The sequence below is a fragment of the Myzus persicae genome, unplaced genomic scaffold (genome assembly GCF_001856785.1).
Source record: "Myzus persicae strain clone G006 unplaced genomic scaffold, MPER_G0061.0, whole genome shotgun sequence".
Classification (NCBI taxonomy): domain Eukaryota; kingdom Metazoa; phylum Arthropoda; class Insecta; order Hemiptera; family Aphididae; genus Myzus; species Myzus persicae.
In genome coordinates, this window is record NW_019104091.1 from 508 (window position 1) to 72,596 (window position 72,089).

The window sequence follows — 72,089 nt, forward strand, 5'->3', positions numbered from 1 at the left end:
ATATAGTGTTACGATCGTTAATCCGTTTAAATAAAAATGTTTAACTTCGTGAACGTGTTTAATGTTTATACAATCAGCCAAGACGACCTAAGCTTTGGTTTAAGTAGTGTGTACAGTTGTACATATACATTATACAATACACATATATACCTACCCGATATAAATCGAGAGAAAAATGGTAAACTCTAAACATACGCCGATCCAAGTGTTAGGCGACGAGCTGTGTAAAACGTACACTTGTAAAATAGTAATTATAATAATAATAATCTATTCATACAACGATTTTGCACAAAAACAATTGTTTTTTGACAACATGTGAGAGGACGTTTCGTGGTTATATATCTTTTACGTATACTTTATAACTTTATTGCGCAGATATTTGGACGAGTCTTGATGAATGAATAACTAAGTGTAAAAATGTCGTGAAATAGGTCACTCGATATAGTTATGTATTATATCGATGTGTGTGTACTTCATTACCCATTGACACGAGCCGAGCGCGAAAAGGATGTTACAGTAGTCAAGTCACACGCTTTGCAACGTCAGAGTGCTGCGCATTTTTTCCAGCGTATACAGGGTGAAACATTGTAGGTTTTAACGTGAATCAGCGATTATCCGAGTGACTTTTAAATGGTGAGTAAAGACTGTTATAGTATATATTATGCCATATAATACATAATATTATAGGTAACCTGTGCCACACAACGCCGATCGTCTAAACGTAAAATACTGATGAACTGGGGTAAGCACCCGAAAACGTATAAATATGCACAACAGCATGATATGAAATATCGTGTGAAATATATGAGCTAAAAGCATTCAATAAAAATAACAAGGCATGTAATATTATTGTAGAATATATATGCACGATTAGATCGGTTAGATCAACTGACGAGAGTTAACTGAATTCGGAATGTCTACACGAAAATACCTTTTCGTGAATAGTAAAAAGCGTACGAGTGTCCATTATAAAAATATATTTGTTATTATGACTATATTATAGTGGCCATTGAAAACTATAATTGTACATATTATGTAAAAACTCGAATGTAAAAAAAAGTAATGTGGGATATAGTTTAAATGACCAATAATGATCTGAAAATAAAATACCACAGAGACTGCAGTACCAATCATTCTTTTAAATCTCGAGGGCCGTATACGCCTATAGTAAAATTATATAATAATAACCAAAAAAAAAATTAGGCTGTCAATAACATTAATATAAATGTATAATGTATATTATTTAGGATTATACAAAATCTGGCTTAAAATCTGATTGCGGACCTCATCAAATAAAAACAGGGTGACCATGGGGAAGACCCCTGTCATAAAGATAATACAACTAGAATAAAGTACAAACAAATCACAATAATTCAAATTCTTATTCTATTTTCTTAAATTTTATACCGAGAAATTACTTAATTTAGTTCCGTATTCGAAGGGCATTGGAATACTTTGAAAACATAAAATAATTTCATGTGCGTGCCAGAATTGTTTAATAACTATTATAACTACCGGCGTTGTGTGAATGTATATAATGTTATATACAGACGTAAATTATTTAATTAAATAGGTTAGAACGACAAACGCGGAGATTATAGAATGTATAACGAGCGCACTTACAGTGTAGAAGTATGACATTTAAATTGATTATATTAAGTACCTCACACAAAATTCGTCTTAAAAGTTGTTAACACCGTGTTGAGTGAATATTAAATAACTGTAGATTTAATAATATATATAAATGCCTAACCGTGTACTATAACAGTAATCGTATAATACTATTGTACTTTTATATTAAAATTACGTAAAGGCAATAGGCACACACGACACACGGTAAGGGCATTTTGGTGAAGGCGTCACCTTGCAAGTCAATGTCACCTGCAACATCGTATTTTGGCGTTAAATATTTCATATTTTGCATTAAAATTTAAAGTTCCAACAGTCCAACTAATATTGATTTTTTTGTATATTAAATTCAAAATGTAATCAACTATAATGTACTCGTATATTGATTGGATAATTATATTATGTTATATTTTATTATACGTATATTATGTTGAGAATCTTGTAACACAACCAATAATAAATTTAGGTGACGTATTACACCACCCTATCATGCGGTGGCAAATTAATGACAAAACGTCAACGCAATCCATTTTTTCACACAAACACTCAACAGCCGCATTTAATGCTCCATGCAACCCGGTCATAATGCATTACGAGAGAAATTTGGACACAATTTAGTGAAATTGGTAACGGCCGCGTAAGGCGTCACAGACATCAATCCATCAATTCCATTACTTGTGTAACATGTAAATCATAAAATAATTTGGTTGACGACCAATAATCATAACACTCACGAGCAGTGACCGTGCGTAACGTGTCGGTGGTGGCAACTGGCAATATAATAATAATAATAATAATAATGGCGACGATAAATAATCTTCGACAAAACCGGCAAAGTACCTACCCATCGTACCTATATTATATTTCAATAATAATAATATAATACCGCCGCGTGGCCCAAAAAAAAAAAAAAATTCGGGGAGAGGTTATAATCGGTAAATCACGAGAAAAGTCATCTGCGCACCCCCCGCAGACCGAATATTTCCGCGTATGTGTGTGTTTACTTAGGATTTCAGGCCCATTGTCAAGGCGCTACTACCGTATTACTATATACACACCTTTACGAATCGCGTGAAATGATCGGCTCGACGGGACACACCGTGCACGTCATACACGACGAATAATATAATAATATTATATACTGAATTGAGGAACAATCGATTTCCATACACACTGCACATCGTACCGTACATAATATAATATACCTACATCATTGTACTTGTTTCGAGAGACCGTTTACTAGCTGGCGCGCAAGGAGACAATATTATGCAGCAGTGCGGCGACCTCCCATTTCGAAAAAGCAAAACGTTTCCTGGAGGAGACGATAATATTATACTTGATATTGTACAACGTGTGTGTATTATTCAATATTCTTACACTGTGAATCGCGGGTTTTCAGATTTTTTGGAAATGAGTGAGTTCACAGGCTCCACAAAAAAAAAATCAAAGTTGCGTTCTACTAGTAAGCTGTATAAATGCACTTCTATTTTCAAGAAGTTCGAATTTTTAGAAAATAGCCACCTCTTCAATACGATTTAAGAAAAATAAATGTCATAGAACACTTACAATGATTTTGATTTTATTGATTATTGACATTTAGAATTACTTAACAATAATATTTTTTTTAAAAACACATATAGGTATGTAACTATTAAAAACGCGTTGATATTTTTTGTAATATTAAAACCATTTTTACAAACGATGAAAAGTCAATTTAAATTTATTATTTATTTAAATTATTAGAATAAAATTAAATTAAAAACTAAAACTCAGATACTTTTATAAAATTAAGTTGTTTAAAATTTTTAACGCCTCAATACACCTGCATTGTGCACCGAAAGTGTTTGAAAATGTTGATACGTAAACAATATATTGACAATTATTATCAGAAAAAACATCATAATATAATCAATATATTTTGTATTAGTTTTATTATCTAACCATTTTTAAATAACTTTACTCTATTTTATTGTGATTTAAATATGATGTAATAAAAATAAAAAATCATTTGATTTAGACTGCGATGTAAGTTGTTGTGTAATAATTACCTATAGTTATAGTTCGCCGTAGAAATTTTGAACAAATATAAAATCAACTAGACAGTTTGAAAGTTAGTTTGTAAATTTGCATTAACTATATATTAAAAAGTGTAAAAACCGTAAATGTGGCCAATTTACTACCTATGGGTATCTTTGAGATTATTATTATGAATTAAATCTTATTTATTCAAAATTAGACCAATTTCAAAATTTTTTTATAATATTATCGATAAATAGTTAACTCTATATAAAAAAACGTTTTTTTCAAATTTTCGAATTTTGAAAATTTGTTTTTTAAAAAATCAAAAAAGTGGTTTTTAATTATTTTTTAAAACATTTTAAAATGAAAACCTAGTGGACATATATATTATATTTTAAAAATGCTCCAAAATATTCATACTACATTTTGAATGAGAGCACTGAAATACCGGTTAATTAACACAATATGGATAGGTATGTGTGTATTATACGACATATCATTACTACGTGAACTATTTTATAGCATACTGCATTCACATTTTCCACGTCACGGTCGCCATGTTATAATTTATAATAATAATAATAATAATAATATAATATTATAAATAACGATAGTATATATAATATAATAAGACGTATAGCGGACGCGCACAAGTAAATTGCGAGGAGAGGAAAAAAGCTAGTCAAAGTTATATTATAAGACAACTGCAGGCACGCCGGAGACGACGGGGAGCGTACACGATACACTACCAGGTAACCTGCCTGATAACCAAAAGAGGAGACTAGAAGAGGAGAAAGAGACGGAAAAAGAAACAAACACGACAAGTCCGGCGTATGCAAATGATGGTTTGGTCGTCGCGTGAACACATACACGACACACATGCATGCGCGTGGAACACATATTCTCCAGAGTCTAGACATTATACATATATAATATATTTGTACAACGTACACCAATCATTCCCACGCAGTTGACCAGAGCAAAGTACCCGTATAATAATGTCATTATTACACCGGAGACGACGAGAAAATAAAAAAATTATAAATAACATTATAATATATTATATTATTATATTAAACAGAACGTGAATAACTGCGATCGATCGCGCGACGGTCCTGTTGTAAGCAGAAATCGGCCCGTTTCGCCGTTCAGGTGTCACCCGCGTTAATAGAGGCGTAATTTTCTAAATATAAAACGACGTTTAACCACACGATATATTGCTATGTATACATTGTAATTAGGTACGTCGTGAATTACGCGAGCCACAGCAGTGTATCGCATGTGTTATTATAATGCAATGCGTATTTAATCGGTCTTAAAACTAATTTTTTCCATCGATATCGTTTCAGTCGTTTCACGATAACACATAATATTTTCGTCGGTCGCAACGAGTGGGAAATGATTTTTTCATCTTCGGCTGGTCGGATAGAACTATTTATTATCTTGTCAGTTTACGTGTTTGCCACTAAACCGTTTTTTGTTATTATAATATTATATATGGTAGTGCTGTCTTTTGCTTCACTGTTATACTAACAAGATATTCCGTCTCGGTTCGCCATCGTGTACACTATTATGTTACTTGATTCTTTTGTATATAATACATGTACAGTGTACAAATATAATTATATGATTTATTGTTACTATTATTATTATTATTATTATTAAGCCTATACACGTCAATAAATTATTGTTATATTATTATGTTTTCAGAAACGAAAATACATTATCAAGTATCAACCGAACAATAGTTTTTCGCACTTTCAAGAGGTAAGAAAATATTTAAATCATCACCATATTATATTATTGGTACGATTGACATTTAAAGTTATTACATTTTAATAGTGTTTAACTTTAATAGTACAGCACATACAATTATACAATAATATTGATTCATTTATTTCAAAATAACCACTCACAGTATGATGATTTAGTAAAAACTTTATATCTGTAGAAAAACATATTATAATATTATACAATACTACAATCCATGACAATATGACGATGGATGATGTGTATAAGTAAAATATAAATTACGAAAGTGAATAATATAACAATAAAATAAACAAGAGTATTGTGGAAGAACAGATCAGTGACCCTTTTTATTTATTGTTCCTGTTTTTCATCCATTTCAATATGCTACTATACCTATATATTACCAAATCGTCATTTTTGTCGTCGTTTAGAAGAGGGTTGTTCAGGAATGTATAATAATTTTTGTATATGTATAATCCCTAGAAAGGATTAAAAAAAGCTTCAACCATTTTCTATGAACGAGTTGTAAAGAAGTCGACTTTACATTTGTGCATAATAGAAACGGATATATTATTATTATGGGCATGCATTCAATGATTTTTGCAGTAAAAATTGTGTTATTTACAATGAAAATATTATAATAAACACACATTTCGCGTAAACTGCTGTAGAAAAATACTTACGGTAAGGATATCTTTCAGGAATTGTCATTGTATATTATATTGCTGCTCCACGAGTACCAGTTTATTGATTTCGTATTTTTATGTGAACGTATACCTACATAAAAAACGACGAATCTAAAAGAAAAAAAGTTAGGTAAACATCACAACAATACCATGATGACAGTTTAACAATATAACATAATAGTGAAATATTGAAATCGTTTGTTCAACTGAAATTTAAAAAAAAAATTGTTCAATTGAAATTTTAAACGACCTGAGCTGCATTTTTTTTTATTGGTGTAATTCGTTATCGCGAGTGAAGCAAAAAGTTTAGCACGCTGTACCTGTACGGCCACTAAAGTGCGATTATTAATTAATATTACAAAAACTATGGTACAAGTGTACAACCGATTAAATAAAATCAGATGGATGCTATTTCTATGCAACCAATGTAATTCTCAAAAATGTAAACAAATCAAAACCTACCTTAAATCAGTATCACCAATTATAGAGAAAACAGTTTTTATGAGAAATTATTGTTTATTAACTGCTCGCGATTGAGCACTCGAGCTAAATTCCTAACCATTGTCATATTATTATTTTTATTTGATACAATAATTAAAGTTAAGATGTTGTACATAATCTGCGATAGTACTATACATAAGTAAGTGTAAAATATTAAAAGCATACAATTCCTGATTTAGAAACGATAAGACTGTGAACCAACAAGGCAACAAACCATCGCCAACCGTGTAATATTATTATATTATACAATCATAAAATGTGTACGTCTATCGAAGCGAAATGCGTGTAAACATTTTATTAGTTATGTATTTTTCTACTCTCCAAACAATATTTTTATTTCACAAAGCTCGTTAATAGAGTAATGAATGTGAGTAGTGAGTACTTGTTTTGAATATATTAAAATCATTATAATCCAATAAGAATGTAAAGTGAGTCGTTTACGTGGTATTTAAAATTATAATTTACGACGATAATAATGACGATATCGAATTATCTATTGCGTACAAAACGAACAACACTAGGGTTAAAACATTTAGGGAAACGATCTCATCTCACGGCAGTTCTATTTTAAGTATCCGGGGAAGAACCTGATGGTAGCAAATTCTAACATTAATATAGGTACCAAGCAAATGTTTAGCAAAATACGTTAAACGTAAACACAAAAACACTATAAAACGTATAGTTTATAGTCAATGATAGATTAAGTCGTAAATTATGGGTTATATAGTCAAACATTTTGTAAGTTATATATAATTTTCGAAGCAACGTGTCCATATTTTGTGTGCTGTGCGATATCACACTATCAACTTATTAGCAGCTAGAGTCGAGTAACTTATTATATAACTGTGGACCTATATTATGTTACACCATACATGAAGAAGTATAGACCTAAAGATCTACAGCATAGAAAAGGAACAAAAAATCAATTTTTCTCGAAACTATTTATTAATATTTTGAATCGTGCTGGGTTTGTTCTATAGGCGCTCGATTTATAATTATTATGCACTAGTCGTATGGCATGAGTGATGATCATCAATTAAATATAGCACGAACTGCAGAGACAGCATATATATATTATAGTATTTTATTATTATTGTGGTACATAGGTAGTTCGTCTGCTGCTACGGAGTGCTCGAGATTCCGGGCGTGACGAGAGGCACTTAACAAGCGTCCCGGGCCTTTATTATTTTATCACATATATAATATTATATTATATTGTTACAAACGCGTCTGGCTGAGCGCCACATATATTCGACATACGAGGTCAGGTAGGACTGTTGTAGAACAGTACTAGCCGAGCAATGGTGGTAATAACAATAATAACAACAATGAGAGTATATATATATATTATAAACCGACCATTATAATACACAGGACTATTCACCTAACATATTTTCCATTCCAATTTTTTCCTGATCGACATTCATCAAAAATCTAATTTATGAAATCTTATAGTACCTATAAGTACTTAACTACATTAAATTGCTTTTTTTTTTAAATCTTCGGAATTTTATGCGATTTAAGGAGTAATCCTATAAAATTATTTTTTTATACGGAAAGAACATCCCGTTTTTACTTAAAATACATAAGTATGAATGCATTTTTGACACGTCTAAATCAAAAGGCAAACAAATAGTTATAAATTCATAAAAAAAATATCCAAAACTGAAAATTTGAATACATTTATGATTATATTATAAAAAATTGAAAGATAAAATGAAGATGAGCACACTTTTTGAGTCACCATGCAGTGTATGTTTAAATAACGCATAATTTTTGGTAGGTACATAATAATACTAACCTGTCTATGTACTTTTTGCGTATTGTATACCTATAACGTCGTGTTATATCGTTATAATTGTGTAGGTATTAATTTAATCGTATCGAGAGAAGATTTTTATTCCTTTGAAAACCAACAATAACGCATGTCCAATTATAATATATAATATAATATATATTATTATGCTCGAAATAACAGGATTCCAATACATATTATTATTGTTATACTCTTACGCGCATATCCCTATATAATAATATATTGTAAGAGTGTCGAAAACGTCAACGATTCGCGTCGCATGCATCAGTACCTATTTTACACGACGTCTTTTATACTATAATATAATAGTAATTATTATACGTAAGTATATTTCAAAACTTTTTCTATACAATACAGAATTGTGTAATACCAACCTGGTTGTATTATTCCAAACGTCTTCGGATATTATAAAATCATACGTCTATATATATAAATAATAAAACGAATGTTTCTTTTTAATAACAATTATACAATTAGTTGATATAAGTACACACGTTTGGTTTGCGAACGCAGGTGCACACGTTACGATCCAAATCACTTCAACTACAGCTGTAGGCGTATTCTAGGCTTATGCGACAGTTTTTGAAGATTAGCAAGCGAGAAAGAATTCACATTGCACCAATTGTATTTTCAATCCCATACTAAATATGTAAATCGTATTTCACCGAAGTCCAGTTTTCGTGTTCTGTGTTGCACAACGTGTGGATCGTTATGGCATTATATCCAATACAGTGGAAAAAAACCATAGTCTAAAAATTAACAAACTCCTGCAGTAAAAATGTTTAATCTAACAAATAGTAAAACAATAAATAATATCTATAAAATATTTAAGTTTTGTTTAGCAGTTTGTGGTGGGCTGAAGTTCAACACATAAATCGGCCAACATTTTACAATCTTGCTTCTCCTATTGAGGAGGATTCGAGGTGGTTAGCCCTATTTCAAAAATTACAGATAAAAGGTACATTGTTTGGGTAGACTGTTTAAATATTTTTCTGGAAAAATGTATATCCTAACCCTATAATATTTCTCTCCACAATGTTTCTAAGTTCCTGTCAAATTTTGTCAATTTCTCAACCTCTATGCATTTATAATATATACAATATACATTATACTTAATTCCATGCTACACTTGTTAAATAAATAAAGTAGGTATAAATCTCACAAATTATAATAGACGCCCCTCTATGCTTTTTATAAAAGACGTAAACCGTCATTGGTCGAAATTATAATAAAACTATTTAGGGTAACTTTTACCACTGTACATTATAATAGAGTATACGCGTAGGTGTACAACATCCCATCCGTGGATGATAAAACGACTTTTTTCTCATCTATCCTTGTATAAAATGCTATATAATATATAAAAGTGTAAGATTTATAACAACGATTCGACTGTACATTTGTCACCCCCGCGTAACATAATATCTCGAGATTATTGAGGAGTGAGTGCAAGAAAAAAGAAGATAACTTAAGCGTATATGTAATATATAGCTTTTTCCATTATGGGAAAAATAACTAAACTTTTCTTTTTTTTTATTTTATCTCGTATGAGAGACAATTTTTTTTTTATATAGTTTTTCGATGATTTACTGCGCTCTGCCTCTTTTCTCCATTATTAGTACACTATATCAAATGTATTATTACATACCCACCGCTCGTAATACTATCAGCCCTATTTGTTGTGACATAATATAGTATAGACAATATCCATTGTTTTGAGTTTTCTATAACTGTACCCAATAATAATATAGCACCTATATAACCTTTATAATATTATATAAAATATGAAACTGACTGACAGACGTCGTATCAACTCACAACACAAATCAATACGCCTAAAAACTTGACATTTTTCACAGAGGTTTCTTATATAATATAGGATATAAAAAATTATAAACTTTTTCTAAATATAACTTAAAATTTAATATAGAAAACATTTAAAATGTGTCTAATGCACATTAATGCACATTTTGTGCAAAAAATTGCACAAATAAATAAATAAAATGGCTTTGATAGATTTTGAAAAATCAATCAATAAATAGCATAAAGAAGGAGTTAAAAATTAGTTTATTAATTACAATATATATAGGAATGCAGAGATATGAGTATATTTTTGTTATATGCATATTAAAATTACTTGACCAAACAGTTTTTTTAACGTATAGAAATTTATACAGAGTAGTTGTTAGCCATTTTAGGCATTGTCTTATACTTTATAAACCCAATTCCTACCACTGGAAAATGGAGCAATAAAATAGGAATAGGTACTCACATTCATTTCATAATTGTTTGTAGGACTATACATATTACTCACTTGGCTGCATTAGAAATCTGTATTGTTTACATATTTTTGGTTAATTTTCAAGGGTTGAGAACTTGAGGTACAATTATACTGATTTCCTCATGAAGTTGTTAGACTTGAACCAAAATACATCAAGCACTATATACGTATAGGCTACATCGGCTGTATCAAATTCATCCCATATGAATTGCCCATCTAGATTGAACTCTTGAGGTTTGCTGCCCGTTAACTGAGGTAAGCTCAAAACGAAATACACCAAACATCATATCTTACATTTTTTTCCGGGCGAAGTCGAATAATACAGTGTTTTATATTAAACACGAAGAATTAATATAGTTCAGGGATGATATGTCCACTTACCAGTAAAAGCACCGCTGTCGGTTTAAAACAATATGCTTAAAAAAACACTTTTGTTGGGGCTACTATTTTTATAAATTATAACAATACCCACGTGGTCGATCAAATGCAACAAACACGTAATATATTATATTATTTTTTTTCACAGTTTCAGTTCGATCTCACTTATTGTACACCTCATTAAAATTATAAAGTAGGTACAGCTGTACAATATTTTTAGGATATCATGTAGTTGGAGCCAGTAAAACTGCGTTGAATATCCGTCGCATCGACAGTACTGCGAGCACATTAGAAACGTCATAGTCCGCAAAATGTACGATATAATTATTGTTTATTACATTTGCACACGAAAGTGGATATTATTATAACGTTTTACGACGATTTTAGGGCGTACCTGCTACCTACTGCCCGTTGCCCCGGTGTCGTGACAACATTTAATATATTATCCTAATCGTTATTGAGATAATATTTTTTACACAATTACACAGTATAGTATACCCATACGTATTGTTTGTTTTTCTTTCAGATCCGTCACACGCTTATTAAATATAATATCCACAAAAATTACTTCATACATACCTAACAATAATATAATATTATGTATTATAATAAGGACCGCGACTGTTTACTTCCAAACAATTTCTTCGCGGTCGAGGGGAGTGACAAAAAAAAAAAATCCGCAAGATGTATATAATAAGCGTTCGTGCCGATTTGACGTTTTTCTTACCTCTAGTCAATACACAATAAAAGACCCCTGATATGTGAAAGAGCATGTGTGTTTGTGCTCGGGCACAATCGTACACCATGAACAATGCGTGGCGGTTCTTTTCTTGAAAAAAATTCTGTTTAAGTCGCGAACGGCTGGTTATTATTATTATTTGTTATTATTATTATTATTATTATTATTATCACACCAAACGTGCATATAGGTACCTACGAATAATATGATAATATAATTGATTGTTATTCATTTATTTATTTTGCTGGATGAAATTCCATCGGGGCCCCCGGTACCAATAATGCATAACAATAATAAAAGAACTGTAATAACGCGCGGGGACAGTATTATTTTTTTACAATACATTCTACTCGCCATTATTATTTATTTCATCTCACCTCCGCCGCTGCTTTAAATGTTCAAATCACAACATAATCGAATATTATTCGTACACACACATTAAACATAATATAATATTATTATACACACAAAGAAGCTAAACGGCATTTTAAATTTTTATATAGGCCAACGCAATAATAGTAGTAACAATATTGATAAATATTATATTATAATATATACCTATACCACCGACGAAGTCAAAATAAGTATTATAAGATTATTCGATGCTCGAACGCATTTTTATTCAAAAGTATAATGTAATATTTATTGGAATTCGATAAGAAATTCAAAATTAAATTTTACTTTGTTGATGATTTTATTTCTTAAGAATATTGATAAAATAAATAAAATGTCACTACTATAGTACTATACAATATATCCAAGGACGTATTTTAAATGTTGACACCATAAGTAAATCTATTATTCTGTCACTATTACCCATCCCCCCTCCCACCACCAACCACCATATAAAAATTGTACGACTATACGAATTGGTTCCCAATTGTCGAATTAGTCTACAGGTAACATACGAATTAGTTACCACAAGCTTTCGTGATAATATAACCTTGTGAGATTAATTTTTAAAATTATTACTATACATTCAACCAGCAACAATTTCCTTCCCATTTATTCTGACTTAGGACTGTTTGAAATTCAAATAAGTTCGAATAGTTCCAACACTATCTCGAATACCTAGGTATGGTTAAAAGTGGTCAAACAAATATGATGTTTTATAAATCGAAATGCTTGTCAATAAGTAATACTGTTCATGAATGGTAAAAATCTGGTAAAATAATTTTGAGCCATTTTTAAAAGTTCCATCAACAAACACTGTTTTCATTTTGCCGAGTATCCCTGAATTATGTGAACAAGTAAAAATTATCAATATTATAAGATTATCGATTGTACATATAAGTATCTTGTAACAGTGAGTTGTATGCTGATAAACTAATAAGTAATTTTATTTGGGAATCAATTCGGACAGTTGTATGCTAGAAAATATTTTTTTTTTGGAACCAAATCGTACACTTTTATTGATCCGGGAACCAATTCCACGTTTGCCTAAAAATTAATCCCCACCAAATTATTTTGAAATAAAAAGTTAGCAAGAACTTACAAACACTCAAAATTCAAATTAATTGCCTAATTGAGGAACTTTAGAAATAACCTATGCCTTTTACATTTTTTTATGATCAATTTTATAGAAACTACTTTAGGTACTTAGTTTTATTATTTTACCACTAACTGCTATTGTTTTTACTCTATTAATAAATTATCAGATTGTATCAACCAAACTCCAAATCAAGTAGTACAATAGAACACAATAATTATAGACCATAAGCCAATAACTAAACCGAGAATAAGATTTTATAACTCTAATAATATCAAAATAATTCAATCAGTAGCTGCTCAGACATTATATCTATATTTTATTTACCTACAGAAAAAATCATTGATATAATTATTACAATAACCAAAATTATATTATATTTTATAAATAAAATAATCTCGATTTTTAGATAAAATTCCGATATATGATAAAAAAATGTTCATGTTTCTTTATTAACCAATGAGGGTGGACGACGTAGTAGGTTGTAGATTGTACATACAGAATATGCTGCCACCCCTAAATCCCTAAAAAATTTGACACCCGAGACAATGGCACCCCTCACGGCCTCACCAACTATAAATACGTCTCTGAATATAACTGCATTGCTGACATTCGGCTACTGAATATTGTACCTGCGAGTGTATATACAGTATGATTCATTTGTCATGACTTGGGCAATATCGTGTTGTACATATTTTTATTTTTTAAATATGACAAACAAATACTGTTTAATCGTAGAAAAATATAAAATAATAAGTGCATGTTCTTTGACGTTATAAAAAATCAACAATTCCTTTAATATTTTCTAAGATATTGGTTAGTTGACAATAGAGGAATCGCCCTGTATGTCTAACAATATAATATTATTGTGCGAGCCTGCAAAGTGAAAAAAAAAAACGTTATATCCTCTCGGGGCTTTTCCGAATATCCCGTTTACGGCCTTTCGCGCAAAATCTCTCAAATCGCAAACATTATGATAAAAACAAAAACACCATCAGGGCGCAGAATTTATAGAAAAAACCGTCGAGTGTCGTATTCGATTTAAAATATGAAAAAATATTATTTCGACGCGCGTGAAGCGAAAAAAAAGCGAACAATATAATGTTATACGTATACATTGAAAGATCGTACAACAATAATTATTATTATTGGATCTTATACAATAATTGTGTGACGTGTTTTCCATTATAATAATATTATATGAATAGGTTCCGTGTTATATTAAACGATATTTTTCAAGTTTTCATAAGACGTCTTGCATAGTTGCATAATATCATAACATTACATATCATACGATCATTACACAGTTGTGATGACTGTAAAATAATATTTTATATATGTTCGTTCAAATGTCACGGACAAACGCCACATTAACGTTACACCTTCATAATAATATACGCGACGTACACACCACCGTCGACTATGGGAGGACACACGTCGCGCGAACCCCATGCCCGAGTGCGCGTGTGCGAAAACCCAATGAAAAGAACACTATAAATAATTTAAATACACGTCGCGAATAATTACGACGGTAAAATTATTATTTTATTGTTGCAATAATATTACTAACGACACGACACGCGCTCGCTCAGTCGCCTTGTCGGGTTTCGTAAAGATTTTTTTTTATGTATTTTATATAAATTCGGAGCTATAAATTATTCCATAATATCATACATTATTGTATACACGCATATCCGCTTGGACCACGCACAAATTTTTTTTAATTTACTAAATTTTCTGTACACTTTTAATTGCTGGGGATTACGCCATCGCGATGTTAGTATATTATTACTATATTATAATATTTAGTGCTCTGCAGCCCACATCAAAAACTGCTCTGGAGCGACAAATCTCCGATTTCGATTGCCGCGTACTTTACGAATTTCAATTCACTTATATACTAGAAAGTTACAAAGTATATAAAGCGGTAAAATGGTATGAACAATTGTCCATTCACAACAAACAAAATGCTAAAAATAAATGTAGCTGGTATTAAGGGTAGGCATAATTTCATGGAAAAATTTACAATGACCTATATAATACGTCGACTACCAATTCTACTCGATGAAAATATTTTTTTTTAATAGCAATAAAAATAAAACAGGTAATATGTCAATTGCACAACACTGGAATATGATATATTATTTTAAATGTATAAAAATGAATATTCATGCAAATGACTCAATATTCGAAAAACATGAAAATAAAATCATATTTTTTCATACCAGAAGAAAAAATACAGAATAACAAATAAATACGACTGACATTAACAAAAAAAAAATTGTTCGAACAATAATATCAAATACGTCAATGAATGTCATTAATGTATGTTGTGTAGCATGGGTTTATGTCTTTGGAGCTGACCCAGCCTTCCTCCCCTCAATAAAAACGTTGACGCTAAAAAAAAATCGTATTTATAGTTATCCTTTGTTTAGGTATACGTTGATCTCTAATATTTACATACGAGTTTTTTTTTTTGTGGTTTCGAAAAAATATAATATGGTAATGATTTCGGGTTCAGTATAGAATATCACCGGATTAGATTTACTTTTAAAATGAAACCGCATCCAATGCATCGGTGCATCTAATCTAAGCGATCTCGTATTGACGAAATATTACACGCTGTGCATCCAAACATCTATTGATTTCATTTTTTGATTCTAATTTTTCTCAAAATGTTTTTTCGAGACGTCAATGAGTATCATACGAATCATTATAATATTATTTATATGTACCTAGTGTCGTTACCGCAGTATATGTTACCCCGTTTTCATAACACTGTTATGTTACGACCTACACATTATATTATAGCACCTACGTACTACGTTCTATCCTTCCGGTGTTACTTATATATTTAAATATACTTATACTTAACCGTGCTCGAGTCACATATTACCTTGTTATATTTACTCATAGTATTTTCACTTAGAAATCCGCTCTCTGGTGGTGCTATGGTTTTTACGGCTGTATAATATCGTATGATAATGTGTGTACATTTTTGTACCAAACATTATTTACCACGTCTCATACTACGTCTCACACCACGTCTCACACCACGGCTCTACTAGTCGCAGTCGATGACTTTTAAATTTTAAATCCATCAACATTTCAATGCGTCCATTTTTATATATTATTATGTACAATATAATAATATTAACCTACATTTTACTATAGGTATTACCACACTATTCATTTTTTTTTTTCATTGGTCTAGAAATTTTAGTCATTTCTGCTTCGACTACTTAGACCATTAACATTACATTTGTATATATATTGTTTATATAAAATCAATAAAGAGGAGAACAAATTCTAAAAGTTTAAGTTCTAAATTATTCAGATATTTATCTAAATATTGCACTTGTTGGCTAATTTAAATTAATTATTTTTATTGTCTATACCTACTACTATTATGTTATAATAATATGTACGTTTCGTAAGTTCAATACCGTACAATGTTATGTACAAAACAACTCGTCATAAAAATATTTATTTAAGACTGCAATATGTTACTAATTTGTGTGTAGGGCACCAACGTAGTACCATTTTGTTATTTTGTGTACTTGTAGAAAAATATAATAATATATTGTTTCACAGCGCTTGTTTAATCGGTTGTGAAGAGAGTTTAACTTGGAATTCGGAGTATTGCTTCTCGTAAACGTCATATAATAATAATATAACGTATCGCCACATTATATCGAATAAACCCAGACGAGGAGATGCGAATAATTTATTATAATATAATATTATTATGGTTTACATTTTCCCCAGTTGGCGAGCGGCCGTGAATTTGCAATAATAATATCTTCAAACGAATATTATTTTTTCACCCGTGAAAAAAACCAATCGTACTTTTTCTCTTCTTTTCCCGACCGATTGATTGTGAAAATATGAGGAAAATATAAATTTTCAATCTTTTGCTATACAACGAAACTATATTTTTTATACATTTTAAAGTGCATTCCAAAGCGACGGCCGACATATTTTTTATAAGTTTATGAACCCGTGACCATTGGATTTTTTTACACAGAATTGTAGTATTATTATTATTTCGAATTTCGTATAGTAAAACACTGAAACGCATCGCGTAGCGCACATAGCACACACGGTAACTTATTTGCGTTTATATTAGAATGTTTTTCGTGCACGCAAAGTTTTGTAAATTTATTCATATATATATATTATATATATATCATACCGTTCAGCAATTCGTTTGTAACGCTTGAAAATTAAAACATACACACACATAAATTGCACAATATAAATTCGCCAAGGATGTAACGAATGTGGTTTTTTAAATGTTTTTAACAAAATGCCTTATTGTGTAAATTATTATCTTGAAAACAACTATATTTACAGTTCAAGTCATATTATTATATAATATTATGAGTAACCAGCGTAATATTTTGAAGTGTGCGAAGAAAAAATAAAAATAAATACTTATTCCGAAAAAAAACATCTGAAATGAAATACAAATATTATTACGCCCCCTGCGTTTTACTTTTTGTCCGTTTGACCTTCGTTAAATTTTCGTTTAACATTAAACCATGTCAAAATTCAAATGTGTACTTGTGACGACGTGTGGTAGTGACTAGAGGTAGGTACAATACATTATAGAATAAAACTAAACGTTTCAATAATATTCTCGACGTCGAGGTCTTACAACATAATAATATACACTATACAATTTATACACTGCGACTGAGGGATTATTCGTTTAAAATATATAAAATATAAAATCTTCAATTCTATACGACAATGCGACGGGTCGTGGTCGATGAAATCGAATGTCATCAGGGGAGGTCCAAAGTAGTTCAAATCGTTGTTTTCTTTTTCATATGTTATATTTCTATGTGTGCACAATAAATGTCTGGTCACTTCAGATCCACTCGAATTCGTCACTTCGTTCCGTTTCTATTGTGTTCCGGCCACGTTTTGAGCACAAAATATTATATCGTTTGCCCTTTTCAAAAACATTTTCTGCATTGTGTTCGTGACGATTTTTATATTTCACTATTTCCTATTATTCTCATTTTTCCAAATGTATATTATATAAAAGGAAATGTTCCTGACACTTTCGTGTTACATATCAATTGAGGTGTGCACACAGGTCACCACCATGCGAGTTCGCTTCAAATTATCAAATAAATGACTAAATAGTATTTGGTTGACGATGATCAATAACGTATGTAATTCGTTGTTTAATACACACTGTATAGTTACAGCCACATATATTTATTATTCACATATTATTATATACAATATTATATATTATTAAATACGTATTTCAATACCATAGAATTATATTATTATTTCACTGTAATAATAATAAATAACTATTTAATTTGCAACAGTAAAATCGTATTTGAATTATCGTGCATCATTGTCAAACACCCATATAATTTACGTACCAAATAGTTTTTGAATTAATCGAAAAGTTGAAATGTTCATAAACTAATTTCGAATGACCATAAAATAACTCTATGGGTGTATCTGTTATAATATTATCCAATTTTACAGTTTATCTGTTTAACTCTTATAATTCATTTCGAACCAAAAAATACTGTTAATTTTAGCTGACCAACAATTAGAGTTGAGGGTTGAAAATTCAAATTTAAGTAGTTAATCCAAAACGTACTAAAATTCAATTTTAAAAATTTTAATTAACTTTGAAATTAAATTAAAAATATAATCCTAGAATATTGAACACATTTGAATCGTTTAAAATATAAATAGTATTTTATTAAATAATTTAAAAAAACACATTATCTTCAAAATGAATTGTCTATTATTATAAATGTTGTTTTTTTTTTTATTGGGAATGTTGAGAAACAGAAAATTGCTTCTCATGAAAAATCAGTTATTTTGGCAATAGTACGTTTTAGATTTCCACCCATCATGTTAACTACTAACATGTTAAGTTGTGCTTTGGACTTAGCGAGAATTATAAGAGATATATAGGTACCTTAAGTTATTATTTATACCTTATAGTACAGCTATATCTAAATATAGCCCATATAATATATTAAGACATTTGAGGGCATTATACGTTGATGTAGGTACACTAGCATCAAGTGCACAGTAATGTCTCCAGTGGCCATTGAAAATTCCGATCGAAACTTCCAACAAGCTTAAAATAATTTTATTGGACGAAATAAGTTGGACCAAGTTTTCTCTTTGGTGATGTCAACCAGAAGTTACCGCCAAAGCATATAACTCGTTATATAGATTTGTACCTTTTATCCATGTAATTTCGACAGTCGTTTTGAAAATTTACTGCACTTCAAGTGGGTTTCATGTAAGAACAAACTACTTTCAAACACACAATTTTACTATTCATGTTATTTTAAGTTTTATATCAAGTCTATAAAGTATTTGGTTAAACCGAGTTCACGACAAATACGTGCCCCTTATATGAAAATTCCTCGAAGACGTATAAACTTTATCTAACAAATATTTACTAGGGTAGATTATCGGAACTATAAATTATAACTGAATTATACAGCAATAGGAAACTGTTATTGTTAAGTTTGAATAGATATAAACTTCGGGATTCTAAACTATATAACAACAACAATTTTAACTTTCAAGAGTACGATCAATTTAGGTTCCCTGATAAACTGTGTGTTTCGTTCGAATTAACCCCACTCGGCTTTCAGTGAACACGAATTAAACAACACAGTTGAAACAAACAAATCCACCTACTTGAAAAATATACGAAGATACAATATAAGTATTAATGTATCTATTCAAAGTTTAAGTTTTTTAGGTACATTAAACCCGCTCGTAATGAATAACAAATATTAAATATAATCTTAATGGCGAAGATCGTGTACTTTCAATTACAACAGTATTATTACGAAACGGCTTAAAGCTGTTAATTCAACAAGTGTGTAATTTGTGAAATTCTACTAATTCTTAAACTTCAATAAGTGATGTCGATACTTAAACAATACTTGGTCTTACTAAAAATTGATATTAGTATATATATTTGTTCAATAATATATCGAGAACCACTCACATATGTACCACTATTGCTGTGTCTTAAAATAAAACTATAGATACTATCGTATTAAAATTCAATTTCGTAGGATAAGTACAAAATCTCTAATCATTTTAAATTCAGTAAAAAATAAAGTCGATATATTATTGTATATCCCAGCTTTTGTGCTCATCCGATAATGTGAAACTTTTTAGTTCTCGAGTACTGCAGGGTCCGTCCGAAATTGGATCGAGACGTGCATCGGCGTTTGTTCTCCTCTGATATTCATACAAACAAGCTCTAAAGTAACCACTAACCAGTTATCAAAAACAATCCGTCAAGTTGCGGAGATAATTGGAATAAAACGACGTATTCCGTGGCTTACACATATATGTATAATACCTAAGTGGATATAAAATTGGTTTTTATTTCGTTTGAAAATTGGATTTCGAATATGGTCCAGAAAATATCTGAGAATATACCATATATTCATACTTCTAAAATACTGTTGCGTGATGACGATCAACGGCGTATAATATTATTGCAATTATTATTCACCTATATTATCACAATATGACGATTTCAATAAGAATAGCTGCACGCTACTCGATATTTTGCCTCTTCGAATAAAATCTATGAATCATAAATATGTTTTTGTCAATCAGATATAATCATATATGTTATGTATATGTTTAGGTATTTGTATATATTATGTATATAAGAAAACCTTACAAAACATTTTATCGTGCATCCAGACGAAATACATGCATTTTAAGTTAAAAATTAATATATTATGACATATTTTAGTCCATCCACTGGCACACTGCGTTTAATCATTTGGCCAGCATTGGTTGGGATGGCTTTACAATAAATCATACATCAATCGATCTATACGACTCGACCTAGCTGATGGTTTTCCCGCCAGTATGTCTGTTAATTATTTTAATCGACGAGGGCGGCGCATCCCCGTACAACCGCAACCGCTGTACATGTATAATATTATAAATGTACTCGGGCCAGAACGATAAGCACAAGTCCTTTCATAAGCGTGATATTATTATTGTCATTATTATTATTATTGATGTAAGCATATACTTAAACACTTTTGGTATATTATGCGGATAAGGGTGCCTTATAATGACCGAACCGGATCGCATATGTCAGCTGTACGTCTACGGCGACATAACTACCAAATACTATTATATTCGTTACATTTATAACACGAGTGTTCCTACATTATACACAAAGGATTGTATATAGATGAAACCGTTCGGTTGGACTTACACCTCAAACCCGCCAACCCCTGCCCCAACCGTTACACACCAGCACCGCGATCGTGTAGCACAACACTATTTATACATATAATAGTGCGATGAGAGTTTATGTTATGTTTGTTTTTACCTTTTTATTATTATTATCATTATTTTTTTTTATATTTTAATGGTGGCGGTATATAATATTATTATAACGACCGTTTACGCGCACACACGATCTCAAAAAAAAACCTCTTTGGATGTAAATTAAAAATGCCACCAGCAATGCACATATCTATATAACCGGGCTAAGGAGGAGAAACCTGCACCTCCGCCACGATCGCCTTCAACACTAGCGTACACGTACTCGTGTATATACATAATATTATATACATTTTATATTATATATTACATAGGTACCCGTCGAATCATTATATTTCAGTTACTTGAGTAAATAAAGCCTCGGGTACACGCCCACCCGAAGAAAAAAAACCAGAATGTACGACACACACACACACACACACACACACACACACACACACACTGCTCACGAGAGATTGCTGCCTCGAAGACTCGACGACCGTAATATTATAATATTATTATTTGGGTAGGTAGGCACCTAGATTTACGAATGCGGCGTGGGTCGCTGGTGTGCAGAGATATTTTGTTTTTACCCGAACGTAAACAAGTGGTTATCGAATATCCATCAGCACCGTATGATAAATATCACGTAAAATAGGTATCGTAAGATAAATTGACGGGCCGCTTTTAATATTTAGCCACCTACATGTACGATCTGTTGTTTTCCTCATTATTATTGCAATAATAAATTCTTCTTTTACCAAAGATATTGGAATTCTCGCACTGCGCCAACCAACAGTACAAATTGATTCCCACCCGCAAGCCCTATCACGTCATACGTAGGTCACATTACACAACATAATATACTATATTTCACACGTTAAGACCTACAATATTATTATTCTAATTATTAATATTTTACCTACAACACGTCTTGCACGCGTCGAGTCTTCGGACGTGTGGGATATTCGATTGTTTATGGTGGTGGCGACGTCGGCGAATCGTCTGTTCAACACATTAAACGGACTGCTAGACATTTTTAATAATTAAACATCGAAAAGTACCATTATATAGTATCAGTGCACTACTGCTGCAGTAATATTGTTATTGCTGTCGTCGACGGCGGTTCGTATGCGAGTCGTATGCATGTACAGCATACAATTATGTACTATATACCTGTGCAGACATACAGTTAGGCGCACGAGCTGGAAAAAAATTAAACAATACCTATTACTGTACTGAAAAACGCAGGCAGGAAAATGTTGTGATTTAAAAATTAAGAGTCGTGAACTCGGATCAGATATTGTGTAGTCGGTGATCCTAGGCGGCCCCAGACAGGTAGACAAGTAACTAAGTGAGTGTGTATAGATATAATATCGTGTACTTTATGTGTGGGTATAATATTGTAGGTACCCACGATAAACGGACCAATTATTTATGCGCGTCTTATTATTATCCCGTCGACCGGCACGCGAATATTATTATGTTATTATATTGCACCCGTACTACGTAACGGGCTTGGCCGACACCGCAAAAACGGTATAATAAAACGTTTTATCGTCGTGTATTTTAATGTATACTGTAAAAAGGGTAAAATTGTAATTCCGATAGAATTCCACCGTTACATACAATTATTATTGTTAGGGGTAGTGGTTCTTAAACCGGGGGTCTTTGGACAATTTTCAGGTGTCACAAAAAAATAAAACCACTTGACGATTGTACGCAATATTCTGTTATCACATTTTGACCTAACCTAACCAAAACGTTTTATAAAGAAGAGAAAAAAATACTATTTTTTTATACATGAAAGCAGAAAGCTCACTGTATAGAATAATATATATTACAACCTATTATATAAGTATTAATAATATATTCTAAGCATGCAAAAAGTTGAGTAGCACCGACAGTGTATATTATAATAAAATGCGATTTTGACTTACACCTATAATCTATATTATTATTATATGTCACGCGAAGGCTTAAGCGATGATTTAGACCACTAAACGATATAATTTAAAAATATGTAAACTAAAAAAAATTACCGAGACACTATCGTCTACTTTACTATATTAAAAATGTATACTACAGCGTCGTCGACTACAGTATATAATATTTACATTGTTTTGAGGTCTAGAAGAAAATTACACATAATATATGTCACGTATGTTCTATTATAATATTGTACTCGGCGGCGTGAGAATCACTGCGTGGAAAATAATTACACTATTAAATTGCAGTAGATATATTATGTAAAAATCTTTAACTAAAATAAGAAACTAAGCGCATATTAAGTTCCTTTTGAAATATTAATTTCCGTTATATACTGATACTGCAGTATTGTGGGTAGCAATATTATTTCAACATTTATTTGTTACCTATTCGTATGAAATTCAATGACCAAATATACAGTTCAAAATCTTAGCATTGAGTGCATACGAGTTGCGTCCCGTAAATTATAAAATTGAATCAATATTTCCCGTCCCATTTTTACACAGACTTAGGAATGTTCATCGCAATAATTATTGCTACTTGCTACAGGCATAGGTGAAATATATTATTTTTAGTGTCATATTATTATTAGGCATGCGTTTTGTAATTTTGTAATTGTTATGAATAAAAATAAACTATGGCATTGGTAACTATTTTATGAATTCGAATCTGTTACCTAATTTGTTTTAATTGAACTCTGTCTATCATTGCTTGTTTTAAATACTGTTATGTATTCAATTGCATGAATTGTTGTAAGATTGTTTAAACTAACGCTTCGTCGTAAACATAAGTTTGTGAAAATTGTAACCGGTGAAGGTGGTAAAGGTAAAGTAAAGTGTAAAGGTGGTCGGGGCGTGCTCAAGAAAAACCTGGGACACAATTAGTATTACACCATTTTATGCCTTTTTTATTTGGGACGCAACTAGTACGCAGTGAGTATTCTAAACTTAAGAATGCAAACTAAAATCCAAAGATAGGTACGTGATATTTATAATGAAAGTACCTACCTACTTATATAGGTCGTAAGGTAATCCACGTTTATAAATGCGAAAATATAAACACTAAATAATATGTAGGTTATTTTATTGAAAACTATAATATTTGATTTTCTGTTACTGTGTTATATAAAATTGTATCTATTGAAGATGTACCTAAAGAACAAATATTAATATGGAAAATAGAAAACATTTAAAATAATAAATAAAAAAAAACAAAATAATCCATCAACAAATAAAATATACGTTTATATTATTAAGTCTGATATTTTTCACCCGGCAATATCTATTTGGCTTTGAAATCTAGTCGCACAGAGTTGTTTCGTTTTCAAATGAAAAGTATTTGAGTGATATAGTGTATTTTGAGAGCCAGCTTAAATCCAATTTAAAAACTCAAAACGAATCTACTGGATATTATTCTAAACATAGCAGCAATTGATCTCGTATATATCAACTTCCCATGGATTTCATTATGATTTTCATAAGACGAACTTTTTTTCCGATATCAATTTAAAAAATAAATCCAATCTAACATATTACTCTTTAATATAGATATCTGGAGTCGTTATTTAAAATTTTAAACATTTGTTTCTTTTATAATTTAAGACATAATTAAAGCTTCATTGACCATATAAGGAAATAGGTATTTTCAACCCTAAAAAGAATCACTTAAAAATCATAGTTAAATTAAAATAGACATGGCATATCGTTTCTCACAGTCTTATGTTACAAAATATTTTATCCGATCACCAATATTGTTTATTCAGATAACAACACAGAAAAAAGCAATTATACGTCTATAATTCGGATCTAATTACAAAATATTATTTTTCGAGTCAACTGTATTGAAAAATGATACCGTTCCGTTAGGTGCGTATAAGTACACCAGACAAGAGCACTACAACTTGACATCGAATCGAACAAAAAGTAAATAAGAGTATAACTAAGACATTGACGTGTAATATGATCCCGGAAAGTTGTCAATGAGACACGACTTACTATACCTAATATGTTCCGAGTTTACGACCATTAAACCGCGAATATTAATATTTGTCTGTACCTATGGAATATAATATTATTATTTACATACAATGACACATAAACATGGTGTTAACCATAAAATCGTTATGCGGTTCGTTATGTAATTATTGTGTTTTACTTTTCTTCCATTACCGTGTGCATTATTTGTATATAATTATCACGACAACGACCTCGGTGCATCCTATATTCTCGTACACTGTACACTCATACTACACATAACATTTTTGTAATAACTTATACATATAAATCACTCTGCATTTATTGAGTATTTCCAATTCGGTTTTTTTTTCAATTTGCTTACGTGCGGTTCATTGTTTATCGTCGACCGTGTCCGAAAATATTAACCGGACATAAATTATTATCGCGTCGGTCGGCCGTCTCCTGCGACATCCACTCCTGTGACAATATCGATAGTGCGCACTTATCCCTTGGCTCTGCAGACCGTTCATAATTTTACGCCATATATGTACGTATATTATATTACAATTATACTTGCGATAACTCTTTCTACACACTACACAAAGGCATGCCATGCGTATATCATACAATATTTTATACATGTAGACCATAAATATGACAGCAGTGACCCGACGCATTTTATAAACGAAACGCGCGAGGAGGCGAATTCCTGCGGCAACAATCAGTCACGATTCCTTGGCTAAACATCAAACTTGTCGGGTCACATTCTGCACGATGTGTACGCGTTAGGTTATAAGGACGTGTGAATAGATGACATTTAGTGGCGTCAAAAAAATAAATAAAAAATAGCATCTAGTTAATTCCGAATAACGTTTAACGCGTTTTCAATCACACAAATACACATAACATTGTGTATAATAATTAATAAATTATAATATTGTACATACAATTATTATTATTATTATTATTATTGTCTTAAGGTGTAGATGACCCTATAGGTATTTTATACGAACGCAATTTGTGATGTATTTTATTTTATTTTTGCGTTTATACTATACTTCGAGAGATGTTCTGTCTCGATTTCATTATCATATACATATAATACATATAATGAAAATGCCCCTGTATTCCTATTTCACATGGAAAAATGTAATTTAAGATAGTGCTTTCGTCTAAGTTAATAACCAATAGCTTCTCTATACTGACATAACAACAAACATGAACGTCTTAACGCAATATTTGTCCACAATAAAAAGAAAATTGTACAGTATAGATTATAGTTATTGACTTTGAGCAGTGTAATACATTTTAAAATAATCTCTTAAGGATCAACTGCCACTGATCTGATTATTAAAAAACATTATGTTCGATTGTATTCGAATCGATAGAAGTGAAGTATTAATTTTTTCATATACTTTATAGTGAACAACATCCCTTGGCTGTTTTTATTTCACTTGTGCACAAGTCGGAGAATATTTTATTTCAAATCCATACACAGTTTATACATCTTTATATATTTATATAGTAACAATTATTAGTTTCGTAGTATCAATAGAAAAATATACCGTTCTCTCATAACAAAACAATAATATTTAAATGCACGCGTTTAATGTAGAAACATTAGAAACGCATTTGAGATCAATAGTATTAACGACTTTTGAAAACTTGTTCAACTTGTCACAAATAGTAATATATACCCACCTATAGTATAATGGCGTGTAATAGGGTAGTCTGCTGTACAAGGCGCCACGGAGTTTAATTCGAATTATTAGCTGCAGGCGATGAATTGAATAACGTGAAATCTGCGATAGGGCTGCCTACTATATATTAAACAATACGTATTGTAATAAATTGATCATATTTATACGAGTATTATAATATAAAATATATGATGATAAATGATAATAATATGATACTAGATTATAACAGCCAGTACGACCTACAGAGTGTTGGTGCTTTGAGTACAGATCGTCGGGGGCAAGTGTTTGACTTTCACGGTTTTGACGTATTTTTTAGCCGAGTTTTTATCCAAGACGCAGACATCACCACCTCCAGCTCGTTACCGTGGTTATGCATACTATATAGGCACGACTGGTAGTCTCTGGCTGTCACGGCTTTCAAACGGATACTATTTTGGGATGATTACATAGCGTATATGGTTCTATATTATAATATATTATGTTATTGTTGTATTATAATAAAAACCAATTTTCATGAAATTTAAAATCAAAATCATTCCACGTGGTATTATAGGTAGGTGCACCTAGCACAAATAATAATAATATGCGGTACTCGTACATGGTCGACGACAAAACACTGCTTGTCTCTCCCTCTATGTAGAGGTTAGGATATATATATTCGCGTACGTGCGTGCTCGTGTATCCTTTTCTCCACACACACACACACACACACATCAGTGGTTTAGCGTGCACATTTATTGATCACTTCCTCCGGCCCTTCACATCTCCCTCGGAGTCCTCTTCACTTTTCGGCCGGGTGACACAACGGAAGGGATTGATTGATGCGATGCTGCCGCGGGTACAATCCATCCATCAGTGGACAATCCCCGAAACGACAACTCTCCGACTCACATTTATGTCATTATTATTAAATATATATTAGGTACACATAAATCGATAAATTCGGGTTTATGATCGATCGGCACGGTTATCATACTCATTATTATTCACAGCCATATAATATTATTATCAATGTCAAACACGTGTATATCCTTGCGATAGTTGGTACCTATACGATTTTCGTCTCGGCAATCTTCAGTCTGGACCACCGCCATTGACGACGACGACGATTCATCATCATCATCGTCATATTATTATTATTATTATTATTATTATTATTATTATTCTACATTCGTCGTGCACTGTCTTCTACCGTTTTGTACGAACGAAATCACATGAAACGTTTTGACCTCACCGCGTCTATGGGCTACAGCCACACCGCTGGCAACTGTTGTGTCAAAAGCACTTATCAAACATCAGCTGCTGTCTGGTTGGACCGTTTGAAAATACGCTATTATGAGTTCTTTGTATACAAGCATCAGGATAAAATAGTATTAATACGTGTTTCGTGTAGACGTACTACCTATATTGCGTATTATAATATATTTCGTTCGTTTCTCGTCGCGAGATTATGCTGTCACTTTGACTATAACGATATTGGGATGGAACATTCCACAACATATTTATTTTATTGTGAACGTGTCATGTTATGTTTTTTTTTTTTTTCAAATTGATTTTTTAATTTTTATATAGATTATGTTAGCTAATAGAAGGCAGGCTAAACTGTACAGTGTACATGTATATTTATATGTTATTTAGTATGTATTATGAATCGTAGTTTTGAAAACTTAAAGACATAACTGATCTTTTAACAATAAATTATAACTCGATAAGCTTACCTATTATAATAATAAAATGATTAATATCTATAATGAATTATCAACATACCCTTGCAAAAAATGTATAGTATTCAAAAGTCTAAATATAACAGGAAATGGGCGGTCATGAGAAGGACTTATTATTTTTGATCAATACAGGTATTTACGGCGTCCGAATATTATTCGATCATTTCGCTCGAAGCAATTTCATCTCGTATTATATTATAACAATGATATCGCGTCAGGACAGAAAAAGAAGACTTTTTTCTTGTCCTTTTTGGTCGGGTTAATCCGATTTATACGAGGGACTTCAGAGACATCTCAGTCCACGAAGATTGATTAAAACACGTCAGATAATAAACCCGGTCGTACAAATACGCTTAATTCTAATCGCTGGGAAGAGATCTGAAACATTTAGAGGGACCTGAAGAGTATAAACTATATGAATAGCGTCGAAAAAAAAAATGTAATATCTCACAAGCGCGTTATCTGGAATGACGCAAAATCCCATTATCCCTTTTTAGAGGGCCTAACCCGAAAAAAGGTACGCGCTTTAGATGGAGATAAAATTCCACGCGACCACATATACGCGCATATGCAATATGCATATACATTTGTATTATATGTGCACACACTAACTAGTTCGTCCATACGTTCTTTTATCTGTTAATATGATAATCCTCAATGACAGTTCACCGATCGATCTGTTGTTCAAGGTAGGTGCATAGTATAATAATATAATATATACATACATATTCATTTTGGGCTTAAAAGCGGGATTATCACTAAATATATATGCTGTATATATTTATTCTCTTAGTGCATGAAAAACAACGTAATTTATATTCAAATCCTTTAAATTTAAATTTAACGAAGAGTTATGCGTACCTAATAAACTGCAGGCCGATTTGAATAAATTATGCGACCCGATACGATCTCATTACAATCCGTAAGTTCAGTGTTAATTTTCGTCTTAAGCAAACTAAAAGTTATCAAAATTACTTATTGTTTTATTATTACCCAGAATTTAAATTGTCTTTTTTTATATAGAACAAAAATATACATACATATTAAATAGGTGGTAAATCCGATTATTTTAAACCCGTGTTGATTCATTTTATTATTTAAACCGTTAATTAGGTACCTATATACATAGAAATCGTGTATGAGACACCCTCATGGCTTGTAATGGGTTGTCATTTATTGGAAGTTTTGTATATGGGGCCTTCAAAAACATTTAGAATAGGGAACGAAAATTTGATATGAGGGCCTGTCAGCAATTGTACTCACTACTCAGTAAAGATATTATTCATATAATATAAAAATTACAGGTTGCACATTTCGTTCAAAATATATTTTATTATATTATATTTAATATATTACCATAAACCATACAATTTCTGATGAAAATTTGTCGAAAAACCTTCATCTAAACTCATCTTTATCCATATCATAATATTATATAAATTTACATAACGAAGAATGTACTTCGACAAAAAATGTTCCATCACTTGAACCTATACACACGTACGCACTACGATGTCTCAAATCACACTAACCTACTCTCGCTCTTCTCATAACCCCAAAAAATTCAATAATTTTGAATTTCTGTGTATACTACCTATACAAAAACGTGTGAATAATATTATTTTCTAGAAAATGTAATAGAAAACGTTAAAATAACAAATGAGATTAAAATTAATTAACATTAAAAGTTTGAGATATAATTTCTCTTTTCATTAATTACTTTTTTTTTAATAATAAAAAAATACATTGATAAAAATAGATAAATAAGATAATGTCAATTTTAATGCTTTACTTCAAATTACTTTTGTATACAATGTCATGAACAAAATACAACATAATTTAACGTTATTCATAATTTTAAACAAAATATGTATGTTTTTAGTTCAGTCTTTTTTTTTATTTTGTACATGAAATTGTAATTTTATGATAGGTATCACACGATATGGTTGTAGGTACATGTTCTATACAGTAAAAATTGTTTACTGTAATTCAAAATTAGAAAAATAAAGATAGCAGAAAATATTATGTAAATTGTACTTGATGGAAAAAATATGAGTTTTTTACTGTGGAATTTTGATTGCATAAATATTTATTACTCAAATATGTGAATAATAAAATAAGTAGCTAGGTTATGCATAAGTATAGTAAAATATACATTTCTGAAATGTTTTATTTAGAAGGTACGCGTAATTCATTTTGTATTTTCACCGCATTATTATAATATTAACTTTATTCGTAGGTATCATCAAAAATGACTTATTTATAATGACAGTTTGGATTACAATACATTGTTATGTATGTTTTATATACGAAAATCCTTATATATGCACAGTGCATTACTGATTAGCTCATACATTAACCCCTATAATATTTATAAAATTACAGTGAACAAAGTAAGTTTTAGGAATTTTGCATTAAAAAAATTAACAGACAATGAAAAAGGTATAAACAGTTCTGAAGTTATTATTTCATATAGGAAAATTATGCAGATAGGAAGCTTATGAAATAAAAATGGGGTTGAATAACAATTTAAAGCTGTAATCACATGCATACCTACTTGACAAATAAAGATTTCAATACATATATAATTTTTTTTTTTATTGTATGATCACTGCTATATGGTATATTGTATATAATAAAATATTATCTTGGTTAATACTCTATAATTCAAAAACAAAGACACACTTTGATATTTCTTTATTGAACGCAAACGTTTTTTTTCTTATTATATTATGTAGTACCTATGTATAATGTATGTATGCTACATGGACTTCAAGCATGAATAATATATTATATTATGTTTTCGCCGTAAGTATACAATTGGATTTCACGTTGTATACCATTTGAAAGTCTCATTTTATTTCATACAAAATATTCTAGTTGACATCGAGTATTTTTTAAATATACATGGTAAATCTGAGCTTTCATTGAACCAAGAAATTCAGTAAATGTTTTCAACTTTGAAAATTATAAATAGAATGTCATATACATATTACATATGTATAGTATAGTATAGTATATATATATATATATATATGTATGTACACATTGTATCAGATTTTAAAAGATTTTAAAGAACATTTTTATTATTCGTTATTATTAATGTTTCAAATAATATAATTTTATTCATATACATGTTTAAATCTACCATCATAATATTATTATTGATTATAGTATTTAGTACTTCATATCCGGTTATAAAGTATAAGTATTTTTTATGAGGTATAAAATAAAATATTAGCGTGTACAATTTTACATTTGACTAATGCTCCACCACAGACATATTACTTACAAATTACAACGTTTAGATCAATGTAACTATTATCATGTATAAAAAAATACAAATAAAATATATTATAGACCTAAACAATAATCATAATAGTATAATACAGTGGTTAGAAAGAATGGGTGAAAAAAACGATTGTGTAGAAAATGAATCGTACAAAAATAATATACTATTGTATAAGTAATGCATTATGACTTACGCCATTCAATCAAGACTCGAGAGAGACCTAACCTATATGCCATATGGCTATAAAATGTATATTGTATTAATATTTAATATACGCGTTCAGCATTATCAACAAAAGACAACATTAATAATACTTTTCAATGTTTTAAAAAGGTGATTTCAAACAAAAAAATCGTGTCTTTAGAAATATCCGCGTAAAAATATAATTGAGATTAAAACAAAAAAAATGTAATACACTAGGTATATTATTGTCATAAAATACACTTTCTGTAAATTTTATTTTATTTTTCAGGTTTACTTTACGAACAAATTTCACAACATCTAGATTACGACCGACCTGTGAGTATACCCGTGTAAAAGTTATTATTTTAAACTTTGATTAATTTGACTTTGCTCTATGATCAAGATTATATTTAACAATAGTAACTATAATAAGGCAAATAAACAGTCAAAAGAGCTCAATGACTTAATGATGAAATATGAATATATATATTTGCATCATATAATATCTCCTATGTATATAATATGTGTAATAGCGGCGTAGGGCTATGATAAATATATAAGTACACCATTACGTTGAGTTAAGCGGACACTCCTCCGGACTGTCAAAGGCTGGTTAATTAAAATTCTCAAACCGGATTGCCTGTTAAGAAAGATCTCGTCGTATTTGCTGTAGATTCTCTATAATAATATATTGCATTTTCACAGCAAACTGATTATATTAATTACGAATACGATTTATAGTTTATACATTAGTGCATAACTATATAACTATAGATATTGTAACAGTATATTGCACGAAATAAATTAAAAATTAAAATATAAGATGCGATTTTTTATGCATAAAATCGTATTTTATGGAATTCAAGAGAATCCGGTACGTTTGTTTAAGATCCCGAATTGAGTTTCAGGTGCGGCAGCAAAAATTTTTTACGAGGAAGAAACCTCATTTTCATGTTCATAATATATTTTAAAATCGCGAAGTGAAAATAAAACCTCAACCGGATGCCGCCTTGACTATAACTGACTCCCGCATACAAAATAATAAGTGTGTGCATATAATATTATTAAAATTAACCTCAAAACTTGATGTAGTCTATATAATAATACACTAATAAGTAGTAACCAAATAGCCAATGGCAGTCACATTAATAGTTGTTTATATTTTACATACTCCGTCTATTGTGTTATTTGTTTTCTCTCGGCGAACCGTTTTTGATGTTGACCAGGGCCGCCATCGAACGAAACTCGTGTACAGTAATATGACGATATAATAAATGTAATATACTAATATAATACCTATAAAATATATTGTATTATATAATACGCACTGCCTTCTGTGCCCCAATAAAGCCATAATTTCGCATTGGTTTTGAGATACGCAAGAATATGGTAAAAACAAAAACATATGTTTGTTTCGAAACAAAAAATTGCCGTCAGTCGAATTCACAATACGTTTCATTTGTATTTCGCCATTGTATTACAATATTATTATAATAATCAATTTCAAAATAACCTGTCCTCTTTGTATTATAAGCGCGTCGTGTTATCGCGTCCAAGCTATTATAATATTATTGTATCGTGTCATATAATATAATATGTATAAGGTTCACCTAATTGGATTATTATAAAATTATATCTAAATCATATGTCACAATTGTAATTCACTGCGACGCTCTGCAAGTCCAGCGGGGGAGGTTCGAGGCCTATATATAGGTGGTGCGCAGAGTGTACCAGTACGATTTTACTGGCTGGAGAGGGTAGGGGTGCAGCAGGGTCACCGGAATAGCAATAACGATAGTAATATATAAATGACAAAAAGCGCGTGTTCTTATATAATTATATTGTAATATCGGCGGCGGCTGGATTCGTGGCAAACAGCACTGTTGCAGGACGAGGATCGCGAGCGTGAAATATTGTGGTTGGCAAGAATACGAGCGTGCATAAACAGCATTTGAATATGATATTTCGGCGTCACGAGTCACGATACTATGCCTGCGATAGTATTATATGAGAACGACATGAGGGAGCTCACAGCGTCGAGGGTCGGAAAACCCGGGCAGGGGGTGTAGTTGGATATTATACATTATACGATATGCCTTCTGGGTGCAGTTCATAATAATCGCTGTCAAAACGGAGGAGCCACTTGGCGGCGGGATATGAGGGATGGAATCGCTGTGATATAGTTTGTGTGTGTGTGTGTGTGTGTGTGTGTGTGTGTGTGTGTGTGTGTGTGGAGGGGGTTAGCTGGCGAGGACTCGGCAAATTTGGTATGCGCTGCGGCGTTAGAATCAATTAGCTCGCGGTATGTATTTTATAATATATATATGCCTAAATATACTTAAATATATACCCAAGAAGGTGGTGGTATTAAAATATAATATACTGCAGGCGAGTATAAATAATATATACGGGAATGACTATACCAGTTACGACAGTGCGGGTTCACGTCTAGGCCGGATTTCATCCAGGGAAAATCTTAAGGTCTTGTTGACATCGTCGTCCGCTTATATGGGTAGGTACGCACTCGTTCTTTTTCATACCCATACAATATTATATACATATAATGGGTGAAACTCGGTTATACACCAGACTCGATGATTTGTAATAGTTAATAATTGTTTTAAATTTTTAAATGATTTGTTATCACACCTATATATACCTTCATTGATAGTAGGTAGATACCGGCTTTTGAACTTAAAATTGTTGTGATCCGATTTAAGTTTTTAGCTCTTTTTTCAATGTTATAAATGATGAATATATTTTATATACTTATGTATAAGTATTATTTATTTAAATGCATTGACTGATTAAACTTAAAACTATAGCTCAATTTATGCATTTACCTAGTAATTGCTTGATGTGCACTAAGACCCTTTAACACAAGTCAAGAAATACAGAAAATGTAGCCTACTTTGCTTTTAAATTTCAACACCGTGAATATAAATATTTAACAATTTCACGGTGAAGTACTCCAAAGTCATTTTTGCATTTTAATCTCCAAATATGCTAAGAGTGTACATTCAATAACGTTATAGACGTATGAAATATATATTTCTTTGAAATATTATATTATATATATATTATATACCTATGTGTTTTTATATAAAATAAATTAAAACGCTTGTTGGGCAAAATAGAGAAATCAAAACCGTATACATATTATACTTTACTTTTAAAATTATGCATAATAGGTATAGTTTATAAAGTTAGATTAAGTGAACACACACACTTCGACACGCCTATATTGTACTTATTTCTGTACAAGTACCATAAATTAATTATACACAATTTAACTTTTCATGTTTTCATTATAATTACTATAATATATTTTTTTTTAACAGTCCAACAGTCCAGTGTACCTTTATACGATATACCTATATCCAACTTTAGGATAAGAAAAATAATATAAATATTTAATGAATTTTTCAAAATCAGTAAGAAAACAAAAACAATAATAATAATTATGCAACAAAAAGCTATTACAACTAATTTCATTATTTAAATTATAATTAAATTGTATTGGAACCATAACGACCTTTACTTCAATATTAAAATGCATATTATATATCCATTATGAATTATACATTTATACGGCCCTTATAATTAATAAATAATTGTATTACTGAATAACATTGTCTAGAACAATAATAACCATCAGTTTTTAGTGCACAAAAGGGAGCTATAATTTAATTATTAATAGCTATAATAATATATGAGTCTATGATCTGTGTCAAACTCCAAAACATTACCACCAGTCACGTGGTGCATAAAGAAAACGATAATGTCTATTTGAAACTTATAAACTTGACTACAAAATTACAAAATATATTATTACTTATTATTAATTGTTAGGAATAGATAAAATAAAAATTGATATTTGTAATTATGTCGTTTATATTTATTCAATGCCCGTTCATGTATAAATATATAAATTATGTAGGTATAATGTAAGTTCATACTCAATGAAGATTGTGTGTAGTTAGCTTTTCTCAAATTTAAAACATTAATAATTACATTTGAAATCAATAACAATTGTTGTTTTGGGTATTGCTGAGAATAATGGTAACTGGCAACACTCTAAGGTAAAAAATTGTACCTACTTAGTTTGTGTAATTGTTTGAACAAAAATTAGATTAGCCATTAGTATGTCATTGATCACCATCGTTTTTACAGTTTTAGTATATGAGTAATGTAAATAATTAATTTAGAAAAATTTCAAGGGGAATAGGGGGGTTTAAGCACCCAAAGCCTCCCCAGCTATGCTACTGAATACCTATATTATTGAAAGTACGTAACTACATCGCATCAACACAAAAAACTACATAGCCTGAAAAAAAAAAATTTTTTTGTCAAATATAATATTCATTACCTATAACCTATCGAATTATTTGTCGAATAACTAAAACACACAATATTTATATTATTTTGGATAAATTTTCGTCTCACTCACACTCATCCTCCCATGGATCGTGTCCGTGCGCGTGTATAATTATGTTAATAGAATAAATTACATTACTGCAGGATACCGATTACCGACATACCATGGTGTATTTATCAAACTTAATTAGCCGTTTTTAACCACGCTAGTCTCGAGATACGATAGTTATCGAGTTCAATTAGTTGAGTTTTTCGTAAGGCTGGTCCAACCGGCCACCGGCTATATATTTTACATAATTATTATTTGTTTTTTCGTTTCATCGTATGTTTATATTTTATACATTATAATATCTTACTGATTTATTAGTGTGTAGACTGCATATACAATATACATACCTGGTGTGTATACAGTATAAAACGAGTATAATAATAATAATAATAATAATAATAATATACTCGTTTAATTGTTGTGTATATGGTAATACACGTGAGAATAAGTCATCGTTTTAAATTGTTATTTAACATTCATACAACGAAAAATGAAATTTCATTGTTGAATGGTCTTGTTACTAGTTGAAAAGTGTATAGATGCATAATAATTGCCGTAGTACAAACATTGGATAAAATGGTTCCCAAATATATACTAATATTTAAACTAGCACATATAATATTGATTTAACTGTAAGATTTTTCGTTGTATACTTATATGACAATTTCGAAATAATGATTTATCGGCATGTATATCATATCCAATAGACGCGTGTAGTTTGCATTGTGATTTAAGTGTAATGTGGTTAAAAAATATGTTTAACAATAATATATATTGTTTGTATATATATATGGAGACGGAGTAAGAGAGGGAGAGATAAGGTTTGCATGTTAAATTTTTAGACAGACTGAAAAAATAACTTTAAAACCGAAACTCCGGACAATGCTCGACCTAAATATTCATTTATATACAGGGTGATTCACCCAGTCTGCTCACTCTCATTTTTCTTTCTCTAATAAGGCATTTATTCAAATTCTGATTTTTAGAATTTTTAAATACACTTATAGATTGTTATTTTAAATTCTCGAACGTTTTTGTACTACCGAAGGAATGTCCTGCTCTTTTTTTACTGTAATTCTGAGTTATTAAAATGTTTGTATTAAGGATTATAGTCCTCAAAAATTGGTTTCACAAAAATTTTAATTAGATGTAATATTTGATCTAGCATTTAATATACTTCCTTCATTTTTACAAATTTTCAATGTTGGTAGATTGATAAACTTCTAACATTTTCTAATCACCATTGGAATCTTATAAGCCAATATTATGGAACTAATTACCCTCAGCTTACAAAGTTAAATAACTCAAAAACAACGAGTTCGAATTTTGTTCCCTAATACCTATGCGTAAGCATTTCCAGAAAAATGATCCCCTAAATAATTAACGGTAGAAAAGATAGGAGGGCTCTCTTTTAAAAACATAATTTTGTATTTCCACAGGAACACTCTTTCAGTAGTACAAATAATATCCAGAATTTGAAAATATGGTCTTAAAGTATTTTTAAAAATTCAAAAAATCAGATTTTGAATTATTGCATTATTGAAAAAAAAAAGTAGAGTCACTCTGTATATAAAATCCCGTTGACATAAAAACACGACCGAAGACAATATTATATTTCGCCGATTCAGTGGAAAAAATAAAATTGTCCATATTATGTTTTATCATTTCAGTTTGCGCTTTGGCAGCAACTGCAGTAAATATCAATACAACGTTTATTACCTATTCAAAAAAACCACTAAAAACAGTCAAAACTTTTTTTATTTCTCTAAACGAGGGATTGAACTCGATAAAGTATTTACGAGTATGATAAAAGTATAAAATGTATATTAGGTAAAAATGTTTGGTGTATTCAATACAGCTGAGTGATGATTGTTGAAGTGAAATCAACTTTTGTTTTTAATTGTATAAATGAGCAGAAAATAGTTTTTAAAAAATAATTAAGATAGGACAGATGATTAATCAGTTAAACTTATAATTATTAAAAGTTAACTAAGTGTAGACAAGAAAAGTATGGCAGATTTTTAACTAAATTTTTATAATGAGTGATTAATCATTTTCTTATCACTGCCGTAGTTATTCATTCAAATGCGTTTGTAATAGGCACATAAAAAAAATTACACAAGCTATAACTTGGAAAATAAATTTTAATTATTTGAGCTTTTGTTTTTGTCGTTCATAAAGTTATTAACATTACACATTAATACTCTGGTCTGAAATGGATGTTAGTTTTTAAAAAGCAATAAAACACAAACAAAGATTTATAGGTAGTTAACTTAATATATACTTTTTTCAGTTTCAAGTAGTCTGACCTGAAAGAGAACTATTGTTCTACCACCAGTAAGCCGTTTATTATTGTCATTGTTGGGTCTAAAAAAACGTCAGTACCTAACAGAAAAGAAACTAAAACTACTTTACTCACGACCGTACTTTTGGGTCAGTAATGAAGACAAAGTCGCACTAAAGTTTTTTGGCTGAAAACGTTCACTTAAAAACCAAGAACAAAAAAAAACAAGGTGCAATAAATCTTTAAATAATATTTAATGAGAAAAATATAAAAATTGTAAATATTTTTTTTTGTCAATTTTATATTATTAACTTTATTTCACCATCTATTAGATTAACGAAAATGTACAATTATAAAACAATAACAATAAAAGAAAGCATTATCATAGTGCATAATTTATAATTCCAATGCATTTTAATAATTTGTATGTGTGAATGTTATTTTTCATTTAATTATAGCTTATTTAACATACCTCCACAAATATTAATTAAAATGATATGTCATATATCTATAAGATATAGAAATTAATTTAAACAGTATTAATTTATTTGCAATACACAGATATTGATAGTAAATTTTACGGTTTATTGAAACACAGACATACTTAAAGGATCAATTTGATATTATGTAATAATATTATATAGTGTAAAATGTACAAATGTTTAGGAACAATTTTAATATCTTGTATTTATAAATGTTTTTTACAAATTAATGAAAATATTAGCGAACTTCATTAAATAGTCAACCCTCACACAGTCGGGCATATAAAACATATATGACAAATATAAAATGTATTCAAAGAATATGTAATGACCATCCATTTTTATGAATGTTAAATACTAATTCATATAATGTACCTGAATTCAAATTGTGAATACTTAGCACTAGCATATCAAATGATTCAACAGGTTACAGGTACCTAATATTATACGAAAAAAAAAAAATAAACAATCAATTTAATAGAAACTTCTAAAGTATACACCTGTGAGTACCTACTTTAACTTTTTTTAACTCGCTTATATTTCCCAGTACTCATTAAGTGTTATTAATTTCCTTTTTATCGTACGTACCGTATAATTTCATAAAATAGATTATACAATACCAACAACAGTCTATATAGGTTCAACAATTAAAATATCATGTGTGTATACTATTATTGTCAAGCCCACGAAATTACAAAAAATTGAGTTTCAGTATAATATGCATATAGCTACTGCCTATTATTAGTTATAGACTACTCGGAAGCAATAAAATACGTATGGTATAAACATTTTATACGGAAAATAAAACAATAAAAACCGAGTTTGATAATATTATGTCTTTGTCGATTTCAAAGATGCTTAAAACATTTGTACGGTTTTACGAACGGAGGTCAATGTATAATGTAGATACTAGTATAATAATATTATAATTATCACATTTTAATATAAATTATTTAATTGCGTTTACTAGGTTAATGTCCGAGACTGATTCGAGTCTAGAACTCCGAGTAGTGTTTTTTTTATAGTCACTCATCCTAGCAAGTGCATAATATTTTTTTCTAAAACTTCTCCTCGAACAAAGGGACATTAATTTAGATAATTAATTAATCAATGTCCATCGGGTTGCACTGCAGTAATCTTAAAAATCATCTGCTATTTATGTACATTATTATAATCAACCTGTTACAATTAACTATTGTGTGATTTCCGTTGATCAATTATTATTTACCAAGGTCCACCATTTATTCTAGGGATAACTCGCGATAGAACTATGAACCAGATGCTCAAACACCCACGTCACTGCACAGTTTATTTCAAAAGCGTTTTTCGGAGGAAATAATATTCCAATTCGTATAAATCGTGTAAATTATTTGTGCGCTTACGAGTCTGATACGGAAAAACGACTAGTGTACTATACTGGGACGCTTAATATAATGCTATGCCAGGACATGATAATTATCAACAAATATAAATAAATATATCATGGATGGACTTGAATATTTGATATAAACTATTAACCCTGAGAACACAATATAGATATTTGAATAAAATTAAATACAATATCAGTTTATCGCTACAATAACATTATAATAATATATCAAATACATTTCTAAGATAAAGTTCGGATTGTAAATTGTATACCTCAGTAGCAAGCGTGCTTTGATTAAGTAAAATATACAATGGCGATAGGGAAGAGGATGAATGCATACAGCGTAACATAATATTATGCGATTCGAACAATAGAAAAATATAACAGATTAATTACTAAATAGTTCTCAAATTTTTTTCCTTAATTATTAATGGTGGTTAATTTAATAAATAATATTATTATTATACTAACTGGTCAATGTTTTTATTCACACATAATACAATCTCTAGTCAAATATTATTCGGTAATTAAGCCCCTGGGGTATTTGATGTATATTTTTTTTCCATCAAAACACTACCCGCCACATTTATATAGTGATAACGATCAGTAGTTAATGCAATAAAACGCAAGTACAAAATTATTACATTATACAGTTACTTCGTTAAGCGTTAAACTATATAGTTGTTAAGTAGGTTCGTATAGATATAATACCTATTACCTACCTATAATATAGAACGTATGGCTCCCGGGAAAATTGATGTATATATGTTGTTACTGGCTGGGATGAAAGTACAAGAAACTAAAATATTCAAATTATAATACATTAATACCTCTATTGTACAATGCACTATAATATTATGATGCCAATATTCGACGTCGAAGTATAACAGTGTGTTATACATGGAGTAATATTATTATTCCCTGCAATACAGACTGGTCGGAAATACATTAATTATGTTACGAAAAATCACTATTATACTCCAGAATATAATGATGATAATACATAATAATAGTAATCAATGTTATCATTGAAAACTGTCTGTAATACAACGTCAATCAGTATAATATTATAATGCTATAGAACATTTAATACAACTGTTTAGTACAGTTTACTAACGAGTTTACGAGAGTAACGACATTCCTATCGGAATCAATTAAACACAATGGTCGTATATACCTATACCGTTTAAACGCCACGTCATTGTTTATCCACGAGTACGAGCAGAATGTATAATATTATGTGTATACTACTATACTATATATATATAAGCACAACTATATAATACCACTATATAATTATTATAATATTGTGTGGGAGTAATGAATTCAAAACACGGTCTTCGAACAATGATTAATGTTTTGAGATAATTTTGTTTGTTAATGGTTTTAATTTTAACAAGATTTCGTCAAAAGACTCGCATACGAAAACGAACATACTTAATATCGTATGAGAGACTACGTGTTTATGCACATTGCACGTGTACCTGCCTACATTTTTTTTTAAATTTCACAACGGTAAATTATATTATATTTACATTTTAGTAATGTTTTATTCGTGTTTGGTTAACGTATTCGTTCCTATTAAATATTCGATTTATTTCAATTCAAAATGTTTTTTTTCTGCTCGTATTTTATTACCTAATTCAAAAATCATTATATACATAAGATTCAAAAAATCGTGAAAATATTACTAATATCTTAATAGCAGTTTTGTTCAATAGAATTACATTAGTAAACAGCCAACGATTTTAATTTACAAGTCGTCGCACCTCCGGATTATAATACAACAACATCAGTACAACACTTATCGGAATAACCTCAGGATTCGGGAAATTATATTTTAATTTTTAAATCTAACAACTGTACTATACCTACAACCTACTGGCTACTACCCATTTAATTGGTGTCAGCAGTAATTTCATTATTAATTATCTACAATACATTCACCATTTATACCGAAGAAGTTTAGCAGGTTTGAATAAACTTAAAGAACTTTATCTTTTGGCTCATTCTAAGAGCTCATTAACACCGTTCATCTATTTCATAATGTACGCATAAATAACTATAATGAATCTGTCAAGTTTCTCGATGTCATAAATTATTGCCGTTTCATATCTTAGCCAAGATAACCCTAGAAATATATAGGTGTGGCAGTTTGATTTCAATTTTTTAAGCAAAGGAAACAAATAAAATATAAGTACAAAATAAAACCACCACTGCAAGGTAATTCATTAAATGTGTCCGATTCCAATTGTATTTATTTTTAATGCAACGTTACAAAGGAACTACCATACTACGAAAAAAAATTGTCCATCGAACACTTAACGAATGGATGCGTTGTGTAGATTTAATCTCGTTATAAAACATTTTATTTCCATTTAGTATTTAAGTACCTACCTACCCTACCTTCCTCTATCCATCGATTTCTTGATTCGTATTTATAGAAATGCGAAATTATCGGATCGTGTAAAATATATACTATATATTAATGTATATACATATACCTACCTACACATAAAATGGCAATCTTTTTTCTCACGTGCCCTGAGAGCACATAATGCTAACCCAATGGTCGTGGACAATACAACAACGATTTCAATTACCATCAGATACGTTTGAAAATCAAAAGGACAAAATATTTGATAAGTTATATTTTCTTATAATATATGTAATATCCATGGAAACCCATGGAACGTCCGGGAGGATGAGAAAAAGTAAATAAAAACAAAAGAGAGAAATCCATAAGACTTTCTTCGGTTTACACTTGAAGCGCACACAACACCACACATCAAGCGTCGTCATAATAGACCGGGGTTTATATTATACACTTGTGCGCCAGTCGTAACCCGGTAATAGGTTATGGTAAGTAAACAGTGCACACACTCGCGTCATCATCGGTGCGCTTTCAGCCTCGGCGTACAGTAGCGGCGAAAACGCTGGCGACTAAATCCGTCGACGGCCGGCCCGGGAGTTGTAGTCTCTCACGCGGTCCGGCGATGTTGCTGCAGTGTTGTTTTTTCGTGGGCGATTTGTATATACGATAGGTGCCATGGACGGTATATACATATATATAAATGTATAAGATATACAAAATAATAATATCGTATAATTGAGTGACTGTTCGCAGCGACCCGTCGTCGTTAAGGTATTTTTACGCCAGCGCGTGTTTATTATTTTTTTTTCTACTAAATTTCATCAATCGGAGCGTAAAACAGTGCCAGTATGTATAAAAAAGGAGTAAAAAAAAAAACGACAAAAATTCCAATGACTGCTCACCGCGATATATTAAACGAGTCGTTCATCGGCCACAACACGCCCGCGTATTTAACACAGTCGTCTTGTCGTCGTCGAGCCGCAACCGATCGATACACGATTAACAGAGCCAACCCGGGCAAAAGACGCCCGCGTATTATTGTGTTTAAACATACACAAATATACATATATATATATAAGTATAAATAATATTATTATTATTTTCTAAAAAAACCATCTGCGCCGTTCACCTCTCACCTTCACCCCACCACCCACCGAGCCCGAGGCTCTCACACACACACATACACACACACACACACGCACACAAACGCCCTGCTCTACGAACAGCACAGCCTCTCGTCTACCCCCCTCCCCCGCGGCCACCCCAACCAGCTGGTCCACCACGTCATTCCAAACAACAATGTGCGTACGCTAGTAATATAATATATACACGCGCGCACACACACGCACGCACAAGAGGTTCTGACCGTTTTCATGCGGCGGCAGACTCGTTTCCCGAACGATTTCGAATCGCCTCGTTAACCGGGTGAAATAATATATCGGCGGCGGCCGACCACTACACGACGACTATTATATACACACAAGTACACAACGACGACGCGCCTCACACGCACGCACAGTAGTAGTATTAAATCCGAGACGACCGATCGGAGACCACTGTTGTTGTACTATTGTGATACTCGCGCGGAGCACCAGTCGTCCAACGTCGTCCGTGCCGTGCGCTAGCGCGTCGAATCTCGTCGCTCAGGAAACGGTTTTGCCGCGGCGCGATCTTTTTCGTGTATAGATGACAATAACATCGACTTTTGATAATAATTGTTCGATGATATAATTAAATGCGACCATGTACACTGAGCTTCAATAGAGTACACCGCATTGTATTATTATATTTAAGTGGCTGTTGTTGTTGTAATTTTTTGTTCGTTTAAATCAATACAGTAATACTCGTAATATTGTTATTATGCGACTCCGCGCCGCAAATGAGTTCGTTTCGAGTGCGAACGGCGGGACGAAGCCGCAGGATCGTCTCCTGCACTAACCCTTGGCCAGTCACCGCCGTATTCTTTCGCCGCAGGTGAGTGATGGAAATCATAATATAGATTATCGTCCTGAAGACCGAAACGATAATAATACAACGAGACTCTTTTACACGTCAATTCGACGTCATACGAAGTCATAGACGTGCGACCTACGCTTAAGTCATGCGACGACTGCATACCGATATTATATATACCGAATGTACCTATCATCCATCGTACCGTCTTATTCTTAAGTCGCCGCCCGGACGAGGGATTTTCGGGTTTTTTAACGCACACAAACCGGTTTATTACTATAAACATTTTCTAGTCAAATCGAATACACCTATACATAATATGTATGAGGTATATCTAATATGCGTGTGCGGTTTAGAATACACACTAGCCGCACGTGTGAAACGTATCTACTCGGTTAAACATTATAAATATTATAAATTAGAATATCGTGTGCATCTAGTAAGTATACGCCCCGTATCGCCCGCGATAACATTTTACGATGGTCTGTTATCACATAATAGTGTATGCTACACAATGCAAGAAGTTGTGCTGTTCTGAAATCAATTTTCTTGTTTACTTTCAATAATAATTATTGTAGGTATGTACATTATATGTCGTTTTTATACATCCACTGTTTAATACACAGATTTTTTTGATTTTTTTTTATATCGTCCTTATATGATATTATATATTATTACCAGATAAAATACGTTATAGAGTGACTTGATTCTACGAAATGTCAAAATGGATTTCAAAACCAATAATAACAACATTGCAATAATAAAATTAAGAATAACAAAAAATCACTAACCGGTATCGGCGCGGTCGCTCTGCTGTGGTTTTATGTTTCACTTAAATGCTGATTCGTCTTTTTGGTTTACCTTCCGAGTTCTAATGAATTATATCTGAAAAATACTTACAGACATTTCGAATGATATCATCAATTGTGTGACGAACTCTCAACTGACCACCAACTGTATAATATTATTGTATTTTTTACTAACCAGCCAACTATATACATAGTTACATAACCCACTAAAAATATATTATCTACCTTACAAAAAATTTTTTCATAATACTTGAGTCTCATCAATGATTAAACTAAACAGTTTTCTTTTATTTTAAAAAGCAACAATGATACGATAAATATTACTTTGTTTGGTCGGTAACAAAATATTGGTATATTAATAACAATCAAAATAAATTCTATTTTCAAAGTTCAGTCGTTAAAAATAGGATTGTTTTATTTCTCCATAAATACTCAATACTCGTATTATTTTTTTTCGCACATCTTTGCTAAATATTTACATTAAAGATCTGGTTTGTTTTTTCGCAATTTGCAAAGTATTAACTACTTCAAAGAGGTACTTCATATTATATTTTATAGCTTATGAAACGAGTTACTTATGTATAATCAAAACCATTTATTTTATTTGTGTTTAAAATAAAATATATGAAACAATATTCATTATTCAATAATTATTTCAATACAACCGCATTTATTTTAAAACGATAAATTATCACTAATTGGTCTTGTAAATCAAAAGGTAAAAATCAATAAAAAAATAACGTCTCTCCTGTATACTTTTGTTTGAAGAAAAATATATATTAGTATATTATAAGATCTGGAGTAAACTATATAGCAGTATTATACTAACAAATACCATAGTAGAGTAGGGTACAGGTTCGGTAGTCGGTAGGGCACCTTATATTATATTTAATATTGTTTAATCTATTGAATGAATAAAGCTATAGAGGTATAATAATTCTTGACCCTCGTTTTAAAATTTTCCCGCCATAAGTAGCTAAACATTTGCCTGTATACTTTATTATTTTTATTTTTAGTTATTTAAAAACAAAAAAACCAAGTTTCTGATAATATGTATATTATGAATGCACACACGTGCACATAACATAATTATTACCAACCATAAAAGCAAATCCAAACAAATTAATAATAATGGAATTACTTATAGTTATTATAATTATTTATTCGTCGGTGTGATTTACTGGGTACTGTACGATAAACAATAAAATTATTCTCCGTCACTACGGGGTAGAAACTGGATTTACACTTCAAAGTACGTCAAAAAACACCCATAAATTGCGATTATGCAATTCCCATTAACTTTCCCTCGATTACAATGACTAAAAAATATGTTTAAGCTCTTCAAACTTCATTGTGCTAACTGTTTTTATTAAGTATAGAACTTATCGAGTTTATTACATTTCGTATGGTTATAATTCGTGTTATGTTTGTATAGTTATTATTTATTGTGTTAAAGTGGAAATCATTAGTTAAAAAACAAAAAAGACTCTATTGATGAACGATAGTTTGTATTTCAACATAATAATGAAGTGGGTTAAACGAAAATTATTGTTTTTGAACTCTTTTCGGTTCAACATAACACAGTTGTGTCTGTGACACCCGTCTGACTTAATATAATTGTCAAATGACGTGTCGTTAGGGATTTCAAAGTACTTGTCAATCTTCACTTCCTGTTGTTGATTCGAAATACCAAGACAACCCTTTTTAAATGTATCCCTGTAAATATTAAATATAGTTAAATGTTTGAACTCGACGATTTGTTTCTATTAAATGTACATAACCCCTTAATCAAATTAATGGACTGTTATTTTTACCAACTTAACACTGTGTGGTTGTTTAAACATAATATTCATTATGGGTCAATAATATTATGCGGGTTTTTTTTAAAAATAAACGTCCCCCCAGTCTTGCAAATAAAAACATAACGAGTAACGACTGTGTTATTTGGTTTTTTTTAATAATAATAATTCAAAATCTCGAATCGTTTGACTACTACTGTATGCTGTATTACTAAAACTAAGTGCTAACGATCAACTTCTATTATTATTTTGTAATTAGAAGTATTTCTTTAACAAAATACACGCTCGTAACATGAGAAAGTTAAAAAAAAACGATCTAATTATGTGCCTTTGAATATTTAACTATTGTGTAACCATTGTTCTTTAATAATTCGTACATATGTCCATTTAGGCACCTTGAGGTTCTACTAATTAACCAAAAAAACAATACAAGCTTACTATTCAACAGACAATTGTCAGTATGAATTGTTCAGTTTGTAACTACATAGTAGGTAGGTACACAATAAAGCACCACGATGTTATACTATAGAACGAGAAATGGTTAAGCTACATTATACGTCTGTATAATAATTACCTACATTTTCAACATATCAAAATAATAGATTTACGTGGTGTGCAGCATCAATATCATTCTTGAAAATTTCATTCATGATTCATTATATTTTATTGTAAAAATATATTTTTTTTTTTATATACGAAACAATGTATATCCGCACACCCCAATATATTTGTGTCGAAAACTAAAAAGATTACAATATAATAAGAACTGCAGCTCTCCGGACGAATAATATTAAATAGGCGTCGAAAATTACACTTAAGCTTCCGTACATAATATGTACATGATGTTTGCGGATAATAAGTGTTTCTGGACCGAAGCGATTGTTTTCGTTTACCGGTTAAGAATATAATATGTAATAGGTATCTATATGCCTATATATACATAATATATACACGTACGATGCTCGAGGACGGAGGGGGGGGGATAATTACGTATTCATTCTATATACCTATCTGCAACTAGCTCCAGCTTGTTAAGCGTCGACCGATTGTGTTCTCTTATACTTATGACAATTGACAAATACACACTAATAACTCAAACACAATCACTGGTGTTAGAACGAGAAAAAAATAAAACTAGTGTGTATATAGCACGTACATGCCAATCCTTAAAAACGTGACAGGTAAGAAACTCGTTGTATACAACAGGAGATAAAAGAAAAAACCGTTTTACAAATGATTCCTAGACAGCTGTCACCTCGGAATGACGAAGGTACAACCGCGCCACACTGTATACATTCCGAATGCACTCGCGTTTATGTAAGGTGGGCGAGGAGAGGGGGGCTTAAACTCCTTTTTATATTATATTATTATGTTGTTATTAAATTTGTCGTCGTCGTCCCACCCTCCCCCGTCACTCATGACGCCAAAAATGAAAAAAAATTTCTATTTCTGCAGTTACTCTGGGATTTTCAAGACTCCAATATCTTATAATATTTTGAAAAATATTATTTGTGTATTCGGACCAATGTCTGTTCATATATTATTATATCTATACATTACATTATTATAAGTTATAACCATCGTGAATATAATAATATATAATATAAACCAGCTCTGTCCGAGGATGATTAATGGCTATTGTATATATAATGGTGTTTTTTTTATTTTTTAACTTCTCCGTCCGTATTATATTCCCGTGACAGCTGTAAACGTTTGTTGTTATGACGTCCTATATCACTTAACCTTATCTATCAGTATCATACAATGGGAGCCGTCCCGCGTTCTACTCTTCAGCACACATATTTAAATATTAACGACGTCTTAAACAGTTGAACGACGTTTAAAACTTTAAAATATAATGTACGTACTATCATATTATCATAATAATAATATTACTGAAGCCATGACCCGTGGTGGTTCCGAGAACTGCAAACTGTTGCAGTCGTTCTGCAGTTGTACCTCCGTCAATGTCTCGATTCGTATTGTTGTGATTTGAAAATTGTAAGTGTAACATTAAAAGCGCGTTATCTTTTATTATAATATTATTATTATGTACAAAAAAAAAGCAAAAGAAATAAAACGCCCTGTGGCGTCTTCTACGACGTTCGATGCATACGACGAGCCCACACTCGTCGCAGGTAGTGAAAAATGTTTACATTTCACGTGCTCACACACACGCACCCAAAATGTACAGGAACCTACGCTTATTATTGTGCCCTGTTGTCTGACTCGCGAGTGTGTACGGTTAAAGAGGTATCCACCTATAACAAGACTCAGGTGTGTCTCGGTGAATCGATAAATCTCCAAAACCCTGTACGAAATTCTTTCCAAGGATGAAAATCTTGTATGCAGTACACACATCTTTACCCCACTCCGCGCGATACACACCCGTTGTACAATAATAATATAATATAGGAGGACCGCGTTTCGGGCCACCCGTTGTGTTCGGACGACCCTCGCTCGCGCGCGATTAATTTATTAAACCAATACACGGGGACGTGGATATTACAAGAACCGGTTTCAGTGAAACGTAAACACGCACATTATGATATATTTTAGCATGTCGCCGCCGGATCGGGGCAATACTATCTTTTGCACTCCGCCACCCCTACCAAAACAAAACAAAAAAACCATCACCGTCGAAGACTATTAGGATAATATTAAGATAGACGTCAAAGCGTTTGATACTATTTCAATATCATGATATAACATACGCACAACTATATTCATCGCCCCGATGAAAATGAATATCATCGAATAGAGTTCGATGTGCAAAAAAAGACTCACGATATTATGCATTATTATAAATACGAAAAAATAAAGTTACCGTCCAACGATGGACGATTTGAATAACTGGAAATGGGCGCGTGACCCCCGTTCAGACAATAGGTAGAAAGAACTGCATGCGCAGTGTGCATCGTGAATCAGATAATAAAAGAAAAATGCACGTCGTGGCCGGCAGACGGCGACGTTCCCGTATTGCACTCTCGGGTGCATCGTGTGCGTGTGTGATAAACAATCGTGCTGCACCGATAGAGGTTACCAATTATCAGCCGGTAGCCCTGTGTTGTTTAATATAATAATATCGTGAGCAAACGCGACGGTGTAGAAATGTAGAATATTATTATTTATTATACCACACTACTGGTCACGCTGCATTCAGTTGTAACCAACAAAACACGAAATCGAAACGACCGTCTTCGATGAAAATATAATAATATACGAAATACCTACATCGTTAAGGACGGCCGTTATTATATGAATCGGACAATCGTCTTCGACGCGATACTATCATAACATGGTTTTGGGCGTTTTGGCAGAGTTCATAACGTTTGCTCGTATTTTATCGAATTGATCGTCGTCGGTTCTTCTATTCAAACACCCTCCGTCATAGGCACGCGGACAATATATTGCTTGTGGGACGATGATTATACATTTATATTTTATACATTATACTTTTATAATGTACTATGTACTGTACATCGACGTCACGAACTCGCTACGGTATTATAATATTATCACACTGTCGGACTGTTCGCATCGTAAAATATTCGTGAACTCGTTCTGAAAACTGCGCCATTAATCGTATACCGCGAAATCGTTACACTTTAATCAGTGAGCGTCTCCGTCGAATGTAAACTCATAATTTGTTAAAATATACTAATGTATTACAATATCTATTACAACACTACATGCCACCAAATAATTGTTTTTCGTAAAATTGGATTGGAAGTATTAATGTTAAAATATTCGAGAGGTTAACCGTGTGATAGGTAAACGTCGTTCAGGTCGTTTCAGTTTCTACTGAGGCACGCCGTTCGTAAACGGATCGAAAGTGTATATAGCGAACACGTTGCACATAATAAATAATGGTATAATATACTTACCAAGTTTGCCGACATAACCATCACAGATCTGTGCACGCGGGTGCGATATGATGATGAACGCGGCTTCGTAACTTGAGTTTTGTCCGGCCGGTCAAAAGTTAGTAAATATAGTTTTCAATACGGGAAAATGCATTGTGTGGATACTGGATAGACATACATGCGTTGCGGGACAGATGCTGCCAGCAGACTCAAAATCATCGTTGCACCGCGAACGAGATTATCATGCAGAAGTTTCGCGAATACCGGTTACCGGGTTTTTGAGGCGAACCGCATTTGAATACAACAGACGGGAGCAACTCGTGGCGGTATAATATTATATTATTATCTTCTCCGTGGCTCGAGTATATTATGCATAAAATATTATTTGTGCCGTTTCCATGAATGAAACGTCGTCCCCATTTCGGACCACGCGGACTGCACTGCTGGCGTCCTATAATACGTCTTTTTTTTCTTTTCGATACACGATTATATTCAGAATCCTATTACTATAATATGCTACATACTGAAATAATACACGAAGACGACAACGTTGACGTATAATATTCTCCACCGACAATGGGAATACAAAAAATAATAATAATACAAAACAGGACGACTGGCGCATTTCGAGTCGGACGAACGACCGTGGTGTACCTATATTATACCATTTGATTTATATAATATGCTAATCGCGATGAAGGTTGTTTGTTGAACGTAGAAAAATTCTGTTCACCCCGAGCAAAGTTGTTATTCCGCATGTTTATCGACTGAAATGGATTGTCCACTTATCGATAAACTCAAAATAATGTCGGACATGTTGTTTTATTATTATCAAAATTAAAATTCACTTGTTTGGTATTGGTTGAAATGCAATATTCGAATTCTATTTTACATACAATTTTAACGTCATCCTCCGATGTAGACACGAGTGCATGGCGAAGACGAATATGACTTGAACCACGGTATCATACACATTACACGACACCGTGAAATTTCAGCTTACCCGATGTTTACTTCTCTGCGGGAGGTCGTTTTTTTGGTTTACAAATAATTCCAATACGGTTTTTTTCTCGTTGTCCCTTATTGAAGCGTTTATATTATTGTGTTACTCGTGATCGTATTCTATATGAATCAGATCGCCCGTTTACGGCACACTTAAGCACATTCTTAAGGTCACAGCAAAAGACGTATACATAAAAATTTAAATATAATATACAAATGGACGTTTTTATGTGCACCATACGGTCGACTGTCAATTGTAGATTATATATATCTATGTTGTTATTGGAGATGACAAAATATGTCTTATCAGTGAAACGACGGTGGCGGCAGCATTCCAATTAAACTGGATTAAAGACACCTAATGTAATAGGTATCTATTATATTGTTAATATTAAATAATATATAGTCAAAGAGAGTGTCCGGTACAAGTGTACCGCCGTATACCACGACGCTTTTGATTAAATAATAATAAATGTGATGCGTTTTATTCAAATCGTACGTCGTCCTTAATAATTTTAAATCTGTGTCCCGCGCCTGTACACGATCACGACGGCGACGGCTGCGGAGAGTGTGGCGTGGATCGCAGCGGGTGGAAAACGTGAGATACAAAGAACCCGATAACCCACCGGACGGACGGACACATCGGACAAGTCGATTTATTTAAAAAGAAATAATAATAATAATAATAATAATAAAAAGACCCCGAGATCGTCTAGAAGAGATAATAGCATGTCGGGGACGCCAACGAGAGTCGTTCGTACACATAAAACATTTCGACCGTATCGCGGGGCCCGCGCCTTGGATGCACCACCGGAGGAGCTCGCGACAATGAATATAACTACTACAACAACTGCACCGGTGTGTCGTCGTATGGCAGCAACACGCACACACGAGAATAATGTGACGACGAGATTGTTAATTATTATTATTATTATATTATATTTCCTTGCCAGCGAGATTGGCCGAAGACGGAATACCGCGACCAGAGTATATACTGACTACATACAGTATTATACGCACACCACGTACACGCGTACTGCGTACATCGAAATCGCTTTTCAATCTATTTTTCTCGTCTATTGTGAGCCGCGTGTGTTTCGTTATTATGTATTTATATATATATATATATATGCAATATAATATATAATTCATATCGTTATTATTATTATTATATACCCTCGTGTGAGCGTGTGTGTACTGTGTAGTCTTGACGATTTGTCACGCAAACTGTTAATAAGCGCGCACAGCACAACACACGACGTACAATATACGTCTCGACCACGTCGAGTTGAACGTACCCGTCCGACGTCTCCAAGGTACCTGTGTAATAACGTAAACCGATTCTGTGAGCGTATGTGTACGATTTTTTTTTCTCTTTTCGAAAATCGATTCGTTTGGGTATAATGTAATATTGTGCCATGTATTACGAATGACGATGTAGTAGACTAACGAAACTCTCTGCACCGCAGTCAAACTCACCCAAACTCGAATATAATTTTCACTGGGCACACGTCTCGCTGTCGTAAGGTCCAATAAACGTGCTCCGTATAGAAATATCATGACATTTATATGACACGTATAATGTATATGTATGACGAACAGAGGAGGACATCGTCACCACAAAAGCTGTACATGACGATTCCGCGTCGTTAGACACGACTGTGCAGACGGGCGGCCGATATAGAATTATATGGCCGACGCGTTTTGTTTGCCGTCGAAACGGGGAGCAATGAAATTGACGTACCTATGTGTGTGTGGGTGCATGGGTGACGCCTACGACTAAATATATTATACGTATATGCTATACACACGTATATGTATATATAGGGGTGGATGACTGCAGGGGATGGGGTGTGGTTATTTGCTCGCTATTCACCTCGAGTAGGAGAAATACTGGCTTGCAATTTCAGAAACGGGATTATACATTTCGTACATCTTCAAATGATATATACACATATATATTATATTATGTGTACTTTGTATGGGGTATATATATATATATGTATATATGCATAATATATTATTATACGGACGTCGCGGTCGTCGGTGGTGACGAAGAAGATAACGAAGTTTTGTCATCGAGACGACGAGACATATATATACATATACATTATACAATATGATATATATAGTAACTAAATTCGTTAGCACGACGACTCGTCATTTTCAATCGTTTCGGTTCGGGTTCCGCTGCAATTACCGGACCCCTTATTCTAGTTTCGTTTTCGGCATTGGGCCGAGATATTGCATATGTATTAGGTATTATATAGGAATTCGATTTCATCGTCATAGCGTACCCTCGTCGTATACAGCAATCAACGTTCAGCAACCGGTAATGTAGTTTACCCCCGAGATCGGAATAGGGTGGAAAGTGAAAACTGTCATGATGCATTCATCACGTCACAGATCGTAAATATGTAATAATATTCACCGAAATCGTTCTGGAGTTTGTCTGTCCAGTGTACACATATATTATATACTATATATATATATATATATATGCATAAGACATGTAACCATTTTCAACAAAAATATATCATATGAATGCATACATCTGTTCTCGATACATTCCCGAAGCACCCCATATATTTTGACACGTCTGACCCACGCGTGAAACGTACGCAACAACACTGCGCTAAAATACTAATCTTTGGCATGTGTATTTTTCTTTGACCGGAGCGTTCGTGGAATTCAATACGAATACACATTGTAATCATTGTATAGAACAGAATACTATAATAATATAGGTACCATAATATACAATAGCAATCACTAAGGCTAGGATTGTATGCGTTGGTATGTTCATTTTGCAGTGTCTTTTTACAAAATATATAGTTAGTAATATCCATCCTCACGAATCACAGAAGTACAAATTATTTATCTTTTACTGTGCAGCGTAATATGTATTATTGTTGTTATAGTATTGCATATTTGAATTATGGATAGAAAAAAATCATGTTTGCATTATATATTTAAACAACCCGAGTTTAAATATAAAGACGCATTGTTATATTGAGCTGGTGACTTAAATTCCGTAACATCGTTGATTTTTTCATTGACTAAAAGAAAATGTTCATGTGCCTATTAAAAATGTTATGGGTTTATTAAAATAACTATTTAAGACTGACAAAAATTATTTAACTTTCATGAAAAATTACTTAGGTTTTCTTATTCTTATCCATTTAAAAACTAGCATAAGATGCTTCTTTACCTTCGATTAAAATTAATTTGTAATTTTCTCTATTATAGTTATAACTAATACGAGTAAGTGATAACTAATCACACATTCACTCGCTTTGATAAAATATATCACTAATATATCATGTATATTGTATTGGGTACATTATAAATATCGTGTCAACGTTCCATCTGGTCTCTGATACCAAACGTATATTTACGTCGTTTTACCGGGTAGATTATATTATTATTTGAGGGCTCGGCGAATCACCGCATTGTATGATGAGACCCCGACTTTATATAAAGTGTCAATTATTATTATTATTTGCAAGTAGTATGTAAACCAGACCGTACCTAGGTGTATTTCTTCCCCCAAAAATTTGTTATGAACCTTGTTGCATGTCTCTTATAGTCCTACCTAACCTATTATGTTATTGGACTGCAAAATATTTACCCGTTTTTGCATCCGTGTGTTTCAGGTGTTGAGATACGGTCATGAAGTTTCGTAACCACTCGGAATTGTCATCGTCACGCAAGACTCGAGCGTGAAAAGGATCCATTTTTGTTGGACTACAACCGCGAACGCACGCGCCGGACGTTACCTAACCAAGAAGTGTCGCAGACATGTGCTCAGCTCCGACACTAGTGGCGGCCGTGTTGTTAGCGGTCGTGGCCTCCGCCGTCTGCAACATGCAGCCGGTGGCCGTGACGAACACGGCGGCGGCGTTGCCGGGGGCTGGGGCCGGTGTTGCGGCCGTGCCGGTGCCGGGGCGTTGCGAAGAGATCACCATACCGATGTGCCGGGGCATCGGGTACAACATGACGTCGATGCCAAACCAGCTGAACCACGAGACGCAGGAGGAGGCTGGTATGGAGGTGCATCAGTTCTGGCCACTGGTCGAGATCAACTGTTCGGCCGACCTTAAGTTCTTCCTGTGTTCCGTGTACACGCCCATTTGCATCGAAGAGTACCAACGACCACTGCAGGCGTGCCGGAGTGTGTGCGAACGTGCCCGCGACGGATGTCTGCCGGTTATGCAGCGGTACGGGTTCGTTTGGCCGGAGAAGATGCAGTGCGACAAGCTGCCAGTGCACGGCGGCCCGGAATTGTGCATGGCCCAGGACGTGTACGAACAGCAGCAGCACGTTCCAGTCAAGCCGACCAAGAAACCAACCGGGTCACCGGCCAATAAGTGCAAGCCGGGTAGCAGGGCCAAGGGATGCGAGAAGTATGCGTTTGGCGGCGGTGGTATTGGCGACGAAGACGGGTGCGAGTGCAAGTGCCGGCCTCCACTAGTGGCCATCGACAGGGATTCGGTCCGGTACAATCGCAGTGGCGTGTCCGTGGCAGGCGTGGACAACTGCGCGATGCCGTGCCGAAGCGTGCTGTTTACCGACGAAGAAAAAGATTTTGCGTCCACTTGGATCGCCCTGTGGTCGAGCATATGCTGTGTGACCACGTTGATGACACTTACCACGTACACTATCGACACGCAGCGGTTCAAGTACCCGGAAAAGCCGATCGTGTTCCTCTCCGGTTGCTACCTGATGGTCAGCCTCGGGTACCTGATCCGAGTTTACTCAGGCCACGACGCTGTCGCCTGCGAGCCCGACGGTTCTGTCAAGTACAACGCGTCTGGGCCCACGCCGTGCACGCTTGTGTTCCTGCTACTCTACTTCTTCGGCATGGCCTCTTCCATCTGGTGGGTCATACTGGCGTTCACATGGTTCCTGGCGGCTGGACTCAAGTGGGGAAACGAGGCGATCGCGTCATACTCACAGTACTTCCACCTGGCCGCTTGGCTGATACCCACCGTCAAGTCACTGGGTGTGCTGGTCATGTCGGCCGTCGACGGGGACGCATTCGCCGGTGTGTGTTACGTGGGCAACCAGAACCCGGATAACTTGAAAATGTTCGTACTGGCGCCGCTCGTCGTCTACCTGGCGTTGGGCATATCGTTCCTGTTGGGAGGGTTCGTGTCACTGTTCCGCATCCGGAACGTCATTAAGCAGCAAGTGGGCCGCAGCAAGGCGGACAAGCTGGAGAAGCTCATGATCCGGATCGGCGTGTTCAGCGTTTTGTACACGGTGCCCGCCTCAGTCGTCATCGGATGTCACTACTACGAAGCACGGTATATGCCAGACCGTGTGGCCCACCTGGCGTGCCCATGCTCCGAACCGGACCCTGACACCAAGCCGGTGTACACCATGCTCATGCTCAAATACTTCATGACGCTGGTGATGGGTGTCACGTCAGGCGTGTGGATATGGTCTGGCAAGACGGTCGGCTCGTGGAAGCGCCTGTCCCGTCGGCTGTTTGGTGGAGGCGGAGTTGGTGGCGGAGGCGGCGGGGGCCGCATGTCTAAGGGCGGTCCCAACCCGGTGCTCGTCAATCCGGGAAAACAACGCAAGCAGTTGCAGTACATGCCGGCGCCGTCCGTCCCGGGTAGCACGCTGCCCTCGTCCCACCACCTGGCCCCATCGTCCAGCCTACACCACCACATTATCAAACAGGCTCCGCTTAGCCACGTATGACATCAGTACGCCACTCCTGCCCTTAGTTACGAGCAACCAGACCCGTCCGAGGACATGATGCCCTCTACCACGGGGCTCAGTGACTATGGTCCTCTTTAAAGGGTCGGCAGGAGGAACAATGATGAACCGATAACCCATCAGAAGCATAAAATATGATCTCGATATGTACTTTAATTATTATTATTATTATTTTTATTATTATTTCTGTACAATATACCTCCTACTAGAACAGACGAACCTCCCACCACATTTATAACCTAGAACCGGCATTGGGAACACATCACATCGAAAATAGACGTGTCTTTTTGTTTACAATAGGTACCTACGTGGTTCACACCAAAAATAGTAAAATATAATGTAACTCCATCGTTAAACCAAATTACTTACGTGACGTTTTCGACTGGTTTGACTAGTTAACAAATCAAAACAAAAAAACTTGTAGCTACCCCGTCGGCCTTAGGTTTATTTTCTGGTGCTTTCCCCATTCAATTTTTATTTATGTTATTTTTATTCTGTAAATAACTTTAAATTTAAGAAGCGTATACTAGTCGTAGAAGTTAAGTTGTGTATTTTTTTGTTTTGTGTTAACATTAAGGAATCCTTTTATACTGTAATTAATGTAAAAAGGAAAAGACAACATTCGGTTACCCGAAATTACTATAATTAACTCTTTTTTTTCCAAAGAACAAATAACAGAAATATGACTTGTCCAAACTCGTGCAATATAGTATATGATTCCAATGATTTATTTGATGAGTATATAAACTTGATTATTTGTAAGCCAATTTATTTATATTAGACGTTTTTTGTCTCTTTTACTGCCCATATATGATATATACGAAAAACAAACTGTATACGTAAATTTTAAGTGATAATATTATTATAAACATATACGTGTAAGTTTATTATTCATGCATACAAATTATTTATACTATTTATAATATATATTACTGTATTGTAGCAGAAAATACTGTACATAATATAATATGTTTTAAATAAAAATTGTACATTTCATGTTTTCATAATTTGGTGTAAATTTTTTGACTCCGTGAACTAACAATAAAAAAAACCTAGAGAATCTCATCATTAATTTCAATGAATGGACTTGAATTTAAATTATTCTTAAAATGAAATATTTTCCATGAATTTTCCTTCATTATTTCTTAATAATTTAATTTTTTTTAATTATATATTTTAAGCAGCCAACCTGCCAACAGGTTAATGACTCAATGATTGGATAATGATTAATGAATTAGTCATAATAAGGTAAATACTTAAGTCAAGCTTTTATGACAGTGTATGTGAATGTAATATACAACGTTTAATACTTAATACCTATATTAGGTATAGTATATAATTCGACATACATTGATTTTATTTTTTTACGGTACCAATGTGTTACTTCGGTTACTACAAGTACCTAGGTACATCATTAATTTTTTTAAACAAACTCAATTATCAATGTTACGATAATATTGTACATTTTTTTATACAAGGTGATTTTTTGAAAGGTTTTTTTTTAGCATCGTTCACACAATAATAATATGCTGAATAAAAACAAAATGTGTTTTTATACCTTGTTATATTCAATACGTTATTACTTGGTCAGCGTTATACGATATTTTAACTTTTCTTCGCGTGTTGTGTCAGCGACCAGCGTCACATATTATGTACGTATAATTGCAAACGTAAGTGCAAACGTAAGTGCAAATCGTATAGGTACCTACATGGATAATTTTAATTTCTAATTTAAAAGCAATCCTTCAAGGAACACGAGAAAAGCTGAGGATCCTATTTGTATATAATGATTCGCAGCTTTTTACGCTTAAATCAAATAAAATTAAATATTAAACTTTATTAAACTCCGATTTTACCATTCAAAAATTGACGGACGGTGCAGTATTTCACCAAAACTTAATAGTTAATACATTTGGACTTCACAATCTTAAATACACGTTATAATAATTTATAGATAATTTGAACGAAGTTGCATAGTTATTCTAAAAATCGTCATAACGTCAACTTTACTTAACTTCCTACGTTAACTTGGATTTTACAAATGCATCAATGATGTATTCAGTATTCTATACATGCACTAGGCATGTCATAATAATAATACAGTAGAAGAGGGGTGGCTAACCCAAACGACCTTGTGGGCCATTTTGAAAATGCATTAAAATTCCGCGGACCACATAAAAAATTAGATTAAAAATATTATACGACGTATTCTGATTGACCGTTGTGATCGCGGTATCCATTCGCTAACCACGGTCTACCAGAAAATTCCTGGAGTTGAGCAGAGCACAATCTACGACAGACGACGTAGCTGTAAACACGGTTTTAAACCATGAACACGGTGGTTGTCGAATTTACGTATACTGCGGTCACACCGTCCGAGTTTATACCACGGTCGAAGTGACCGCCGCGGGCGTCCGAACAACGGTCATACTGTCCCGTTGTCCACCGCGCCGTGCTGTCCAACTCTCAACTTATCTCGATCAAACCGTTTTCACGTCACCGTTCGCAAAGTGTTGAGCAGTGGCACATTACCGTAAAATTAGTTTAATAATCACTTCCGGTTACATGAAACGCGTCGCCAATTTTCCTAGGGTTACGGGTGGGACACAAGGGGCTGTTAATTATATTATTCACAGGTTCCTCGTACTGAGACAGCTCTACGACACACAGCTGGTTCAGAAATAATTATATTCGCACGTATTATATTTTCTGGTGTGTCGTATGTACCTTGCATATTTTGTAAAATCGAAATAGATCCTCGACGGTCACGTGATAGATTATACTAAATAGAAGATAATTGATACATTATTGATTTTGACAGTTGTTATGGGTCGACACTCTCTTTCCGCTCGGCTCCAACGTATTAATTACGAATATTCGTTTGGTGTGAACTTCAAAATTACATGCTGTCCAAAGCGTATATAGTCGTGTTCGAAAAAATTTAATAGGTTGATACTGTGTATGTTCTACGTTTAAAAACGAACACGCTCTTCACCGTTATTAATGTAATGGAATTAAATCTGAAATTTCTATTTTTAATTAAAGTTTATCTCAGATAGTTTTTTTCTACATCAATGAATTATATTTTCAAAGAAAAATATATATATTAATTAAATCTCATATTATGCTCGATGTATATGTTTTCTATACATGGGCAACGGCATCTGCAGTTTTTTTTTTAAATTACTATAAACATATTATAATAATAGAGTACTATTTTAATTCGAAAAAGTTGTAGTGTAAAGATATCAAATTAAACAATATACAAACACGATAAATTCAATTACAGAGGTCGGCTTGTGGTCAAATAAATATTATATTTACACATCAAAATAAAAAAATAACATAAATAATATCACAAATATAAGATTTATTAAAGGTAAATTTATTTAGTATACTTGGGAACTTTTGTCTATTGTGGCTTTACTTGTTAAATCCATCACGATTTATTTTAAAAGTATTTTCATATTATTGAAAATCATAACTGTTATTTTTATTTTATTTTTGTAATACTTTTTATTTCAGAAAATATATTTGTGACCGTTTAATTTGGATTTTACTCCTCTTCCAATTTTGTTTTTCTCTTATCGGTATATACATAATATACATATTGATATTGTACACTATATTATAAAATATATTATATTTTATATTGACCATAGGTACCTAATTGTAGAAAAAAAACAATGCATACATATCTGTTTTTTTAATCAATAACAATTTTAAAAAATATTAAAATAAATCACTGAAATTCTATAGATCAATTGTCTTTTTTATTTTCGCCATGAAAGAATTAAATTCAATCAAATTCAATTGTAGAACTTTAAAAAGTAATAAATTATAACTAGGTGATAAATAACAAGATCGATTTAATTTGTCTATGGAAATAAGGAGTGTAGTTCATCTTATTTATTGGCCTAGATAATAAATATTCCCTATTAAAGTACTAAACAGTAAAACCCTCGATAAAAAACAAATATATATTGGTATAGATTAGTACTAATTGATGCCGATTGAGTAATATTGTAAAAAAATACCGTCATTGTATAACGTGTAAGATCAGCAATATTAAATTTATTAATATTATTTGAATTTAATTAGAGGCATAAACATTCTTGTTATCTAAATAATTTCAATAATAAAATACAATTCATATAAGAGTTAGGTACCTACTTGACTTTTTTTCGTATATTTGTCTGATATTCTTCAATAATGTACAAAAATTAGTATAAAAATATTTAACTAAATAACTTTTTTTAAAAATCAATATAGTTTAATACTATTTGATTTTATATCTTTAAGTTTATAAAACTAACAGTAGATGTGGAAATAACTGGTAGATAGTAAATTTATAGTTTACAAATACACATTATACATTAAACGTAAGACGTATTATACCATCTAATATTCTACATGCATAAATGTATATAAATATATTGTACAATATGTATACATTGGTTTCATGTAACTTTTTTTGTACAACTTGTTATCATAGATTTTATACCATTATCCCGAAATGTTCAAAATGTTCCAAAATTAAGACATGAAGAATAAATAGGTAGTATAATATTTTGTTTACAAAGTTAAAGTAATCATAATAATTGTCAAGAAGTTAACAAGAAAAATATTTTACCAGGTTAGTCCATTAATTTAAATGAATAATTATTACGAGATTTACTTCATCTTTTTTTCAGTAGGTGCCTTCGTAAAAAATCCATGCCATTTAATTACGAATAATTTAAAATAATACGAAGTGTAAAATCTGTAACACTGGCTTCTGTTAAGATCAGTGAAGTGATACGAGTGCCAAAATCTAATAACTGTATCTATTCATCAATTCTTTCGTATCCAAAAATAATATGATCAGTTACTAAAAGTGTGATATTTGCTATTACTGAACCAAAATATTTTAAACGTAAACCCAAATACATTGGGTGTAAGATGTCGACCAGAAAAAAATATTGTAAATAAATCATCTTTAATAATAACGGCCAAACGCATATTATTATATTCTAAAATCTATGTAATTTTAATTAAAAATGATTCGTTCGTATTTAATATTTAATGGGCAAAGTTGAATGCTCGTCCTATCTACAAATACATTTTCGAATTGTTTTTTTTTACAGACCACAAGTTATAAATTAATTAAATATTCATTATTAAAATTAAAACTCAAAGAGATGAAAATGTTTAAGATTATCGTTTTTTTTTCTCAGCACTTCTCGTCATCTGTCAAAGTCAGCTCTTATCATGTGTAAAAAGTATTATCTTAATCTAATCATTTTCCATATTGTATGTTAATCAATATATTCGTAATTCGTACTGTGATGTAATCCGTACGATAGTGGTTTAACCACTTTTCATTACTTTGCCGATGATCGGTGTATTATTTCCAAGACAACTGAGGCAGGAATTCAAAGAAAATTATAATTATTATAGGATTAAATGGGGGGGGGGGGCTAAGTTACCACTGTTTCTGCAGTACATATAATGTAGTCTATAGCTATAAAGTGAATTTTGAGAGAATCTATTGTTTGTTAAACTCTTATATCATAACCCCCGAGCCATGGCTAACTCTCGTCGCTATGTGTTTACGAAGTATATATTTTAAACCAAGTATACCTACCGATGTGGGCACCAATTATTCACGTTAGCCTGTCCGAATATTAAAATACCTATTATTGGAAGGCATGACTAATACTACGACAATCTCGGTACGCTCGTACGTGCAATCACTATCGGGATGATAAATTATCGAAACGATTTTAGTTTACATAATGCGCTTAGGTGTACATATATTTTGGCATGCGATCGATCCAATCGGCGTCCTATCGTTGCGTGTTGTCTATACTCAAAGCAAAATGTAAATACGAATTTCTTATACCTATATATTAAAATATTTTGTGTGTAAAAACAACATTTCTACGGAGTACATTGTACGTTTTTTGAATCACCTATACGAATAAACAAATTAATCATGATGATGGACGCGCATGCATCAGCATTATAATAAACCGATCGATTCTATCTGAGAACTAGGTAGGTATATATTATTAACAAATTATCTCCACTCAAATTTTAAGGCTGTTGTGTTATTATATACCAAGTATTTCTTGATTTTGTTTATTGATTTAATATCCAATACGACTACGTTTATAATATTGCACTGCATATTTTGTTTTATTTATAGGTGTCTCTAAAAAGGTAATTTTATTATTGTTATTTTTTTTTATTATTTAAATGGGGTGGAAAACAATTAATTGTATTCAATATCCATATATATAAATTAGTGTTATAAATAATATTCGTTTTTTAAGTTGTTAAATACACATTTTTAATTCGTTTTTTATTGACAAAAATATCTTGGTGTGTATATGTTATTTTTTTATCAGTACAAATATATAATTTTATTTTCATTTATTGACTTATAAAAATTATAAACACCTTGTACCTTCCAAATTTATATAATCACTGCACACTGATTTTTTGTATCGAATATTTTATATTTTATTCAGAACTTTACAAGCGTTTTTTTCGAGGATATTGGCTCGTTTATTTTTAAGATTTATAGATTATTTTTTAACCTATGTATATTTATTACAATTTACATAAACAGATGGTGTCACTAATAAATTATGTATAATGGTCATCAATAGCAAATAAATTTAGTTTAAATGTTAATATTATTTGTTTAAACAGAGGGTTGAACTGTAGGGCTATGCCTACCCTTTTAGTTCTCGTAAATCATATTTTCAATTTGCATCGTAAAAATTACTTACAAACAATAATTTAATAAAATATTTTAAGTAAATCTACTAAATACACCATAATTCTATTGATTGAACAATTTATTTTTAAAATACAAATAATAGGTATAAATTATTATATTATGCTTCTAAACAAATAAGTATCTTGAAATATTAAAATAAAACTAAATAGTATGAATATTTATTTCCCATTACTGGTAATGAACAATAGATAATGTTTTATTTCTTTACATAAATATTATTTATTTAACTTCTAAGTACCTAGTATTAATTTGATTGACCGTCCATGTTAAGTAATTATATTTAATTACATTAAACTCAGCTATTTGCTGTTTGAATAATAAACTTATTAAATTGTGTAACAAGCTACTATTTATTGAACTCACGAAATAGAAACAAATTTAATTTTCAGATCGTTGACTACCTACAGGCTACAGATTCTAAATTACAAACGAAATCGACACTTTTCCCGAGGCGATTTACAGGGTTGGGTCAGTGGCCCCTTAAGAGCCCTTTACAAAAGGTAGACACTGCAAGACTGCAAGAGGTAGAAAATAAATCGTTTTTGGCCATAGCAATAAACATTCATCGGACGTGCCGCGGAAACGGATATAGAAAAATCCCAAGAATAAAATTCATCCCCGACATTAGATGTATAAAGACTGAAAAATATAAAATATATATTAAATTTTCACTTTGGGAGTAACGATTTGTATACAAATTATTCCAGTTCAAAACTTTTGAACCTTCAATTCTACTGAAAAATTGCTTTAATTTAGATGAAATAAAAAATTATACATATAATTTAGCATTTTATACAATAGAACCATAGTAATATATGTGTATATGTGTATCTCGAACCCAAAGTATACTTTACAATTTAAATACCCATTATATTTTGGTTTGTTGGATATTATTCAAATTTTTAATAAAAAATACACGTGAAACTTTTTCATGGGGAAGGCATTTTCAAAGTTTCGTCTAACACCCCACTGCTGTAGAATAATAAAAAGGTAACTGTGAGATGCGATTACTACCTATTGTAAATTTTGTATATTTGTATACAAAGCGAAAAATCAATGCAAAATAATAATTAAGAACGGTTTTTATTGGTTCTAGAAACGGTGGAAACGGCATTTCGAACGGACGTATAATTTCGTTATTAATCGAAAACTATTTACTAACGCATAAGTAAAACTACTGTACTATTTTTACTCCTATATATTATGCAATTGTGCACCAGGAGCCTAACCGGTGCAACGTGACTGCACACACGAAATATTTTCGATCGAGAGATCCGAATCGCCCAGTATTCCCCCGTGCCGTATATACTATATAGGTACCCTGCGTCACCCGGCTAACGTATATTTGTTTAAAAAAATAATGACGATAATAATAATAATAATAAACACTGAGTCGGGGAAGAACGTTTTTTTTTTTTCCAGGTAAGATGAACAAAAAATACTCTGGAGATAAAATAACCATTTAATAATAACGTAGTGTCGGACGTGTACCTAGTATTATATATTATAGTATGTATATGCCGCGCGCGATAATCGGAAAACAAACACGATGGGCGTCTTCTCGAGTCCGCCGTCGTCGCGTATTTTGTGTGTGCCCGGAGCGTACTTATATTATATTTCGTAGTATATTATATTATATGTACTCTTCGCGTCTCTCCTGTACACGCTCCATCGTCTCTCTCTCTGTATCTCCGGCCCGAGTCTCATACTCCCCGCAAGACCAGATCTATCCATCTCTCCCGACGACGGCGCACGACGCGGTCTTTAATTAAATTTGACCGGTTTATTTTCCTACACACACCCGTGTGTGTGTGTGTGTGTGTGTGTGTGTGTGTGTGTGTGTGTGTGTGTGTGTGTGTGTGTGTGTGTGTGTGTGTGTGTGTGTGTGTGTATGTTCTTAGTTTAGAGACGGCGTTAAGGATATGATCGCGTGGTTATTACCGCCGTCGTATCCATGTCATTTGCACCGCGGGAAATGAGGATGCTTGNGTGTGTGTGCGAGTGTACATACGATGTGTATATAAACGCGCGAGTCGGACACGGTAATAACTCAGAGACTCGTTAGCGCTGTACGAAGACGACGACGAGACCTTGACTGGGTCGTAAGTGTGTATGTGTATGTAATAAATACGTGTATTATCATATATGATTATTTGTATTAAAACAAAAACCGCTCATTTCCGATCGATCGATCCGATTAAAATCAAATGCATATAATACATTATTATATTATATATGTGTATACACATTTCGAAAACATACTCGCATCAGAAACGCTCGCACGGGTCCTATATTTTATCCCTCGCTCCTGCTCTAGCAGTGCTGCACCGCCAAGTATAGGTGGGTACCTTAATGTTGTAGACATTTTTATTGAAATTCAATCAACGCTCGTGCCCGCGTCGCCGCCACCTTATAATTAATCGGAAAACCGGTAAACGGAAATGATTTCTATATCACACGAAACAATTTGTATACCCGCCCCCACAAAACAAACAACGAGTAGGCAACAATGACGGCGCTCATCTCGACATCGCTGTATTTCGTTGGACGACGATTATTTTAGAAATCGATTTTCTCGACATTTAACACGCTCCAAGTAATACATTGGATTTTCTACACTGTATCCGCAAGTATACAATACACTATGTGAAATGAAGGACATAATTCAACTATTATATAATGTTACATTATAACCCATATGTATGTAAATTGTTCACAATAATTTACGATAAAAAGAAATACAACCATTTTAAACATTATACAATGTTTATTATACTACAGTATAGTATGATTCTCTGAAAATCATAACTTGTTTTTTTTTACAGCTAAATAAATACATAATACACTTATCTATTCATGTCGAAACTATATAGGTATAATCAAATAACAGATTATTTTCAAACTGCCTTTGAGCTCCAATACATATAGGAGGTATATTTAAGTTACTACGTATTTTATGATTTATAGAACATAGCAAAACGGTGAAATTAAAATAATATATTTTAGAACTAATAACTTATAAGTAATAATATCGTGTGCTGCAATATAATATTGTATTAAATGTACACATGTGGCCGTAAGAGAGGTACAAACGCCGTTTCACGGGCCCTGCATTTTCCATTTATCGAGTAATATCGTAATCAAAAAAACGTCCTCTCCTTTTATTCTTCGATAAAATGCTTCATCAAACACTGAAAGTTTGTAACGCTAAACCCACACTAATAATTGTAGTATAAATTGCAGTTGACTGCAAAATTGCGAGAAAAATTTGTTGTAATTCATCGATGAATACTCGAAGCACAGAAAATTATTCACGTCGATCGTCAGGACTAAGAACTAATGCGATACGTTTTCCGGAAAACAGAACTCATAAAAATGTACGGTATTCATATAATCAAGTTCTATATAAATATTTAATATAGGTACATCTCTTGCACCCACTCCCAAAACGTTCAGAAAATAAATGAATTTCATCAATAAAACCGAACTCCGCCGTCATCTAATTTACCTATGATAAAATGTACGAATATAAAGGTAATTAATTAATTCAATAAAATGTTATGTAATTGTAATGTAATGTAACTGTAATGAAATGTAATAAAAATTCTACTTATTATTTTCAATAGAAAAAAAAATGTAAAGCCGGCTAATAACTACGTATTTGATGCCTTAAAACAATTAATAAAAAAATATATACATCTCTGTCGACTGTTATTACATAATATAATATCTTTTATCGACTTTCACATACACTGCAGTAATCAGTATATCTCCAGTTACTCCAAAACCATGCGAATTTACAACCTGCAGTGTATCTGATTAATTTCCGTGTATCTGTTATAAACCCATATTCAGTGTTTTAATTTAGCGATAATGTAGTAAAAAATATTTACATTATTTTCGATGAACTATCCATCAGCAGACAGTTATTTTAAAAAAAAACCTGATTCAGCATCGTAAACAATTGAGCGGTTTGCAAGACTATCATATGGGGCATTACATTATAATATATCCATATAATGTACCTATATTAAAGGCTGATACTCTGAATGTACTTAACAATATAATAATGTAACAGGTAAGTGTGCTCTAGTCCGAATTTCGAGACTTTGAATTAATACTTTTCTCAAATGTACATTTAACAGCACAAAAAGTTTTTAAAACATAAAATAGATTTAACTTATTTTTATATCCAAGAATTTTATATTATTGCGTTCAGTAATTCACTATTTCTTGACACCGTATATTTCGGAAAGACGATTACTCTCAAGATCATTCCACGTTTCAAAAATAATGGAGGTCGATTTAACGGCATAAAAAGAATATTATTAAACGTTAATATTTTAAACTTGCTTTTTGTAAAACAAAAATGACAAATGGCCCGAATGGGCGATAAAAATATGGCAAACACAATTACTCTGAATATTTAACAACAAAAAAAGAAACACAAAATTGTCAGCATAATTTCATAAATATAATACTTTTGAACTATATTACGAAAATATTGAAATTGCATTTTGTATTGGTATTTTAAAAAATATACAAAAAGTTAAGAATATTAATTTGTTAAATAACTAAAATCAACTTGAAATATTTCAATATTTGTTGAGTCACAGCAGGTAAGCTTCAATACTCGAAATAATAATAAAACGTTGGTGCCTATATTGCACTTATAAAATTGTATTTAATGTCGTAAAAATAAGAACTCTAATCGTTTATAAAAAATGTGTGTAGCTATAAGTTAAATTTCTTTTTATATTACATTTTAAAACCTTCGATATTGAAACTAAAAATGTACTTAATTAATTTTTATCTAAATAATAATTAACATATTTAGAATGTATTATTTTTTGTAATACAAACTATGATTAACCATACTGGTTTGATATTAATTGATACTCATTCAAATATTGACAAAATTGTTAGTACAACAAAATATTCCAAATTACTTTATAGCTTTAAATTATATAGTTATCACGACTTGAAAGCTGCATAATATTACCTTTGCATGATTTGCTATTGATATAATTTTTGATGAAATTGGATATTTAAACAAAATATTACAATTTTAGTTGTTTTGTGGAAATTTTAAAAAATATTATTCGTAGGAACTTTTACGTATTAATATTTGGTATTTATTTAGCTGGTTTATTTTAAATTTTTACTACGAACCTATTCACACCGTTCCATTCTACTTAGTGATCCGGTATTGACTTACAAGTTAATAACCAATAGACCGTAATAATAATATTGTATGAAATAATAATATTACTATACAATCTATCATTTTTGAAAAAACTCAACTTACCGTAATATAGTAGTTCTAATAACTAATAGCTTAATAACTAATAGCAATATAATAGCTGTATGCTAAAATATCCGTAGCAATATAGGCTGATAGTCGATAGACCGTCTCCACTCGGAATCATTTTTCATATTGGTATAATGATTTATCATTGAATTCTTTCTTACTCTGACTGACTCAATGACAAGTTTTACTCGACATTTACTCTACAGCAGAGCGTATTCCCCATTTTTAAAAATATATTAATTATATTTAACGTGTGTCGACGTATATAGCATGTTAAATAAAATATTGAAATGCCTTCTATAATAATTCTCTAATAATTGTAAGCTAAGACATATTTGTGTTGCAATAATAAATAATTGAATTGTATAGATTAATGGTTAATCCGGTTGCCTAAAAATTTCATTGATACCCAACAAAGTTTTGAATAAATACCTACAATATAATGTTTATGAGTATTAATCCTGTCACTTATAACAATTAATAAAATTAATAATCAAAAACGTAGTTAATATAGGTTTTTTATGATATGATTTTAGGCACATCATTTAAAATTATCATACACATACTCATAATTCAGTATTTACACTTGCCCCCTCCAATAACATTTATGCATGTGTTTATTTTAAATTGTCATTTTGAATGACACTGTAATAAACACTGTTTAATATGAAAAAATAAAATCATTATTACCATTATAATTGACCTGGAATAAAATATCTCAGTTCTAATTTATAAATGAAATGTTGTAACTATACCACTAATATTATAGAAATATAATTATTATATAACTATTTCTTATGTGTGGGAATTTCAAATTATTTAAATTTCTTCTGCAAATGATTTACTACAGCACTTCTGCAGTGTCGTTAAATGTATATTATGTAGGTATTTATACAACCACACGGCGTACCTATACTAATCTTGGTGTTGGACATAATTTATGGCTATCATTGTATTCTCGACCGTGTCACTGTGTAAATACATTTCATAGGCATAATAATATAATGATTTCATACTTATATGACTATTATGAGTATACTATCATACTATGCTTAAGGTAAAAAAGAAATAAATGTTTTGTTGTGATCAAGTGCTATGACTTATGACGTAAATCTATCTATAAATTGGATAGATGCGACAGGAGTAAAATAAAATAAAATCGTTGAAAGGGTATTATAAAATATTATTTTGAATTTTATTTCATACCTCTCTAGAACCAACGCATGAGTGTAAAAAAAAATCATCATACAGGTTATAGTACCTATATGTATTATTAAAATTATAATCATCTCGTACATAATTCACGTTTGTTTGTTTAAACGTACACTTTGAATATTATTATAATTATAGGTTTACAGATTAATTCATTCGTTTGAAAACAATATATTTTTAATTGTACGGCTCGTTCTATGCATGCATACAATGAGAATTTAAATTGTATTTATTAA

The 72,089-nt window shown here is 32.0% G+C and overlaps 1 protein-coding gene across 2 annotated transcripts; it reads left to right on the top strand.

Annotated features, from left to right (window-relative positions):
• The first annotated feature begins 5,337 nt into the window (after positions 1–5,337).
• Positions 5,338–59,133, top strand: LOC111038637 (frizzled-5). Of its 2 annotated transcripts, XM_022321823.1 has the most exons (3): positions 5,338–5,415; positions 32,736–32,782; positions 56,467–59,133. In XM_022321823.1, the coding sequence occupies exon 3, from the start codon at positions 56,612–56,614 to the stop codon at positions 58,520–58,522; it is 1,911 nt and encodes a 636-aa protein (XP_022177515.1). In that variant the 5' UTR covers positions 5,338–5,415; positions 32,736–32,782; positions 56,467–56,611; the 3' UTR covers positions 58,523–59,133. The 2 variants fall into 2 exon arrangements, with proteins under 2 accessions (XP_022177515.1, XP_022177514.1); XM_022321822.1 differs by lacking the exons at positions 5,338–5,415; positions 32,736–32,782 and adding an exon at positions 44,914–45,355.
• The last annotated feature ends 12,956 nt before the right edge of the window (positions 59,134–72,089 follow it).

Bases quoted from the DNA above. Each gene is read 5' to 3' on its own strand.
- LOC111038637 (XM_022321823.1), top strand. From the start codon at position 56,612: ATGTGCTCAGCTCCGACACTAGTGGCGGCCGTGTTGTTAGCGGTCGTG.